The 72,089-nt window shown below is 44.5% G+C and overlaps 1 protein-coding gene across 2 annotated transcripts; it reads right to left on the bottom strand.

Annotated features, from left to right (window-relative positions):
- Positions 1-27,510: 27,510 nt before the first annotated feature.
- On the bottom strand, positions 27,511-62,487 carry LOC143931485 (phospholipase A and acyltransferase 4-like). Of its 2 annotated transcripts, none has more exons than XM_077455759.1 (5): positions 62,396-62,487; positions 51,523-51,581; positions 45,388-45,487; positions 33,472-33,731; positions 27,511-28,084 (listed from the first exon to the last, which is right to left on the bottom strand). In XM_077455759.1, exons 2-5 carry the CDS (start codon positions 51,532-51,534, stop codon positions 27,983-27,985), a joined length of 474 nt encoding a protein of 157 aa, XP_077311885.1. In that variant the 5' UTR covers positions 51,535-51,581; positions 62,396-62,487; the 3' UTR covers positions 27,511-27,982. The 2 variants fall into 2 exon arrangements, with proteins under 2 accessions (XP_077311885.1, XP_077311886.1); XM_077455760.1 differs by lacking the exon at positions 62,396-62,487 and adding an exon at positions 51,924-52,120.
- Positions 62,488-72,089: the final 9,602 nt, after the last annotated feature.

The raw sequence follows: 72,089 nt of genomic DNA, 5'->3' as shown, positions 1-72,089 counted from the left end.
CCTGACTCTGCGAACGCTGCAGTTATGTGTGTTGTGTTTTGTAAGTGACAGTGAGTGATTGATACTACACTGGGCTGATCCCGCTAACGCTGCATTTTTGGGAACCCTAAACTACTGGGGATGCTAGTATAGATTTGATCAGATCAGATATTGATCCGTTCAGACACTATACTACTAAGGGAGGTGTATGGTGCGTGCGTGGGTGTTAGCGCTACTGCCACTAACCTGACACTGCCTGGGGCTATGCAGACCCTAACTGACACTAAAACCTGATGTCACCCGCCGGGTGATCAGGGGGTTAAGCTTTTATTTGGTATATACGATAGGTGCACTGACGCTATAAAAAACAACCAGCGTCACCTGTAACACTAATATGGTAATCACTGGTGACAGGGGGTGAAAGGGTTAACTAGGTGGCAATCAGGGGATTAAAACCTTTATTAGGTAGTATATGGGGGTACCTGACGATATAAAAACCTGATGGTGAAACTAATCAACTAACTGGCTAACCTGTGACACTAATACGGTAATCAGAAAAAAGATCTATTAGTTACACTGGTGACAGGGGGTGAAAGGGTTAACTGGGGGCTATCAAGGGGTTACACCTTTATTAGGGGGGTTTAGGGGGTACCCTAGACCTACCAGGGCCTACTACTAATTGCCCTAACACTTATTACAGTTGCAAATGACACCAATGCAGTGATCAGTGAAAAATCTGACAACTGTAATTGGTGGCACAGTGACAGGGAGTGACGGGGTTAACCGTGGGAGGGGGGGGCTGACAAGTGTACCTATGTGTACTGGTGTTAGTGTAGCATTGTGAAACTCACCTTTAGACCACCTCTCTCCTCTCTCTGGAACCAAAAAGAATTCCATTAGGAGAGATGACATCACTTCCCCTGCCTGTGTTTACACTTACAGGTAGGGGAAGCATTTTCATTCGCCAAAACCGATCAGCAGTTCCAGGCCAGAAATCATTGGCCTGGACCTGAAAATTGATCAGTTCTGGAACGAATTTGACCACCCCCTGTCCGCGGGAGCAAGGGATGTACAGGTACGCCAATTTGCGCACCCGTGCCATTCTGCCGACGTATATCGGCTGGAGGCGGTCGGAAAGTGGTTAAGGCAAGTAAGCAATAATGCTATCACTTAACTATCTAATATACACAGTCATAGCAAATATATAGAGGTTAGGGTTGTTCTCCGGCTAGATCCCTGTCTCTCCTTAGCCGAGGAAGATGCCCTGACACAGACACAGCGGCACCTGAAAGAGAGAAATCAGAACACTGCAAAATGCATCCTACTCTATAAGAACTTAGTGTAATATATATATATATATATATATATATACACAGTGATTTGAACTGCTCCTCAGCCGAGGGTAACATGTAAATGTAAAACCACCCTATACATGTCTACATTATTTATATTTTTGAAAGCAGGCCCCATTCTAAGTAAGAATTCCATCTCCTTCCACAATCAGTATAAAACTGCAAACTTTCAGCAATACTTTGATCAGTGACAGTTCTGATACATATGTGTGAGTCCATTATTTGAAGAAATAGGCAATCATTTTCCTATCACAGCCTATTCTTTGATGTCCATGACCGGTTATCGTCCATCTGACTTCACTTCAGATAGACCACACTTCCCTGCAATTCCCTTTTCTTCTCCAAAAGGAACTCCGGGCACAGGGCATAACTGCATTTAAAATAACAAGCAGCCAGGCTAAGTTGCAAGAGACCACACTTCAGGACATAGGTCCCATTGCAAGAATATCTTCAGTCTACCCACATTACAGTCAAAGACAGAACTTTCTTCATTCTTTTGCAATCAACAACCTGCTAAAGATCACAGTTCGCTCTTCAGGGTGAAACACCCCAACAACTTTAATATTTTAGCCAACATGGCTTCAATGATTGTTCCCTGTAACTGCCGGCAGCATTCAGTCCAGCACAGTCCAGCACAGTCCAGCACAGTCCTGGCGTTACAGCTTTCTGGGATTTTCCCATTAGTAACATTTTAAATGGGTGTGCAAGGTAACTATCAGCAGAGCATCCTTGACATCACACAACCCATATTTGTAATGCACAGGGTATCATATTGACAAGATTTCACCAGTAATATCTGGGATCCAGTAGGGTCAAATGTTCTTCTATGGCATTCACAGTGACAATGTGGTATTTAAAGAGGAAGTAAACCCTTCCAAACAACTTGGACCTACAGGTAAGCCTAGATTAAGGCTTACCTGTAGGTCCAAGCAATATCTCCTAAACCTATATGGTTTAGGAGATATTTGCCCGAAAATGGGCACCGCTGTCTACGGCGCATGCGCCGTAGACAGCGGCGCGCAGGCGCACTAAATGCGGCAAATCCATGAATGGATTTGCCTAATTTGTCGACTCCCGTGCGCATGCGCGGGAGTGACGTCATCGCGGCTTCGCCGAGTGGCAGCGGCGGAGCTGCGAGACGCGACTCCCGTGCGCATGCGCGGGAGTGACGTCATCGCGGCTTCGCCGCTGTGATTCGTCGGGGCTGCGAGACGTCACCAGCAACATGGATGCGGCGGACTACAGGGATCAGCGGCGACTTCGCTGGCTCCTGTGTCAGGTAAGTGACACATAATGAGCTACTATGCGATGCATAGTAGTCCATTATGCTTTACCTTTGCAGGGAAAAAAAGAGGAAGTAAACCCATCAGGGTTTACTTCCTCTTTAACATCTCGCTTGTCTGGCCTACGGAGGATAACACTGTCTAGATTGATTTTGCGGCCATAGCTCCAGGTATCCAGCACTGAAATGTATCTCCTGGACAATTTAGGAGATAATATTAGAAAGTCCACCTTGAGGGGTATTTGGAGGAATTCCTGGACGACTTCATCCACCCACTGTATTTCCTTCTCCAAGATCTCCTCTTCTAAATGAGGATGAATGTAGGAGTATGAAGACCCATAATTTTCTGCTACCTTCTTAATAATGATACGCTGGACCTTAGACAGCCGAGGCAGGGTTTTAGGGTCTCCGTACCCAGATAGAACCCGAGCATCTGGGGCATGCTGAACTGGATACCCAGCAGCCACCTCTGACCAAGCTTTGGGGCTTGGCATAGGCGCGATAGGCCGGACTGTGTGATCACATGGATTCTTTTGATCCTCCTCGAAGGACCTGGCAATGCTGATCAGCGGAGCTGCACCGGCTGACAGCATAATCTGCATGCTTGCAGTAGCAGGTGTCTTGTCTCCCTGCACATTGCTGATTAACTCCTCGTCAATCTCTCCCCATTTCCCAGAGTGAGACAGGGTGTCCGAAAAGACACCTCAATATCAACTCCCTTCGCGGCCACTGGCATCACTTCTCCTACAGGCACACCACGCTCACTGCTTGCTGACTTCTCTCGGGCAACCCAGTCATCAACGCAAGCAACCTGGCCTGACCTCAGCCCTTCGAACCGGTCGGTGTGCTGGGTCCTAGCTTAATAGCTGTGGTGGGTTGTGAGGCATAGTGGGTGCAAAGATGGTGAAAGTCATTGGGCACCAGACACTTCTTGGATGTAAAAATAGGATTTTTTTTTTGTACTTATCGTAAAATCCTTTTCTCTGTAATTCACTGACTGACACAGCTCCTCTCTTTAGCCATTGGATTGTTACGCCACCTTTAGGAGAGGACTAGGCATAACATGTTAACATGTAATAAAAAACTCAGAACTTTCTAGTTCCGCCCAAGGGGCGGTCCCTTAGGTAACAACCCCTCAGCCTGCCTTGCAGCCTCAGTACGTCAACAAGCATTATAACGTAAAGAAAAATAGGAGGGGCGGGTGCTGTGTCAGTGTGTGAATTACAGAGAAAAGGATTTTACGGTGAGTACAAAAAATCCTATTTTCTCTTATATTCACCGACTGACACAGTTCCTCTCTTCAGCCACTGGGACGTCCCCAAGCTTGATGTCGGAAGGACCAAGACGTTCCGATTTCCCTTGTGGAGTGGGCCATGACCGGAAAGGGGGGCACCTGTGCCTTCAAGGCGTAGGCCTGTACTACAATCTGTCTGATCCACCTGGAAAAGGTGGCCGACGAGACCGCCATACCTTTTTTCGGACCAGCCACCGAAACAAACAAGGAGTCTGACTTCCGAAAGGGAGCCGTGGTAGACAAATACACCCTCAGAGCCCGAACCACATCCAAGGAATGGAGGGCCACCTCCTAAGGATATGTCAGCTTCGGACACAGAGATGGTAACACAATGGTGGTTATTTACTAAAGGAAAATCCACTTTGCACTGAAAGTGCACTCGGAAGTAAAGTCGCTGTAGATCCGAGGGGGACATGCAAGGAAAATAAAAAACAGCATTTTAGCTTGCATATGATTGGATGATGAAATCAGCAAAGCTTCCACTCATTTCAGATCTACCCCTTAGATTTAGAGCGACTGCACTTCCAAGTGCAATTTCAATGCACTTTCAAGTGCACTTGCAGTGCAAAGTGGATTTGCCTTTTGTAAATAACCCCCAATGTCTTCACTGATGCGAAACGCCGAAACAACCTCCGGCAACACCGCCTTATCCTTGTGGATAACCAGATAGGGCGACTTGCAAGACGAGGCCGCCAGTTCCCAAAACCCTCCTGGCCGATATAATGGCCACTAGAAAGACCACTTTCTGGGAAAGAGTCAACAGGGGAATCTCTCTGATATTCTCAAATGGCGGTTTTTGAAGCGCTGATAACACCAGGTTCAGATCCCACGAGGGTAACGGTGGACGCACCGGAGGAACTACATGTCGCACCCCTTGAACAAAAGTGCTTACTAGAGAGTGAGATGCCAGGGGTCTCTGAAAAAAGACAGCGAAAGCTGATATTTGTCCCTTGATGGTGCTTAAAGCCAATTTCTGGTCTACTCCTTGCTGTAGAAACAGCCGGACCCTGGATATAGAAAAGGAACACGGATGCCATCCTTTCTCCTCACACATGGAGATGTAGGCCTTCCAGGTATGATGATATATTTTCAGAGAAGATTTCCTTGCTCTCAGCATAGTTGGGATCACTGAGTCCGAAAAAGACCCCGGTTCCTCAACACCTGGCTCTCAATAGCCATGCTGTTAAAACCAGCTATGGTAAAGCAGGATGGAGAATTGGACCTTGAGACAGAAGGTCTTCTCGTAACGGCAGTCGCCATGGGGTGTCTGCCACATGGCGCACTAGGTCTGCGTACCAGGGACGCTGGGGCCAACCTGGGGCAATCAGAATTACCGGACTCCCCTTGGCCTCCACTCTGCGGAGCAGATGTGGTAACAGTTTCAGCAGAGGAAAGGCATAGATCAGCTGGTACTGATCCCACAGAGCCACCAGCGTGTCTGACACATCTGCCAAAGAATCTCTTGTCCTGGATACGAATCTCGGCACCTTTCAATTGAGACGGGAGGCCAGAAGATCCACGTCTGGTGTGCCCCACCGCAGGCACAGTAGCCTGAACACCTCTGGATGCAACGCCCATTCTCCTGGGTCCAGCATCTGGCGATTTAGGTAGTCCGCCTGCCAGTTCTCCACTCCCAGGATGTAAATGGCCCGAAAGGGCCGGTACATGTCGCTCTGCCCACTCAAGGATGTGAGTGGCCTCCCGTGCGGTGGCCGAGCTTCTCGTTCCTCCTTGGTGATTGACGTATGCCACTGCCGTGGCGTTGTCCGCTTGGACCCTGATCGCACGCCCTCAAAGTCTTATCGACCATATGACGAGGCATAGCCTGATCACTCTCAGTTTGAGCAGATTGATTGGCAACTTGGATTCCTCCACCGACCAGAGGCCCTGGATCGACTGAACTCCCATTACTCCATCCCAGCCCGATAGGCTGGCGTCCGTTGTGATCACTGTCCATTTCAGAGGTAGGAAGGACTTCCCGGACCGAAGTGCTGGGGACCTCAGCCACCAGAGCAGGGAATCCCTGACTAACTCGCTCATCTTAATCTGCCGATCCAGGGACAATGGAGATTTGTCCCATTTTGTCAAAACCTCCTTCTGCAGGAATCTTGTGTGAAACTGGGCATACGGTACTGCCTCGAAGGAGGCCAACATGAGACCCAGGACTCGTATGCAGAAATGTAGCGACGACCACCTGCGGTTTATCAGCAGTTTTACCGCGGCTCTGAGAGTCTGCAGCTTGTCTGAAGGGAGAAACACTCTCACTTCCATGGAGTCCAGCAGTAAGCCTAGGTACTCCAAATGCTGAGTCGGTACGATCACCGACTTTTTTAGGTTCAACAGCCACCCAAATTCCTGCAGGGTCTGCATGGTGATCGCCACATTCTCCTCTAACTCTGAGGTGGAAGATGCTCTCAGAAGGAGATCATCTAGGTATCCTACGATCGCGATCCCACGTTGCCGCAGCAACGCCAAAACAGGAGCCAGTACCTTGGTAAAGACTCGGGGGGCTGATGCCAGACCAAAAGGGAGAGCCACAAACTGGTAGTGGGCTTCCCCGACTGCAAATCGCAGAAACTTCTGATGCTGTAGGCATATGGGTATGTGCAAGTACGCATCCTGGATGTCTAAGGACACCAGGGAGTCCCCTTGATGGAGTACAGCGACTACAGAGCGAACTGATTCCATTCTGAACCTCTGTACTTTCACAAAGTAATTGAGGGCTTTCAGGTCCAAGATTGGACGTACCCCTTCCTTTTTGGGGACTACAAACAGGTTTGAGTAGAAATCCTGGAAATGTTTCGATTCCGGAAAAGGTACTGTCAACCCGTGACTCAGCAGGTCCCTAACTGCCCCCAATAGGGCCTCCTGGCGGGCCGGGAGTACGGGTATGCTGGAGGGGAAGAATCTGTTCTGCGGCCAAGAGAGGAACTCTATCTTGTAGCCTGAGGAAATCAGATCGCAGACCCATTGGTAAGACAGTCGAGAGGCCTACCGGGCTGCAAACTCCCGAAGGCGACCCCCCACCCGTGTTGCGGGCGGGGGCAAACTTTCATGCGGTAGCACTTTTGCTTGCAGGCTTGTTATGCTTGCGGTTCCAAGGATGCTTTGGTCCTTCAGAGGTCATCCTGTCGGACTGGGGATGCTTGGTCAAAGCCCCCGGCGGACAAAAAAGCCGTTTGTGAGCGGAGAAAGAGGGCCCTTGCCTACGGCGTGGCTCCTTAGCCTTCCTGGCCTGTGGGAGTAGTGTACTCTTACCACCTGTGGCATTCTTAATAATGTCATCCAAAGAGGCTCCAAAGAGTCAAGGAAGGGAAGATCCGTCTGGCTTTTTTGAATGCATTTTTACCAAATCAGGCGCCTCAGCACCACTGCTGACACTGAAGCCCTGGATAACAGAGGAAGAGTATCCAGGGCCACGTCACAAACGTACTTAAGGCCTTGCACTAACTGGTCTGCTAGTTCAACGCAGACAGGAGAAGCCTGTTGTTCTCCGAATTTGCGGTGCAACAGTTTTGCCCACTTGGTTAGTGTCAGCGACACCAGTGCGGAAGCCAGTACTGGTCGCATGGTTGACCCCACAACCGTAAACAAGCAACGAGCCACTGCCTCGGCCTTCCTGTCCGTGGGGTCCTTAAACGCAGGAGTCCCCTCTACCGGGATCGTGGTTACTTTGTTTAACCTGGATACTGGGGGGTCTATGACCGGAGGAGCCGACTATTTTTTGAGAAGGCTCTCCTCAAAGGGGTAACGCACCGCCATGTATTTGGGGCCCGAAAAGGTCCATTGCAGTCGACCCCATTCCTTGTAAATTAACTTATCAAAATAAGTCAGATACGGAAACACCTTAGGTGAACGGGCTGGCTTACGGGACCCAAAAGGGAGCGCTACATTAGCAGAGGGATCTGCTGGCTCCTGAATCTTCACGGTATCATGCACAGCTGTGATAAGTGCTCCAACAAGCGCTTTGTTGCGCACCCCGGACGGGGACTCATCTTCACTGTCTGATCAGTCCTGGTTAGCGTCATCTGAAACGACAGAGCAGGGGTCACAAGCCTCAGCAGGGCCCGAATCTGCGTCAGAGCTCTTCCCGGAGGAGGGGGGGCAGGGGCCATTTTATACCACCTTTGTGGCCACGCACCGCCTCCATCTGGGAACAAACGAATTGAGGATCACTGACAAAGCATCCAGAGGCACTGCACAGTCTGCAGGCGAACTGGTTGCAATTGCCTGGATTTCGGGGGGAAGAAACACCAGTTTCTGAAGCCATGCTGACCCTACCCTGTCTGCCACCTGATGGGGACTTAGGGCAGTGATGGTCCCACCCTCCTAACTGCTGCTGGCTGAGGGGCTTTTTCCCACAGGACCGTGACTGGTTCTGCGCTGTCCAGCTAGTAGTGCCTGTGTCTTGTGTCAGCGCCCAGGTGCATAGGAGATCACACTGCATTATCCAGAGCTGCTGCAAATGGTGCTGAAACTGATCAAAAACATATTCAGGCTTCAAGAAAATGGCCGTCGAGCGTCCAGTATACCGGACATAATTACAGGGAAAATGGCCGCCGAACTACAGGGAAGCATGCTGCTCCTTGCCCCACCAAAGATGGCCGCCGAAAACTGAATACCATGAGGGACAGTGCAGTAAACAGGCAGAGAATATGGCGGTAAACATCGATGTAGCGATCAATAGACAGCTTCCAGACACCTCCAAAGAGAGATTCACACACAACCAGGGCACAGCCAGCCAGCGCAGTCCCCCCCAGATGAGAGCCCCCCCGGAGAGCGCCTGCATATGACACACACACCGCTCAGCAGCCCATGCAGCATCCCCCACAGGGAGGGGGGAGGGAAGATAGGGACAGGAAGAGAAGAGAGGGAGGTGAGGGACCCCCGAATCAACCTCCCAGGGAATGGCCAGCTACTCAGCCCCACCGAAGCAGGGAGAGCTGTACTTACCAGTCCTGCAGAGCTGGGAGACATTCCATCACAGACCCACTCTCCAATCAGTACAGTGTGGCTGCTGGCCCGGCACACTGTGACACAGACATCAGTAGCTCGGTCATATGTGTCCCCCGGAGCATTAGCGCTCACCGACCATCTCTGGAGCTGAGGTCTGGTCTGCACGCGCTCGCTGGCCGGTCTGGGGAGACTACGAGGATAAGAGTATCAAGCCTGTCACCCAGTCGGCTGTTGATAGCAGATCACAGGATCTTTAATCTTGCGCAAAAAGCAAAGCTTCTGCAGAAAAAAACATGGGCTTCTCCTTCACTAGGCAGGAAAAAACTGAGGCTGCAAGGCAGGCTGAGGGGTTGTTACCTAAGGGACTGCCCCTTGGGTGGAACTAGAAAGTTCTGAGTTTTTTATTACATGTTAACATGTTATGCCTAGTCCTCTCCTAAAGGTGGTGTAACAACCCAATAGCTAAAGAGAGGAACTGTGTCAGTTGGTGAATATAAGAGAAAGAGGTTTTATTTCGTTTGACAGTCCTTTTTATATATTTTAGGGGAAAGAAGCTCCTCCAAGGTTTGTGGTGGTATTCCCTCAAGCGCCACCCCCGCTTCTTTGCTGGGTCCCTAGCTTGGCACTCCAGATACTTCTTAAGCTTCCTCCCTGCTAACAGGCTCCGTCCCTAGCTTGACACCCAAGACTGCTCTGCAAGCGTCTCTTCCGCTGGTTGGGTCCCTAACTTGATCAATGCCTGAAGTTTCCCGATTCTCCACAGCGGCCCAATCTCCGGCCTAGCAGCCCAGGGGAAAAGGACACACGTGTACCCATAAGGCAGGCTGGGTGACACAGAACACAGATCACCTGACCTTACCCGAATATATAGGCTCTCCCAGCAGGTCAAGGGATTCAAGAAAACCCCTGCCCATTGGCTGGTACACCAACATACCCATAACCTGACCTTGGGTTGCCCTTCTTGTATCTAGTACCACCAAGTACCAGGCCACCTAGTGGTAGAAGAGAAAAGTGCAACAATGCCAAGCTTAGGAAGAAATCAATAGATCCCTATCAATCAACCAAGATAACTACTCTTGGCAAGTAAATTTGTGAGGAGCTCCCTGACTAAACTTCAGGGTGCTACACATTCAAGAAGTGTCTGGCGCCCAATAACTTACATCTTGCACCCACTATGCGTCACAACCCACTACTTACAGAAGGATGTCAGCTATCTTTGGCCTTAGAGGTCCTCATTAGACTGGAAGAGGCTAAAGACTTTGCTACATTGGTCTTATGTAATATTCTAATTTTCTGAAATACTGAATCTTACGTTTAATACGTTTATCTTGGTCTCATCAGACCACAGGACATGGTTCCAGAAATCCATGAACTTAGTCTGCTTAGCTTCAGCAAACTGTTTGAGGGCTTTCTTGTTTTCTTGTGCATCATCTTTAGAAGAGGCTTCCTTCTGGGACAACAGCCATGCAGACCAGTTGTGCAGTATGGCCTGAGCACTGACAGGCTGACCCCCTACCCCTTCAACCTCTGCAGCAATGCTGGCAGCACTCAAACCTCTATTTCCCAAGGACAACCTCTGAATATGATGCTGGGCATGAGCACTCAACTTCTTTGGTCGACCATTGCGAGGCCTGTTCTGAGTGGAACCTGTTCTGTTAAACCGCTGTATGGTCTTGGCCACCAAGCTGCAGCTCAGTTTCAGGGTCTTGCCAATCTTCTTATAGCCTAGGCTATCTTTATGTAAGGAACAATTCTTTTTTTTCAGATCCTCAGAGAGTTCTTTGTCATGAGGTGCCATGTTTTACTTCCAGTGACCAGTGTGAGAGAGTGATAGCAATAACACCAAATTTAACACACCTGCTCCCCATTCACACCTGAAACCTTGTAACACTAACGAGTCACATGACACCAGGGAGGGAAAATGGCTAATTGGGACCAATTAGGACATTTTTACTGGCTATGTGTTGAGTTATTTTGAAGGGACAGCAAATTTACACTATTATACAAGCTGTACACTCACTACTTTACATTGTAGCAAAGTGTAATTTCTTCAGTGTTGTCACATGAAAAGATATAATAAAATATTTACAAAAATGTGAGCGGTGTACTCACTTTTGTGAGATACTGTACAGTGTCTTTTAGACTGGGCTATTGCCAGCTCACCGCACTGGAACAGAAGATGACAATGAGAATGGTAATTAAGGATGAGCCCGATGTTTGAGTCGAACATAAATTACATTTCTAAAGGAAAAAAATCGAATTTAAAACTGCTTGCGGGTGTAATGAATTGTTGGATCCCGGCAATATAGATAAAAATCATTGAAAAAAAAGGCATGGGGACCTGGGTCCTGCCCCAGGGGACATGTAGCAATGCAAAAAAAAGTTTTAAAATTGGCTGTTTTTCAGGAGCAGTGATTTTAATAATGCTTAAAGTGAAACAATAAAAATGAAATATTACTTTAAATATCGTGCCTGGGGTGTCCTTAGTATGCCTGTAAAGTAGCGCATCTTTCTCGTGTTTAGAACAATACCACAGCAAAATGACATTTCTAAAGGAAAAAAGTAATTTAAAACTGCTCACAGCTATAATGAATTGTCGGATCCCGGCAATATAAATAAAAATTGGCATGGGTTCCCTCCCCAGTCCATTACCAGGCCCTGTGGGTCTGGTATGAATATTAAGGGGGACCCCACACCAAAATTTATACCCCTACAGGTTCACCAAAAAAGTATCTAAATTCTAAAAATGACAGTAGACAATTTGGGACAAGTCCTTGGTAAATGTGTAGGGGTACAATGTACCCGATACGCATTCACATGGGGGGGCGGGATCTGGGGGTCCCCTTGTTAAAGGGGGCTTCCAGATTCCGATAAGCCCCCCGCCCACAGACACCCACAACACCAGTCAAGGGTTGTGAGGTTGGGGCCTTGTCCCCATTAACATGGGGACAAGGTGTTTTGGGGTGACCCCAAAGCATTCTCCCTATGTTGAGGGCATGTAATCTGGTACAGATCAGGAGGGGAGCGCTCTCTCATTCCCCCCTTTTCCTGTGGCCTGCCAGGTTGCGTGCTCGGACAAGAGTCTGGCACGTTTTTTGCGGAGGGACCCCTACGCCATTTAAAAAAAGAATTTGCCGCAGGGTTCACCTTTTAAATCCATACCAGACTTGAAGGGCCTGGTATGGATTTTGGGGAGGACCCCTATGCTATTTTTTAAAAATTTGGTGCAGTGTTCCCCTTAATATCCATACCAGACATGAAGGGCCTGGTATGAATTTTCGGGGGAACCCCACACATTTTTTTTGGTGCCGTTTTATTCAATGATTTTTATCCAAGATCCAACAATTCTTTACAGTCGCAAACAGTTTTAAATAACTTTCATTTGTCACTTGTCATTTTGCTGTGGTATTGCGGCAAAATGCGTTACTTTACAGGCATACTAAGGACACCCCCCAGGAACGATATTTAAAGGAATATTTCATTTTTATTGTTTCTCTTTAAGCATTATTAAAATCACTGCTCCTGAAAAAACTTCAGTTTTTAAAACTTTTTTTTGCATTGATACATGTCCCCTGGGGCATGACCCGGGTCCCCATACACTTTTTATGGCAATAACTTGCATATAAGCCTTTAAAATTAGCACTTTTGATTTTTTATGTTCGTGTCCCATAGGTGTTTGCTTGTTCGTACACATTTTTTGCCTGTTCACATGTTGTGGTGCAAACCAAACCGGGGGACTTCGGCTCATCCCTAAGCGTAACGATGATGATGAGGCTGATGATCTCTCAGGAACTTGGTTTAAGGGATGACATCTGGCCTCTGCCATTCCACACCATGGCTCACACAGATCTGATATCATTACAGGATGGATGGAACAGAAACAGCTTCCAGGCTGCCGCTGGACAGTGAAGGGGAATTGTCCGCAGGTGTCCCTTAAGATATCCACTGGGTAACTGCGCAAGGACAGGCCGCAACTCAGCTGCAGCTCAGCCCTTTAAAAAAATTCCCTGCATGCAGATCCACGCGGTCCCAAGAGAGCGTACAAGGCCTCAAACCTTCCTTCTTATAGTCCCTCCCAGAGGTCTGCTTCTCCATCAGCCAGCTGGTAGTTGTAGTTTCACATAATACAGCCAGAGGGCAAATTCTATCCCTATGGACTACATGTCCCAATATGCTTTGCTAAGTCTTGCCTCTGATCAAGAAAGCAACAGAACGATCCACACACTGGAACACTAGAGGGAAACAGCTTCCCCTGAAACAATGCCACACAGCATCTTCTGATTGCAGGAATAAGTAAATATCCTGCTCCTTGCTACAAGAAGAAGAGAATGAATCAGTGATTTTGATTGCACCAAACTGTCACAAAAGAACTGGATACACAGACATACTCAAACTTTTTGGAGGTGACAACTGGCCTCTCCCAATTAGACCAAACCTACTGTCTCAAGGTCCCCTAATCTATCCTGCTTCTCAGTCACTGGCTTTAAATCCCAGGTCTTGAAGGACAGGGGGTCTATCTAATTGTTATTCTACTACTGTACCCGAAATTCCTTTTTTGTCTGATGCGAACACAGGCATTTCAACCCCAGAGACTACTCAATACCTCAAATTCTGTCTTTTCTGCAGCAGGACTTGACTAAAACCTAGTTCTAAGTACTCGTAAGGGACATGTTTCAGCCTTGTCTATTCTGTTCCAAAAACCTTTGGCTTCACTCTCAATTGTAAAACCTGTCTTCAAGGTATCTCAGGGATCAGACACTTATAATACTACCGTGTGCTTCCTTGGGATCTAAATCTGGTTCTCTCTGCAGAAATCACCCCTTAAACTCATTAGGGAACTCCCTTTTGGTGATATGTCCTTCAAAGTGTCCTTCATGTTGGCTATCATGTCTGGATTAATCTTTCTCACTGTTATTGGCCCTCTATTGTAAGCAGCCTTTCCTAATCCTTCACAAGGATGAAGTGGTTTTATCTCCAAAATCCTCCTTTCTTCCTACAGTGGTATCAGCCTTCCACAATGAAGAAATTGAGGGAGATTTACTAAAACTGGTGCACATTGAATCTGGTACACTTGTGCATAGCAATCAATCAGCTTCTAGGTTTAAGACCCGGTTCACATTGGTGCGACATACGCTCCCACTTTGGGAGCGTATGTCGCATGACGCGTATAAATCAATGGTTCTCTATGAGAGCCTTGTTAAATGTTCCGACTTGAGTTGCTCCAACTTTGAAAAAGGTTCCTTCACTAGTCTGGTCCGACTTGGTTTGATTTGAATGTAACTAAGTCGAATCATCATTTTAACTGATCCAACTTGTGTCATGCGACTTGTGCTCTGAGGATCTCGAAGGGGAACCCAATAATAAATTATTTTTAAATCTTTGGTCTGGTATGGATTTTAAGGGGAACTCACATGCCAAAAAAACACGTGGGATCCCCCCTAAAATACATACCAGACCCTTTTCCAAGCAGGTCTGGAAAGGGAGGGTACAAAGGAATTATCGCGCTAGCCTGTGAAAATAAGTGAAACAGCTGCTACACACGAATGTGACAAAATTCATATACAAAAGGAAGATAACAATGTAGCCTCAGGGGCTCCACTCCTCTCTCTCCGGGGTCCCCGGTATCATCAGAAACTCCAAACCTCTCTCATGTAAGTCCGAGGGCAAGGGAGTAATCTCCAGAAGTGAAAACTTCCCATGGTGTAGGTCAAAAAATATAAGTTGGCTGTTTTATTGGCATAAAACCAGCATACAAAGTAGAATAGATAAAATACAAAAAGGAATAAAAATAGTGATCACGTTGATAAAAAGCAATATGGGGAACTTAGAAACCACACCCTACACGTTTAGTCCGAGGGGACTTCTACTGGGGCATCTAACTGCTCCCCCATATTGCACATATATAAATAAATAACTATAGAAGGTTTAACACCAATCAGAGACATCAATCGATAATTGATGATAAGAAGTTCGTTGATAGGGTGAAGTTAGTCACATGATAAACTATGTTCCCACCCCATAATAGGGGACCAATCACTCACCCTATGTTGAACCTCCAGACCAATAACCGAAAACACAGGAACTACAAAGCTCAACTCAAATTAAAATCCACACTGGAAAAGCCTGCAAAAACGTGCAAAAAGCCAGCGAAAACGGGCCTTCAAAGTGTTTATTGAACGTTGACCAATCATTACCGTCATTGCTGACCAAATAGGGCAAAGTTACATAGTTACATAGTTAGTCAGGTTGAAAAAAGACACAAGTCCATCCAGTTCAACCGTAAAAACAAATAAATAAAATAAAAAATAATCGTACAATCCAATATACCCAATTTTATGCCCACAATAGATCCAGAGGAAGGCAAAAAAAAAAACAGCAGAGCATGCTCCAATTTGCTACAGCAGGGGAAAAAAATTCCTTCCTGATCCCCCAAGAGGCAATCAGATTTTCCCTGGATCAACTTCAAAAGTGTAACCAATCAAACGGTAGTGCCTCCAAACCGGAAGAGTGTGGAATTACACAAGCCCTGAAAACGAGGCCTGGTCAGACTCACCTGACCGGAAAAGAAGTGTAGAGGCGCGCGTGCGCACACAGTCATCAAAAAGGGCCAAGTGCGCATGCGATAGGATACAGTGGGATGGCATAAGCCTTGAAAGCGAGGCCTGGTTAAACCACCCAAACCGGAAGTAGCTTGTAAGGGCACACATGCACACAGAGTCATCTACAAGGCAAAGCGTCCCCCCTCCTGGACCGCACCAAGCCACAAGCCCTCAACATGGGGGCTGGGTGCTTTGCATTGCTCTGCGTCCCCCACCCCAAAGCACCTTGTCCCTATGTTGGGGACAAGGGCCTCTTCCCAACAACCCTGGACGGTGTCTTTGGGGGTCTGTGGGGAAAGGGGCTTATCGGAATCTGAAAGAAAGGGGGCCCCCATATCCTGTCCCCCCCATATGAATGAGTATGGGGTACATTAACCTAAAAATGTGTCAAAAATAAATAACAGTACACAGGTTTTTGAGAAAGTCCTTTATTAAAAAGAAATAGAAATAAGAAATAAAAAAGATGTATCTCTGCGCTTTTGTGGGGGCGGCAGCTGACACAGATAAGTAATACATCAAATTTAGAAATAAACTTAAGAAAAAGTGTGTATCGCCAAAAGTAAACAAACAGCGATGAGATGAGAATACTGTGTTATAAAGGAGCAGCACATTGAAACAATGAACAATCTCTTGCTTGTTTTTGTTGTTTTTATTAGGGGATTAAACTTGGATGGGGAAAAGGAACATGGGATGCCCAAATGATGAATACTTCTTAGTTGAAATAAAGGTAATTGAATCCAAACTGACAGTCTCTTGTACTGCACATCTCCTCCAACATACTACTTGAGATCACTTGCTTTCCTTCACTGTTCAATTCTTCAAGAAGAGCATAGCCGCCAGCAGGAATTTCAGTTCCCCTGGAGGAAGTCAGAGATGAAGTATCTAGGGAAAAAACTAACAACATCCTTGGAGAAAATTTACCAGGCAAATTATTTACCTTTGCTGAAGTTGAAATAAAGAGAATAGCAGCACAACCTTTATCCTGGATAGGGCGGATAAATGCCCTAAAGATGATTATTTTACCTAAATTTTTGTACAAATTCCAGATGCTTCCTATCTATATACCTCCAGCTTATTTTAAGGTATTAAAACCCTAATAACAAAATTAATAGGGCAAAATAAGAAACCCAGAATAGCTCTGGGGATGCTACAGAAAGGGAAAACTCAGGGTGGCTTAAGTGTACCAGATTTTAAAAAGTATTATGAGGCGGTTATTTTACCACGTATGGTAGAATGGACTAAGTTAAAAAGCGAGAAAAGATGGGCAAAAATAGAGCACACTATGGCGGACACAAATCTAGGAAGGAATATTTGGACACCACCACAATATAGATCACTAGGGGTAAATACACCTATATTGACAATAAATGTAACTAGGGTTTGGGATTTGTTGCACAAACAGAATAAATGGGAATATAACTCCCCCTTAATGGAGTTAAAAGAGAATAATTACTTTGCACCAGGTAAAATCGTGATGGGGGGAATTGGATAACAAAAGACAATGTACAATTGTGCCATGTAACACTTAGGGAGAAAATTTGCACATTACAAGAATTAAAAATGAAAAAAGACCTCTTTATAGTGAACGAATGGCGGTACTCACAGCTCAAGCACTTTGTTACAGCATTACCATGTCCGCTGAGAGGAGGAGAAGGTCTGACATCTATGGAGCATCTATGTGATACGGAAACAATAAGGGGGGGGATCTCACGGATCTATACAATTCTTTTGGAGGGAAATGAGCTGGAAGTCCCGATATATAAAAAATTGGGAGAGGGAAATAGGACACCACGGTAAGAATCAAGAGATAGAGAAAATGTTGAGCTTGGTTCACGGATCATCTGTCAACATCAGAATGATGGAGATGAATTATAAGTGCATATCCAGATGGTACAGGACACCGGCCATAGTAGGAAAATTTCAAAAGGTGTCAACAATGGAATGCTGTAAACAAATAGGGACTATGGCTCATATTTGGTGGAGTTGCCCAAGGATCAAAATATATTGGAAGGAAATATTAAGATATGTCAAGATAATAACCTGTATACAATTGCCTGAAGACCCCTGGATTTGCTTATTCCATGGGGTTGATATCCCATTAAAAGAATATAGAAACTCACTGATGATACATTTGATCGACGCCGCAAAGAGCCTGATCCCCGAAAAAATGGAAGGAAGAGGAAAGCCCCAAAATAAGTGAATGGTTTGTTAAAATAGACGAAATATACAGTTTGGAGGGTCTTAGATATTATGAAGAAGGAGGTAGAGACGGCTTTAACAAGAGGTGGGGAAAGTGGAAAATGTTTAAATTAACTAAGGTGTACAGCGAGGTGTTTAGGTTGTAGGGAATAGGGGGGGTTGGTAGGGCTTGGGGGGATGGGGAGGGGTGAGGAAGGGTATATAGAGGCAGATTTAGGAGGAATGGGAGAATGCAAATGTGTAATCGATGTGTATATTTTTTGATCTGCCTGTTCTGTTCCTGTATGGAAGTTGGCAACCAAGGATAGTTTTCTTCTATTTTTCCTTTTTTGTATGTAAAAAAAAAAGTTGAATAAATAAAGAATAAAAAAAAAAAGAGAACACCTCTCCAAAGTGCCAGATGCCATTGAATGTGAACATTTGCCCACTCAAGTCGGTTGGACGACGAACAAAATAACCATGCTGTCTAATAAGATATACCATACCTGTGAGGTGGATGGATTATCTCTGTAAAGGAGAAGTGCTCATTAACACAGATTTAGACAGGTTTATATGCCTTTTGTGTACATAGAGAAAGTGATAGATCTTTGTGTTCAGCTCATGATAAATAGGGGCAAACACAAGTGTTGCATTTATAATTTTGCTCAGTGAATATATATGTATATATATATATTTCACTTTAGCATTCTTTCACTTTCAACACTTTTTTGGACTTTATTTCAATGTGCTGTCCATTTATAACACAGTATTCTCATCTTATCACTGTTCATTTACTTTATTAAAAATTAAGAATGTCCCCAGTCGTAGCTGCAACGTGTCTTTTTTCTCTGGCGATGTCTTCTCCCTCCAGTCTTCCTCCCTCCGGTTCTTCTCCCTCCGCTGATGTCTTCTTGCTCTGGTTCTTCCTCCGGTTCTTCGTCCTCCAGAGTCTTCTTCCTCTGGTTCTTCTCTCTCCGCTGATGTCTTCTCCCGACGCTAGCTACCGCTGTTGTGTTAGCTCCAGAGTGTGCTATTTCTTATATAGCTGGGGGGGTAGTCATACAGTGATGTCATCTGGAGACCACGCACCCCCCTTGTGATGTCACCACCCTGGGCATTATGGGTGGTTATGTCACAAGAAGGCAGGGTCTCCAGTTGATGTCACCAGATGACTGGATTCCTTGTACACCAAAATGACTCTGGAAATCAGTAGCCTGACTATAACAAGTAGTTAAAACTCTCCAGTGTATTTTAGGTCCAATAATTTTGTGACAACTATGGTCATCATTTAAAGAAGGGGGGTGTGTGCGCTTGCTTATTAAACCCCAAAATAAGAGAAAAAAACAATCTTATAAAAACAATCTTATAAAGTGACCAAGTGTAAATAAATGTGAAAATATGTGGACCATCAAAAGTGATCAATAAATAAGTGGGTCAACTCAAACAGTTAAAAATTGCGGGTATGTGCAAGGACTAATTAAAATTACTACGTACATAAAAAGTGCATAAAACATGTGCATAATACTCAAAACAAATCAGTGAATCACAGCAGTAAAAAAATAAAATGCAATATGACGCAAATCATATATGTGAAACACAATCGTGTCAGTGCATCAAACTAAAGTGTCCCAAATAGCATAAAATATAAACATGCCACTAAAAAAAAAAAAATCGCAGCACAAAAATGCATCAATCGGGTTAAAGTGCAATGTGTCAAACGTGAGACGATCCTCTGGTGGTGATCCGTGCCAGTGGTTGTGCTATCACTAGGTAATTACCTCCCTGCTGCGGGATTAAGCAGCGAAACAGACACACAAGGCAATCAGGAAACAGAGGATGATCCAGGTGATGGCTGTACAACGGAGTCTTGGAGATGACACAAATATATCCAGTTTCCTTGTGTATGGTCACCGGGCTCAAAGGGATAAACCGAGAGATACCGCCATAGTGTAGTATTTTCAAACACAATTTTATTAAAGATAAAAAATAACTACTCACAAGGGGATGTACATATAAAGCACAGCAGACCGCCGAGCAACTAGCCCGGATGTAAACGTCACTTCCGGCTCCTACGCGTTACGTCAACAATAGGACTTCAACTGGGATAGCAAGATGGTGACAGGAAGTGATTTTTAAGAGCTCTGGGCGGAGAACTTCCGCCCATAGTTCATATGATGTTAGTGAGTATCAGGGCTGATGTGCATATGGGCGGACAAATCAGCCCTGATACTCACTAACATCATATGAACTATGGGCGGAAGTTCTCCGCCCAGAGCTCTTAAAAATCACTTCCTGTCACCATCTTGCTATCCCAGTTGAAGTCCTATTGTTGACGTAACGCGTAGGAGCCGGAAGTGACGTTTACATCCGGGCTAGTTGCTCGGCGGTCTGCTGTGCTTTATATGTACATCCCCTTGTGAGTAGTTATTTTTTATCTTTAATAAAATTGTGTTTGAAAATACTACACTATGGCGGTATCTCTCGGTTTATCCCTATGAGCCCGGTGACCATACACAAGGAAACTGGATATATTTGTGTCATCTCCAAGACTCCGTTGTACAGCCATCACCTGGATCATCCTCTGTTTCCTGATTGCCTTGTGTGTCTGTTTCGCTGCTTAATCCCGCAGCAGGGAGGTAATTACCTAGTGATAGCACAACCACTGGCACGGATCACCACCAGAGGATCGTCTCACGTTTGGCACATTGCACTTTAACCCGATTGATGCATTTTTGTGCTGCGATTTTTTTTTTTTTAGTGGCATGTTTATATTTTATGCTATTTGGGACACTTTAGTTTGATGCACTGACACGATTGTGTTTCACATATATGATTTGCGTCATATTGCATTTTATTTTTTTACTGCTGTGATTCACTGATTTGTTTTGAGTATTATGCACATGTTTTATGCACTTTTTATGTACGTAGTAATTTTAATTAGTCCTTGCACATACCCGCAATTTTTAACTGTTTGAGTTGACCCACTTATTTATTGATCACTTTTGATGGTCCACATATTTTCACATTTATTTACACTTGGTCACTTTATAAGATTGTTTTTATAAGATTGTTTTTTTCTCTTATTTTGGGGTTTAATAAGCAAGCGCACACACCCCCCTTCTTTAAATTTTCATATATTGAGAGTCCACTCACATAGTGATTGCTGCTGCTTTTTGTTTTTACCTCCCCCTATTTTACATAGAGCGTGGAAGCTCACAGATATATATGGTCATCATTTGGTATTTAACTTGCGCCCAAGCCAAAAGTGATGAGGTGTTAAAAACCTCTGTCAGCTTTTATTGCTGTAGTGGGGAGATTCACTTTATTTGTCCTAGTGGCCATTGTCACCCGGACTGAATATCAGGGAAAAGCCAAAATTTGGTGTACTTACCAGAACAGGAAATTTGTAAACAGGGACACTTTTTCTGGTAGCAACTGTTTAACCACTTCAATACAGGGCAGTTTTATCCCCTTCCTGCCCAGGCCAATTTTCAGCTTTCAGCACTGTCACATTTTGCATGACAATTGTTCACACAAATAGAGCTTTCTTTGGTGGCATTTTATCACCATTGGGTTTTTTATTTTTTGCACTACAAATAACATTTTGAAAAAAAAGTTTTTTCTTTGTTTCTGTTATAAAATTTTGTAAATAAGTAAGTTATCTCCTTCAATGATGGGCACTGATGAGGCTGCACTGACGGGCACTGATGAGGTAGCACTAATATGCAGCCCTGATGGGTACTGATGTGCAGCAGTGATGGGTGGCAATGATGGGCAGCACTGGTGAGGAGGCACTGACAGGCATACCTGATGGACACTGATTGGCATACCTGGTGGGCACAGGTGGATACCGGTGGGCATCACAAGTGGAAGCTGATTATCAGCGCAGACGCCCCTGTCAGGAGAGCAGCTTACTGGCTCGCCTCTACTCGCGCCCTGTCAAGCACTAATAGAGGAAAGCTGATAACAGGCACTTCCTGGTTGCAATGTGAGCAGCTGTGATTGGACACAGCTGATCACATGGTAAAGAGCCTACGTCATACACCAAGATCAGAGATGCGGTGTGTCAGAGCGACACACTGCACCAATGATCACCTCAAAACGCATATCATGTCATTCTGCTATATTAGTTAAAGTTGAAAAGTGATTTACTTCACTTTTGAGAAATTTCTTCTCACTTCTTGCACTTCCTACAGAAAGTAAAGAGAAATCTAATGAATGGCACCACAATGTATTGCACATAGAGTATGTTTCTGTGCATTGCGGTAACTTTATTTTTGTACTGCAAATCAATAGGGTCCTCTTCCCAATGACAATTGGCACTTTGGGGCTCAAACACCTATAGACAATTAACTTATTTGAAGCACATTAACTTCAATGTTAACTAACCTTTTTGTCTGTGATTTAAAAAAAAAATTGTGTTTTATCTTTTAATTTTTTTTACATATTTTTCACAGGTTGCTGTTTTTGTTTCTCGCTTTTCTGAAATTAAAAGTGTGGGCCCAAAAACAAGGACATAAATCAAATGCCAGATTTTGCCAGTTACCCTATAAAAAGCTCCTGTGGATCAGGCTGTCAAGATATTTACTTAGAATAGAAACCAAGTATCTCCATTTTATGGATCTTTATAATTAAACAATATTCTGTACACATATATACCACAAGGGGGCACCCAGTGCTCATATTGCTTTCAGTACACATTATTGCAGATTGAATTTCAGGAATTTATTGAGACTTAAGGCCCATACACACGAACAGACTTTTTGACAACAAACATGTAAGTTAGCTGTTTTAACCACTTGCTTACTGGGCACTTAAACACCCTTCCTGACCAGACCAATTTTCAGCTTTCGGTGCTCTCACACTTTGAATGACAATTACTCAGTCATGCAACACTGTACCCAAATGAATTTTGTGTCCTTTTTTTCCCACAAATAGAGCTTTCTTTTGGTGGTATTTGATCACCTCTGGGGTTTTTATTTTTTGCGCTATAAATGAAAAAAGACCGAAAATTTCGAAAAAAAACGCATATTTCTTTGTTTCTGTGACAGAATTATGCAAATTATTAATTTTTCTTCATAAATTTTGGCCACAATTTATACTGCTACATATCTTTGGTAAAAATAACCCAAATTAGTGGATATTATTTGGTCTTTGTGAAAGTTATAGAGTCTACAAGCTGTGGTGCGAATCGCACAAAATTGATCACATCTGATGTACTGGTGGCCTATCTCGCTTCTTGTGACCCGAACAAGTCAGGAAAGTACAAATACCCCCCAAATGACCCCTTTTTGGAAAGTAGACATTCCAAGGTATTTAGTAAAAGGCATAGTGAGCTTTTTGATGTTGTAATTTTTTTCCCACAATTCTTTGCAAAATGAAGATTTTTCATTTTTTTTTTCTCCACAAAATTGTCATTGTAATAGGTTATTTCTCTCACGTGGCATGTGTATACCACAAATGACACCCCCCAAAAAATTCTGCTACTCCTCCTGAGTATTACAATACCACATGTGTGGGACTTTTTCACAGCCTGGCCACATAGAGAGGCCCAACATGCAGGGAGCGCCATTACGTGTTCTAGAAGCATAAATTACACATCTAACTTGTTGACTACTTATTACACTTTTGAAATTCCAGGACAATGACACGTGACACTGATGACAGATGGCACTGATACGTGGCAATGATGACACTTATACGTGGCACTGATGACACGTGGCACTGATGACAGATGGCACTAATATGTGGCACTGATGACAGATGACACTAATATGTGGCACTGATGACACGTGGCACTAATACGTGGCACTGATGACACGTGGCACTAATACGTGGCACTGATGACACGTGGCACTAATACGTGGCACTGATGACACGTGGCACTAATACGTGGCACTAATACGTGCCACCGGTGACAGATGGCACTAATACGTGGCACCAATGACGCGTGACACTGATGACAGATGGCACTGATAAGTGGCATTGATGACACGTGACACTGACAACAGATGGCACGTGACACTGACAGGTGGCACTGATGACAAATGGCACTGATACGTGGCACTGATGACAGATGGCACTAATACATGGCACTGATGACAGATGGCACTATGTGGCACTAATAACACGTGGCACTGATGACAGATGCCACTTATACGTGGCACTGATGACAGATGGCACTGGGGACAAATGGCACTGACAACAGGTGGCACTGGGGACAGATAGCACTGCGGGCAGGTGGCACTGGGGTGGGGTGGATTGCACTGGGGTGGATGGCACTGGGGCGGATGGCACTGGGGCAGGATGGCACTGGGGAGGATGGCACTGGGGCGGATGGCACTGGGGCAGGATGGCACTGGGGGGGGCATGGCACTGGGGGGGATGGCACTGGGGGAGGATGGCTCTGGGGGAGGATGGCACTTTTTTTTAAACTTTTTTTTTGCTTCTGTACACTGACGGCTGCTGCAGCCGTTCTTCTCTCCCCTCTCACACGCTGTCTGTGTGAGGAGGGAGAGCGGCGCTGAGAGATGATCTCATATGTTTACATATGAGATCATCTCCCATTGGACACGCCGATCACGCTGTAAACGGCCGCTGTGATTGGCCGTTTACAGCGATCTGTGTTTGCCTGTCCCCGGGGGACACGGCAAACACAGAACTTCCGCGATGCGCACCCGCGGCGGCGCGCATTGCGGAAGTAAACACCAGGCCATCCAGGGACGGCCAGGCGAAGGAAGCCGCCCGCTCTAAGGCCGTCATTCGGCTATAGGGCGGGTGGGAAGCGGTTAAGGCAACATCCAACCCTGTGTACGCTCCATCAGACAAACTTTTTCGGTTTTCATTGGACAAATGTTGGCTGTGCGAACAGACAAACGTTTCCACAACATAAGTCAGATGGAGCAAAGTCCAATTGTGTGTACAGAAAACCGTTGGACTTTACAAACACGCATGCTCAGAACCAATGCAAAAGATCAGACAATACGACCAAAGGTGGCGGTAAAGAGCAGAAAAAGCATGTGATTTGGTGAAAGCTGGCTGAAAAAGTCCGATCGTGTGTATGCTTAACAAGTTCACGGCCAACGCCCTTTGTACAGAAATCCACGGGAAAGTTTGTTTAAAGCCTTCCGTTATTTAAGAAGTGTCAGAAGAATCCAAGCATCACACAGCCACAGAGGCGGATCGTGCAGACGGCACGGAGAAGAAGCCATAGCAAGATGCGGGACTAGAAGTGCAGAGGAAGAAGAAGATGATGAAGAAGAAGATGGAGAAGAAGAAGTTGGAGAAACAAGAAGAACACGGAAAGGAAGACCAGAAGAAAGAAGATGAAAGAAGAAGAATTTAGTAAAGGACTTGTCAAAAACTGTCTCTTGTCTTTTTTAACCTTTTTGCCAGTTTTTTTGTGAAATGGTAGGGGTGCATTTGTACCCCCATTACCAATTCACACAGGGGGACTGGAATCTGGGGGTCCCCTTGTAAAAGGGGGATTCCAGATTCCGATAAGCCCCCAGCTTGCAGACCCCCACAACCCCCGGGCAAGGGTTGTGGGGATGAGGCCCTTCTCCCCATCAACATGGGGACAAGGTGCTTTGAGGGGCTTCCTCAAAGCACCCTCCCAATGTTGAGGGCATGTGGCCTGGTACAGTTCAGGAGGGGGAGCACTCTCTCGTCCCCCCCTCTTTTCCTGCAGCCTGCCAAGTTGCGTGCTCGGATAAGGGTCTGGGATGGATTTTTGGGGTGACACCTCGCCATTTTTTTCTTTAATTGTGGTGCGGGGTTCCCCTTAAAATCCATACCAGACCTGAAGGGTCTGGTATGGAATCTGAGGGGGACCTCTACGCCATTTATTTTTAAAATTTTGGCGCATGGTTTACCTTAATATCCATACCAGACCTGAAGGGCCTGGTGTGGAATTTAACCACTTAAGTCCCGGACCAATTTGCAGCCAATGAACCAGGCTCTTAGTTCAAAACTTTGTTTTGCATTGATACATTTCCCCTGGGGCAGGACCCAGGTCCTCAGACATTTTTTATGACAATACCATGCATATAAGCCTTTAAAATTAGGACTTTTGATTATTCATGTTTGTGTCCCATAGACTTAAAGTCTATGGGACACAAACATGAATAATGTGGTGTTCGCACAAATTTTTTGCCTGTTCGCATGTTCTGGTGCGAACCGAACGGGGGGTGTTTGACTCATTCCTAGTGCTGAGAGGAGGAGTTAGAACAGAAACTACTGGCACAGGCACCATGGGATAAACAGTCCTTTTGTGCGCTAATTTCAAAAGGTGCACTTAAGGTGATTGTAATGGTTCGTTTTTTTTTGTTTTTGTTTTTTAAATAACAAACATGTTATACTTACCTCCTCTGTGCAAGGGTTTTGCACAGAGCGGCCCCAGTCTTCCTCTTCTGGGGTCCCCCGGCGGCGCTCCATTGACACAGTAGCAAGATTTGGCCTCGCCCCCGGCTCCCGTGTCACTGGATTTGATTGACAGCAGCGGGAGCCAATGGCTCCTGCTGCTATTAATCTATCCAATGAGGACCCGAGACAGTGGCTAGAGCTGCTAGGCTCATTCTCTTCGCTAGAAAGATCAAGTTCAGGTAAGTAAAAGGGAGGCTCTGGGGGGCAGCTGCACCACAGAAGGTTTTTCACCTTAATGCATAGAATACATTACGGTATAAAACCTTGAGACTTTACAACCCCTTTAAAGCGGAGTTCCAGCCTTTTTTCCCCTAAAAAAAAAAAAACTTGCGCTGATCGCAGCTTATATAATACATTCTGGCTTATGTATTAAATGTAGGCTTTTTTGTTATATTGTTAAGCAAAGTACTCACTGTCATCTCTGTAGCAAGTGCGCTCCCATCTTCAGTAGCTCCTTCCGGGTTATGTTGCTGCCGGCTGCCCGCCATGCACCCTCCTGACCTCGCGCATGCACAGTGCGTGCAAATACCACAATGTTAGAAGTGGAGGCTGCCCATTGACTCCTGGGATTGATGACACTTATATCCCAGGAGCCAACGGACAGCTCGAGATGACGTACCTCACTGCAGCGATGTACAGTGGAAGTGGACATGTTTATTGGGCAAAAAAGGTAATGTGCTTTAAAAAAAAAAAATAAGAAACACATTCTGAACATTACTGCCCCTGTGATCAGCAACGTGGGGGGCTGAACTTCAAAAATTGTGTGGAACTCTGCTTTAAATCATTCACAGCATATATTTCTGTTCTCTAAGTGAACTGCACAACTTACTATATCTACTCAGCTTTCATTTTACCGTGCACATCACAAGCCACACTCCCTAAATGATTTAGCCAATATTTTTCAAAATATATTGCTAAATATTAATAAGATCTAAAGTTAATTGTACCAAGGTTGCATGGTCAGATTGTAAGATGTATGGTGACCTTAATCTAAGCTTGATTGAACTAAACTTTTTTTTGAGTACAGCAAAGTTTTAGTATTTTCTGTAAAGCTTTAGCAATAAAGTATATGTGAACCCCCACCTTATAAAACAACCCGTTGAGATTACAATAGAAATAAAAGGTAAAACATTTGTGTATACATATAAAAAACAACATTATAAATACATTTTTCCCTTCTTTATAAGTGATCACATTTCCTCTGTTCTCAACTGCATCAGGAGCTCAGAGAGCTGAGGGAGGAGAAACAGCAGCACACTGATCTTCACAATGAATGGCTGTGCAAGGGATTGGCACAAGGCTGATCTTTGGAGGCGAGCAGAGCTAGAAAACTGACCATGCGTTGCCCTCATGCCTTTTAATAGGAAAGCAAAGGCACGAACACCAGGAAGCAATACAAAGAGAACGATACATTTTCATACAAGTACATAGTACAGCAGGCACATATCAGGAATATAAAATGTTGGGGTAACATTTATTAATGATTTCACTTCTCCTTCGAGCACAGCATGACTAATATTGTTTTGCAGATGCTCATTGTTGCCCGGTTATAGAGAGACTTCTGGGAATTTGGGCTCATTCACACTGCTCTGGCTTAGCGTGCATATCTCACAGCATATCACACTGTTTTTTTTTTTTTTTTTACTTTATTTGAAGTGCACAAAGTGACACTTCCTTCATGTCTCCACGGTCTGTGTGGTGACATGCACTTCCTTCCCAGTGCACTGCGGTAAAGTGCTACATGTCTGCATTTTACGGCAGCTCACTGCACTGCATCTCCAAGGTGTGTTGCAGTGTGAATGAGGCACAAGGAAAACAAATTGTTTTTATGTGGCCTAGCAGTGACTGGTATTGATCCAGTGCGGACAAACACCAATCACCACAATGTGTGAATGAGCCCTTAAGGTTCCTGGGTTTCTCACTGCTTCTGACGATTACTTCTCATTGAAGATATTGCAACTGCTGCAAGAATTCCAGCGATCGCTGTACCTCCAGCTGCATACATCTTTGCGTTATCCACCTGCAATAACAGCAACATAAAGGCTTTGTAAATCCTCTGTATGAACACAGAAGAATCTACTGTATGTCTTATTGTGATTCTATAAAAACAAAGGCCCAACCCCAGACATTTTTGTTGTTTTGGACTAAGCGGGATGATTCTTATCACCTTAAACAGAGACAGGCAGCACTCCAAAAGTAGTAGATCTCAAAATTTTATTGAGATCTTAGCAACAGAACATAGCTCATGCAGAAAAAAAAATAAAAAATAAAAAAAAGAAGAAGAAATTTGCACCAGAGCCGCAACGGGCATGTGTGAACCGGCTCCATAGAGAGCTGGTCACAATCTCCTGCTATGCAAATTGGATGCAGGGGAAACCCGCATCCAATTCACATAGGTGTGAACCCAGCCTTGGTGTAGTTAAAATAAATCCAAAAAACAGAAAAATTAGCACAACAGACATAACTTACAGTCAGTAGGATGTGTCCCTTGTGCCGATTCTTCTTCTGTTAGTAGAAATCCTCCTCCGTCCATGCTCCCCCCCACCTCTACAATCTTTAGGTGCAGCAGGGGTTAATACTGGGTTGTTAAGGGCTAGCGTCAGGAGAGCCTGCCTATGCCTGCCCTTTTTGCCCACCTCTTCCATTACTAGACGTTGTACTACAGCTTCTATGAATGAAACTGAATTTATGAATGGAAGATAGACAAATGATTGACAGATCCACCCCCTCCATTCAGAAATCCCGTTTCAGTCATAAAAGCTGTAGTATCAGTGGAGCAGCTGGGCAAAAAGAATGGGCATAGTCATGCTTTCTTGATGACAGCCCCTGAGTCTAGGTTTACACCTATGCGTTTGATGCATTTTTCAGGTACGTTTTGCAGTGCGTTTATAAACCCGCATTTTTGCATGCAGTTTTCATGCATTCTGAATTTTTTCCCCTTTAAAAACACTGTATATAGCTGGTTGCTAAGGAGCGGGCCGGGAAGCCGTCATGCCCTTACCATCCAATGAGTCATCAGCTGTCAGCGGGTTTCCCCGCTGACAGCTGAATGTAAAAAAAAAAAAGAATTTCCGGCAAAAAAACATTTATGAAAAAAAATGGCGTGGGGCCCCCCAAAATCCATACCAGATCCTTATCCGAGCATGCAGCCCGGCAGGTGAGGAAATAGACGGGACACCCCAAAGCACCTTGTCCCCATGTTGATGGGGACAAGGGCCTCTTCCCCACAACCCTGGGCTGTGGTGGTCTATGGCCGGGGGGGCTTATCAGAATCTGGAAGCCCCCTTTCACAAGGGGGACCCCAGATCCTGCCTCCCCCCCATGTGAACGAGTATGGATACATTACCCCTATTACCCCCCAGTACCCCTACCCATTCACCAAAAAAGTGTAAAAGTGAATAAAGACAGTACAAGAGTTTAAAATAAAAAAAAAAACAATGTCCCTCAATGTATATCCATCGTCAATCATGACAACGCCATCGCTGGACCAAAAAACAAACTGCGTAGAGCCCCCCCGCCCCAAAGCACCCACCCGCCTATGTTGAGGGCATGTGGCCTGGTATGGTTTTCCTAAGCTGCCGGGCTGTATGCTCAGATAAGGGTCTGGTATGGATTTTAGGGGGGACCCCAACTGCGTTTTTTTTTCATTTTGACGTGGGGGCCCCCTTAAAATCCATACCAAACCCGAAGAGCCTGGTCTGAACTGGTAGGGGGACCCCACACCATTATTTTTTCAAGTTTTTAATTGGCAACTTTTTTTTTTTTTTTTTTTTTACAACCTGACCCCCAGGCCGTTTAACAAATTCTGGCCAATGCGGTAAATTACCACATTAAATAATGCGCTAATTACCGCTAAATAGAGCAAATATCACATTTGGTATTTAACGGTAAATTCTTAGTGATTTGAATTTTCACAACTGATTTACTGCATGCTGTATTTTACCACATTTTTATGCCTGTTATTTAACTCTTAGTGAATCGACCCCATGGCCATGTAAGGGTTTCATACCACCTCCCTTCTCCACCTACTCTGTACAGAATAGTATAAACTTTCAGTTAGAAAGAGACATTACGAAAGCAAATACTGTAGCTACTTTAAAAATCTATTATGTACTGTAACACTGATGTCATGAATACATTCCAAATTTAATTTATTTTATAAAATAAATACTATAGATCAAATAGTAAAAACAATTATAGACACCAGAGGCGTAACTAGAAACCTCAGGGCCCTGGTGCAAGAAATCAGGAAGGGCCCCCCCAACCCCCCCCCCCCCCCCCAAAAAAAAAGCATGATTTTGATACTATATTTTTTTCCACTGTACAACAAAGTAAAACATTTCTGTTTCTGATTACAACTTACCGTAACTGTCAAGAGGAAGCTTCTATTAACAACAACTTTACCTGTGCCCAAAAATGCAGCCTGCCCGTGTCCACCAGTGCAGCCTGTGTCCCCAGTGCAGCCTGTGTCACCAGTGCAGTGGTGGTACTGGAGGGGGATGGTGGTACTGAAGGGGGATGGTGGTCCTGGAGAGGGGTGGCGGTGGTACTGGAGGTGGGTGGCGTTGGTGGTACTGGAGGGGGGGTGGTGGTGGTACTGGAGACTGGTGGCGGTGGTGGTACTGGACATCAGGGTTCCCAGAGGGCCCCCTTGCTTCAGGGTCCCCAGAGAGCCCCCCTTATTTCAGGGTCCCCAGATACCCCCCTTCAGGGTCCCCAGAGAGCCCCCCTTACATCAGGGTCCCCAGAGGTTTCCTTGTACCTTGCTGGACTCCACTGTGCACCTTGGCCCCCAGCACATCTCTGTACCCCCCCCCACCTGGGGGGAGGCAGCGATCAGCAGCTCCATGATGTTCATGGGCGGCAGGATCTTCCTGTGGCTTGTAGTTCTCTTCCTGAGTCTATACACACACTGGAGAGGGGACAGTACAGCTGTGAGTGGAGAGAGTGTCTCTCATGTAATCATGTAACAGCAGCACAGAGACACCGGGATTGACGCTTTATTTCCCCCTCGTCCGTCCTCTCTCGTGCGGAACACAAGACACACAGCTGATCTGCTCCCCCTTCAGCCCCCCCCCCCTCCCCTGTGTTCTCTGCGGGAATTTAGGTGTGAAGCTAACAAGCTCACATTTCCTGCGGAGAACACAGGAGAAGGGAGGGGGGGGGGCCGAAGGGAGAGCAGATCAGCTGTGTGTTTTGTGTCCCGCACGTGAGAGGACGGACGAGGGGGAAATAAAACGTCAATCCCGGTGTCTCTGTGCTGCTGTTACATGAGAGATACTCTGTTCACTCACAGTTCTGTGGATAGCAACCCCGCTGGGCCCCCCCCACAGTTATGGAATTCCAGGGCCCAGTCGCAGCTGCCACTGTTGTGACCCTGGTGATTCCGCCACTGATAGACACCCATTTAGAATATACAAATTTAAAACCAAAATAAATAAAATTGACCCAAACCATTACAGTTTCCCTTCACATTGTAGTGCTCTAATGAAATATTAAAAGGATTGCTAAAACTATACCTACTGATTAACTTTCCCTACTGTATTCAAATTAAAAAAAAAATTTGGAGGGCAGCACAGTGGTGTAGAAGGTAGCACTCTCACCTAGCACTAAAAGGGTCGCTGGTTCGAATCTCAACTACGACACTACCTGCCTGGAGTTTGCATGTTCTCCCTGTGCCTGCGTGGGTCTCCCCCGGGTACTCGGTTTCCTCTCACATTCCAAAGACATGCTGGTAGGTAATTGGATTCTGTAGAAATTGGCCCTAGTATGGATGTAGCACCGTGATCTTTAGGCAGGGTTGCAAGTAAATTTACCTGCCAGGTATAGTTGTCTTGGCCAATTGATAGGAGATCAATTGATTCCACCCTAATTCTGGAATTGCTGCACTTCTCTCTTCTGTCACTAGATGGCTGGGTATCTGGTGGCATTAGATAAGACAAGGGCATTGCAAGGACAGATTAGGAATAGATGGGGTATCTCAGCCAATGGGCAGGGATCTTCTTGGTTCCTTTGGCCTGCTGGGAGAGCCTATTTATTTAGGTGAGGTCAGGTGATTGGGGTTCAGTGCCACCTGGACTGGTGTTGTATTGCCTCAGGCTGCTGGGCCAGAGCCTGAGGCCTGTCCCGGGGACATCTGGCTGCTAGGTTGTCTGAGGGCTTATCTAGAAGCAAGAGAGCAGTGCAGGGATGGGACTGCAGCTTGCAGTCCAACCAAAGTGACGGTTCTGCCGGCCGGAAAACCTGTCGTGGTTGGGGGTAGAGGGGATGCTGTCCACCTTGTTACCAGGGACCACTGTGAGTAGCTAAAGCAAGTATTCTCACCAAATGGGGACGGTGAAAAATTGGGAAACTTCAGCAGGTGTTGAGCCAGGGACCCAGCCAGTGGAGGTGACGCTTGCAGAGCAGACTTGTGTGTCAAGCCAGGGACCGAGCAGGCCAGTGGGGTGACGCTTGAGGAGTATCTGTGAGTGCCAAACTAGGGACCCAGCAAGGACACAGGGGTGACGCCTGAGGAAGATACTCAGTGAGAAGATTGAAGGAGCTCAGGGGATCCAGTGGCAGTGGATCAGCGGGTCTAAGTGATAGACTGGGAGCTCAGTTGAGTGAAGATCTAAAAAGGAGATTGTTAAAGAAGTGAAAGAGTTCATTACAACCTGTGTTAGAAACTGTTCAAGACATGGTGTCCAGCTGGGTGCCTTTCCCTGCATGGCTGTCTACCTATAGAAGTCTCTGAGTCTGCCAATTAACATTGCATCTACTTAAGGGTGTCCTGGCCCCAACCCTCTCTCCCACAGTTCTGGTTTAAGAGAAAATAAATCTCTTTGCATTCAAGAAGTGTCTGGCGCCCATTGATATACCTTGCACTGCACCCACCATGTCTCGTAACCCACTCTACACAGAGGGGTGTCAGCTGTCCCTATTTCTGTAAGTCACCATTAAACCTGGAGAGGCCTGGGACTTGGCTACATGTATATGTATAAATGTGAGTTAGGGACCTTAGCTTGTAAGCTCCTTGAGGACAGGGGCTGATGTGAATGTACAATGTATATGTAAAGTGCTGGGTAAATTGACAGTGCTATACAAGTACCTGAAATAAATAAAATAATTGATATTCCTGTTTCAATGGGGGCTTCCCCTATATGGCTAGAGTACCTGGCCTGATATGGCTAAGCTGGTAGCTGGACAGCATGATTGTCTTTCATTATCTTACCACCGTTTCAGCATGTTTTCATTTTATTGTAATATTCATATGCTTATAAAGGGTTTCAGGAATTGTGCAACAACACAATTGTGTTGCCATATGATAGCATCATAAAAATTGACTAAGGAGCCCAAGGGAATGCAGCTCTGCTGAGGGCTTTACACATAATAGTAATGTATAGTTGTCGGTGATTCATACAGTACCTGATCACAGAATTGTTCGCCATATCTCAGATCAGTTGCAAAGTGCTCACAGTTGGCACTAGTGACGCTATAGTCCATTTTCTTCCCTACTTCTTTCAATGCTGCGTTGACAATTTTTCTAGCTGGATAAGGTGAGCATTTGCTGTCATATTTGTTATTCACTTTATAGTCACATCCGTTGGCGACAGACTCCAAACGGTCCTTTCTCACCACAGCTGTTCCTCCAAAAGCAGAAGATAAGCTTGACCAACCCTCTTGATCTGAGTAGAATGGATAAAGTATGATTATAAGTTTAGCACTTATGTACCTACAGCAGTATATGTATAGCTGATCTTGGGCAGTACAGAGCTAATTAACTTTTACCTCTCATATGGTACAGCATTTCATGCCAGTAGTCCATCACTCCTAACTTTGAAGGGTGAATCATATTGTGTATGCCCCCCCACTAGCTGTGCATGCATAACCGCTGCTTCTCTCTTTAGGCCCACCTGACGTTATGAATACAGGTGACTGCTTAACTTTAGCAGCTGTGGCAATTGGGATTGAAGATTTGGTGCATTAAACCCAGCTACGTTATATTACAAATAAATAACTGTCTCCAAAAAATAAAATCGAAAACCACTAAACCCCTGTTATAAAACATTACCCCACTTTCCTTTGTAACATACCTATCAGTATAAATTAAATATGAAACAAAAGAACGAAGTTACTTACCGGTAACGTTCTTTCCTGGAGTCTTTCAGGACAGCCACCTGAGAGACCCCTCTGTAGGAAACACCTGCGCCAGCCTTCTATAAATTTCCTCCTCCCCTGCTGCTCCTCAGTTCTTTAAAGAGCACCTCCAGTTTGCTGGGGAGACACAAGAACATATGATACACAATCAATTATATCACATTTCCTGTAAGGAAATCTTTATGTCTTGATATACATATGGGTGGGTACCCGGCTGTCTTGAAAGACTCCGGGAAAGAATGTTACTGGTAAGTAACTTTGTTTTTCCCCAATCGTCTTTCAGGACAGCCACCTGAGAGGATAACCGAGCACTTACCCTTAGGGCAGGACCACAGCTTGCAAGACCTTGTGTCCAAAGGTCTGATCTTTAGCTCTATAGTTTCTTACAAAAGTGGTAAAGCTGGACCATGTTGCCGCTTTACAAATCTGTTCCAGCGTTGCTCCAGCTCTCTCTGCCCGTGACGCTGCCATTGCCCTCGTGGAGTGTGCCCTGATTCCCTAACTTGTAAGCCTGTTCTATGGCTTCTCTTAGCCATTTGGCTATTGTGCTTCTTGAAGCTTTGTGCCCTTGCCTAGCTCCAGAAAATAAAATAAAGACTCCGTCTTTCTAATTGTCTTTGTTGCTTCTAAATAATGTAAGATGCATCTCCTGATGCCTAAATTATGGAATTTTACTTCTTGTTCCTGAGAAGGATTTGGACAAAATGATGGTAACACAATTTCTTGGCCTCTATGAAATCTTGAGGCCACTTTAGGCAGAAATCCCCGGTCCACTTTAAAGACTATATGATCTGGGAAAATCTGGCAAAAGGGGGGGACTGATTGATAGTGCTTCTATCTCGCAGACCCTTTTGGCTGTAGTAATTGCTAACAAGAAGATTTCTTTAAGCGTCAGCATCTTCAGGCTGCAATCCTTCATAGGTTCAAAGGGGTCTGCTGTCATAGTTTGCAACACTAGTGACAGGTCCCACTTTGGAAAGGCCGTACCCTGTATCGGCCTCAGTCTGTTCACAGATTTAAAGAGTCTGATTATCCATGGATTTGAAGGTAAACTTCTTTCCTGGTAAATCGACAGTGCTGACACTTGACTCTTAATGTACTTAGGCTTAGTCCTTTGTCTACACCACTCTGTAGAAATTCTAAGACTGCTACTGAGCTATGCGTTTTGAAGTTGTGCTACAACATTTCCATACTTTCTGGTATATATATTACGTGTCTCAACCTTCCTGCTTTTCAGCAGTGTTTCTATCAAACGGCTTGAGAACCCTTTTGCTTTTAGCAGCTGCTCCTCAGATACCAGGCGGCTAATTTCCACCTTTCCACCTGTGGACAGTACACTGGGCCTTGGGATAGTAGGTCCTCCTGGACTGGTAGCAACCAAGGGGGCTCTACGGCGAGTTCTTTGAGCATAGAGAACCACGGTCTCCTGGGCCAGTGAGGTGCTATGAGAATTAATGTTGTGTTTTCTCTACGTAATTTTCTTATTACTGCTGGTAGTTGCAATGGTGGGGGAAAGGCATAACATTTGCTGAATGCCCACTTCTGTGCTAATGAGTTTACTCCAAGCGCTCCATCCTCTTTCTCAGGGAGAAGAATGCTTGAACTTTCCTGCTTTCCCTTGAAACAAATAAGTCTACCTGAGGTATTCCCCATTTTTTTGTAATCTGGTCGAATACCTCCCGCTTTAGTACCCAATCTTCTTTTCTTACTTTCTTCCTGCTGAGGATATCTGCCACTTTGTTTAAATCCCCTTTTAAGTGGACTGCTGAAAAAGAGAGTATGTTTTTCTCTCCCCATTTCAAGATTTCTTCTGCTAAAGACCATAGAGCTCCACTTCTGGTTCCCCCTGTTTGCTTATGTAGGCTACTACTGACGAGTTGTCTGATCTGTATATGATGATGTCCTTTCAACTCTTTCTGGAAGGACTGAAGTGCGAACCATACTGCCTTCAACTCTTTTCAGTTGGATTACCTCATCCACTCTTCCTTCCCCCAAGTCCCTTGTGTTATCTGGGAGTCTAAATGTGCTCCCCACCCTGTGCCACTTGTGTATGTGGTTTAGGATTCGGGAAATGGGTAGGATCCATAGCCGTCCTTTGTTTACGTTTTCTGCCCTTCTCCGCCACCATAGGGTCTTTTTTACCTTTGCTGGTACTAACACCTGCGTATCCAGCGACTCCTGCCTGTGATCCCATATCTTTAATAAGAACATCCGCAGTGGCCGAAAATGAAGACTTGCCCACTTGAACACGGCAGATTGGCCTGCATTGTTCTTATTTCTTTTTGAATTTTCCCTATTTTCTCCTTGGGTAAAAAACTCTTTGTTGGACTGAGTCTATTATATATCCCAAATACTTTATTTGTTGCGTGGGTTATAAGTTAGATTTTTCTACATTTACCAACCAACGTAGACTTTCTAAGAATGTCCGTGTGTATTTGAGGTTTTCTAATAACCTCCCGGGAGTTTTTGCAAAAAGGAGAAGGTCGTCTAAATAGGCAATGATGGATATGCCCTTTAGTCGCAATGGTGCCAGAGCTTCCGCTAGAATTTTTGTAAAAATTCTGGGCGAGGATGATAGGCCGAAGGGTAGAGCCTGGATTGAAGGTATATGGTCTCCTTTCCTGTTTCTATTGCTAACCTTAGAAACTTTTGACAACTTTGATGTATCGGTATGTGTAGGTACGCGTCCTTTAAATCTAGTGAAGCCATATAATAGTCTGGGGGTAACAGAGCCTTTACTCCGTATATGGAATCCATTCTGAATCTTTTGTAATTTATGGATAGATTTAAGGGTTTGAGGTTGAGGAGTGGCCTGACCTTTCCTGAGGGTTTCTGAACTCCAAATACGTGGGAGTAGAAGCCCTGTCCTCTTTCTTCTTTTGGAACCTTGATGATTACATCTTGTTTTCTAAGATCCTTTATGGACCTCATTAACCCTCTGGCTTATTCTTTGTTTTTTGGAAGTTTGGTGGTGTAAAGTCTGTTTGGGGGTGATTTTGAGAACTCTAGAAAATACCCTTCTCTTATTGTCCTATAAAACTGATTGGACAATATTTTTTCCCATTGTGAGATGAAGGCCCCCAGTCTTCCTCCCACTGAGACGACTTCATTGTTTATGGCATGTTTGCTCAGGACAAAAAAAATCAAAAACAAAAAAAAATCGCTCTTCCCTTGCTTTTCCCTCTCTGGACCCAAGGTTTCCTTTGGTTATCTGCCTTGGGTGTTGAGAAACGGGATTTTGTGTGCCCTCTTTGCCTCTTTTTATTTTGTTGAGGCTGACTCCAAACTGCTTTCCGCTTTAGCGGAAATGCCTTCTTTTTGTCCGCTGTACGGCCCAGCACCTTCTCTAATCCTGGCCCGAACAGCGGGTCCCCTGTAAACGGGATCCAGCACAGTTTGGCTTTGGAAGCGCAGTCCCCCTGCCATGTCTTTAGCCATAGGGCCCATCTGGTAGAATTGGCTAGCGCCAAGGATCTGGCTGCCATGCGTACCAGCTCTGCCGATGCATCTGTGATATACGCAATGCCTCGTAGAAGAGTGGGAAAAGAGGATAAAATCTGCTCCTTTGCAGTTCCTTCCTCGATATGTGCCCGAATACGGTTTAACAAAAACGCTACATTTCTGGCCACCACTGTGACTGCCATTGCTGGCTTTAGACTTCTCACTGTGGAGTCCCATGACTTTTTTTAATAGAGAGCCCATTCTCTTATCCATTGCTTCAGATAAGACCCCCATATCCTTAAAAGCTAAATCTGTGTGCCTGGAAACTTGTGAGAAGGCCCAATATAGCTTTGGGGTTTTGTTCCATACTGATGATTCGTCATCTGCAAATGGAAAGAATGGAGGCCTTAGAAAAGAATGGTTTTCTTTCTGGTTCCTGCCATTCTTTTTTAATTGCCTCTATTAGGACCTCATGAACAGGAAAATTCTTCTTTTCCTGTTCTCCTAAACCCTCACACATTTGATCATGTAGGGATAAAGGTTTCTTTTCAATTTGTATACCCAATGTGATATGAATGGCTCCAAAAAGCAAGAGCTGATCTACCTCTTCTAATGAGAGAGTTTGTATCGGGAGGGTTTTCTAGAAGGCTGACGCAGGTGTTTCCTACAGAGGGGAGCAGCCAAGGTCTCTTAGGTGGCTGTCCTGAAAGACGATTAAGAAAAAAAAAAAACAAAAAAAAAAAAAACCACAACACACACAAAAGTAACTAGACAGCAACTGAATTTGTTGCTTAAACACGCAAAAAGACATCTGGTAATGCAAACATTGTGTGATCATTATATATATATATATATATATATATATATATATATATATATATATATATATATATATTGTAATGTTCGGGGGACCAGGTAGATCGCAGGACACAGGCTTTTCACACAACAAAGGGTTTATTAAACTTAAACAGCTTTACAGCAGCCGAAAACAAAAGGAAAAGGTTTGTAGTCTCACCGACTTGCAAAGTCCAGAATAGCTGTCTCTATCAAAACAGTGCTTGATCTTGATGGCAGGTAGCTTCCCCTGCCAGGAGCCTTCCAAACAGGACACTGCTGTCCACTTCAGTTGCTGCAACCCAAAATAAACACCATCCACCACGTCTTCTCCACTCCTCCACACCCATATACCACTTCCTGTCTTGTTTTTAAAGACACTTCCTTAACAGGTGGGTTAATCAATTTTATTCCCTTAAAGAGACCATAAACCAAATAGAGGGGAAATATAGCGTCCTTCCAGGACCCAGCCACGGCGTCCTGTACAATATATATATATATTCACTCTGTATAGAATGGCAGACATTCTCATCTTGCAAATACTCTGATTTGTTCCTATCTGTTCAGCACACAGTGAGTGTTTCTGTGACTCATTGTAAATAAAGAGGTATTCGGCAATAAGCAGTAGCAACTATCTGTCCCTACAAGCACACTCTTACTATCATCTAGTTCAGGGGGCTCCAAACTTTCTAAACAAAGAGCCAGTTTATTGTCCTTCAGACTTTAGGGAGGCTGGATAGGAGTGGAAATTTTCTTGGCATCAGTGGAACTAAACATCGCCACATTTGATATTGGGGGAGGAAAAGTACACCATCGTTGCTATCATTGGGAGAAATAGCACTCCATTGTTGCTGTCAGAATTTGAAATGGTGCCCTATCAAATCGCTCTTTAGTTGCTAAAAGCAAATCGAAAATATGGTAAATTCACAGTGGTAGGGAAAACCACCTAACTCTAATCCAAGGATATGAAAGAGCGTGTTGGTCCACCTTTGTAGAAACAAAGCTCTCACCCAACAAACTGAGCCCACACTGGGGATCCACGTCCTACCCAAAGGATAGTAATAAATACAACTAAAATTAAACTAGTGCCTACAATGTGACCAGAGTTATGTGAAATGTGCTGAATAGTGAATAACCAATTGATAACATACATCCAGAAGAATTGGAGGTGAACCTCCATAATACATAAAATTACAAAGGTTACATATTATACATAGAATGTGTCCAAAAAATATTTGTATAATGTCCAAAAAAGTGCAAAATCCACAAACAAAAGTGCAAAAACAGGTAAAACAAAAAATGCAAAAATTGCACCAAAAAACAAAAGCAGCACAATAATCGCTCCACTGCAAGTCCCAAGTCCCTTGCAAGCACAGGAAGAACATGTAAACTCTATGCAGGAACATGATCAACTATATGTGCCTCTGTCTAGATATCTGAAGGCTGTCTGAGTGACTGCGGCTGCTGATACCCAACATTGGTCTACGTTGTGTATCTACATGCGCATTACCACTGCAGGGGTTAAAGGAGCTGGTAAGTGGGGACCTATGAGGGGGGCATGCAAGTCACCTGCCAAGATTTTGTGAGCACTACAAGTCACCTGCAATAACCTATTAAAGCACAAACACTTAATCACATTGAAATGGATGCATTCATATGTTTTTTTTTTATAAGTGGAGCGATTATTGTGCTGCTTTTCTGTTTTTTGCACTTTTTTGTGGCTTTTGCAATTTTTTGGACATTATACAAATATTTTTTGAACACTTTCTATGTATAATATATAACCTTTGGAATTTATGCATTATGGAGGTTCACCTCTAATTCTTCTGGATGTATGTTATCAATTGGTTATTCACTATTCAGCACATTTCACATAACTCCGGTCACATTGTAGGCACTAGTTTAATTTTAGTTTTATTTATTACTATCCTTTGGGTAGGACGTGGATCCCCAGTGTGGGCTCGGTTTGTGGGGTGAGAGCTTCGTTTATACAAAGGTAGACCAACACTCTTTCATACCCTTGGATTAGAGTTCGGTGGTTTACCCTACCACTGTGAATTTACCATATTTTCTAGTTGCTATTAGCGACTAAAGAGCGATTTGATAGATCACTCTTTGGTATACAGGTAACGCCATTTACCCCTTTTTTGTTTTATATTTTGTTATTCACTTAGAACTCTCCTTCGTGGCCTTTTCTATATTTACCTAGAAATGGTGCCCTATTGTTGCTGTCAGTAGGTAGCATAGTGTCTTGTATTGGTGGGAGGAATAGTTCCCCAAGGGCTGGATAAAGGCAAGCAAAGGTTCACATCCGGCCCCCAGGCTGCAGTTTGGAAGCCACTGATCTAGGGTGAGTTTTGTTTGCTATTTTTTTCCTGTTTTGTTTGAACATTAATTGATAGTTTGGACATTGGGTATTAGTTGATTTTTTTTTTCATATGTTGTTTAATGTTTTGTCTCCATTGTAGAGGACTAATTATTATAACTTACATGCTGATAAACTAGCATCAAATGTCCTGATGAAGAGATGGCAGCTGCAAAATTTGTAGAGCAACTTGTTACATGTTCTGAACGCTCGTAATGTACTGAGTTTTTTTAATGACATGTATAATTTTTAAAGTTTGTATACTAAAAAAAATTGTGTTTTTAATTATCTTTGTCTTATTATATATGGTTCTCCAGTGGCATACTACAAAGCTAGCATCTTAATTGTGGGTACCTGACATTGACAGCTTACACCTTCACAGCCAGCAGCCCATTGTGCATGCACAAGCCACACTGCACGTTATGAATGGTCTTGTAGTCTTCTGGGACCTGTGACATGTCCCAGAAGACTGCAGGGAGGGAGGGGGGAGAACTGGCCAAAACCAGGTACCTGCATACCCCCCCCCCCCCCCCCCAATTTTATATTTTTTTGCCATTTATTAATGCGGGGGAGTAGGCCTTAAAGTGGAATTCCCCCTTTTGGGTGAAGCTAGAGGCGATTCAGTTCGCATTGTGCGCTATATAAGTATTTCATTCATTCATTCATTCATTAAAGAGGAAGTAAACCCTGATGGGTTTTACTTCCTCTTTATTTCCCTGCAAAGGTAAAGCATAATGGGCTACTATGCATCGCATAGCAAAGTGCTGTCCCCATTAGCAGCGAGCGTCCATCTTCAACCCCTCTTTCTTTCGGGGCTGTGAACTCTGGCTCTGTGACTGGCCGGAGTCCCATGCGCGCAGGAGCCACCAGTCACGGTATGACCCCTATTAGAAACGGCACATTGTGCTCTTTCTAAAGTGCGCATGCGCCATAGACATCGGTGCATGCTCAGTAGTTATGAGCAATCGCCTTTTTTGTATATATCTCCTAAACCGTGGCAGTTTAGGAGATATTTCAAGCACCTACAGGTAAGCCTTAATATAGGCTTACCTGTAGGTAAAAGTGGTTGTACAGGGTGTCCAACCACTTTAAGGAGTTTATTTATTGCCTGCAATAATATCTGCCTTGTTCTCCCTACTTCTTTTTTCTCTTTTTTTTGCCCTTAACTTTTTGGACTACAGTGGTTTAGACACAACAACTGAGTAATTTGATGACATCTGGGAACCCTCCTTTGTTCCAATATGTACTTTTGCTTTATTTAGAGCAGGGGTGTCCACACTTTTTTCAAAGAGGGCCAGATTTGATGAAGTGAACATTTAAAGACTTCCTATTTAAAGCGGAGCTTCACCCAAAAGGGGGAATTCCACTTTGAGGCCTACTCCCCCCGCATTAATAAATGGCAAAAAAAAAAAATTGGCTGACCATTTTGCCTGACATTCTTTGAACCATTAAAATTCAGTCTGTGTGTTAGTTTGAGCACTAATACACCACCCAACAAGAATTCTCTTGCTTTTGTGGCTGTGTGTGGTGGAGAGATGAGCTTGGGCGTGTTATTTGGATATACCGTATTTATCGGCTTATAACACACACCTTCACTTTAAGAGGGCAGATCCAGGAAAAAAAATCTTAAAATTTAAACAAAGAACTGAAGCAAAATAAGGGTCAGTGCCCATCAATGCAGCCTAATCAGTGCCCATCTGCAGCCTCACCATTGCCATGAACGCAGCAGCACCCACATTTGCCATGAACGCAGCAGCACCCACATTGTCATCAGTGCAGCCTGATCAATGCCCATCTTCAGCCTCGGAGTGGACAGGGAGGGGGGGGGTGGGACGAGCGCCAACAGACATACAGAAGTAACTCCTGTTTTCTCGGCTGCCTCTTTAATGGAAAGTCCCGCCTCCTGCTGTGGACAGAACAGTTGTCCAATGGCAGCCCAGGGGACGGGACTTCCTTTTACAGAGGAAATTCTCCTCCTGTATGTACGGTCCCGCCCCCTTCAAGGAAGCCAGCTAATATATCTTTTGTGGCCCCTGGCGATCAGGGATGCATTGGGGGCCACAAAAGATATACATATTAAAATTACCAGACAGGCCGTCCGAAACCGGAACACGGCCCGGACTTTGGACATGCCTGATTTAGACCGTGTGTGTGAGGGGTTTTTTTTTGTTAAGAGAGAAGTGTATGGTGATATTTTGTATTGGCATTTTTCTTTTTTGTGTACTGTCGCTTGAAACATTTTAATTTATTTTATTGTCTGTTTTTTATTGTTTGTGGAAAAAATAAAAATAAAGCTCTTTAGTCACAAGAATAGATCCAGGTTAGTTGAAAGCACCTTCTGTAACTTTTAGGAGCCATGTAAAGCCCATTGCACATGCAGTGGGACCCCCACAAGGGCTGCAGAGATTTACTACCCAGTTTAGAGTGGTAGCAGCCAGGCACACACATACACAGTGAGGCCGCGTACACACGGGCGGACTGTTCGCTCAACTTTGTCCGCTGAACAGTGTTTCAGCGGACAGTCCGCCCGTGTGTGGGCTTTCAGCGGACAGTTTCAGCGGACAGTTTGACGGACAAAGTCTTTCGGAAATTCCGAAAAACTGTCCGCTGAAACTTTGTTTGAGCGAACAGTCCGCCCGTGTGTAGGCCACTTTCGAAATGAGCAAACTGTTCCCGCTCGGAGGAAAGTCTGCTCATTACGAGCGCGTCTCCAGGTAGGCGGGGCCCGCGACGGAGACGTCGCAGGCTCCGCCGCCTGGAATGGACTTAAAGGGGAACCCCAACACCGAAAAAAATCGGCGTGGGGTTCCCCCAAAGTCCACAACAGACCCTTGTCCGAGCACGCTACCCGGCCGGCCAGGAAAGGGGGGCGAGCGAGCGCGCGCCCCCCCTTCTGAGCCGTACCAGGCCCACCGATAAGCCCCCGCCCGCAGACCCCGAAACCAACGGCCAGGGTTGTCGGGAAGAGGCCCTTGTCCTCATCAACATGGGGACAAGGTGCTTTGGGGTGGGGGGGCCGCGCGGCCCCCCCTTCCCCAAGGCACCCCCCATGTTGAGGGCACGCGACCTGGTACGGCTCAGGAGGGGGGGGGGCGCGCTCGCTCGCCCCCCTTTCCTGGCCGGCCGGGTAGCGTGCTCGGACAAGGGTCTGTTGTGGACTTTGGGGGAACCCCCACGCCGATTTTTTTCAGCGTTGGGTGTCCCTTTAAGTCCATTCCAGGCGGCGGTGCCCGCGACGTCTCCTTCGCGGGCCCCGCCTACCTGTACACGCGCTCGAAATGGGCGGACTTGCCTCCGCCTTACGTGGGCGAGTCCGTTCATTTCAAAAGTTGAGCGAACTGTTTGGCAAACAGTTCGCTGAAACAGTCCGCTCAAAAAGTGCCGTGTGTGGGCAAGTCCGCTCATGCAAATTTTGAGCGGACTGTTGCGGCAACTGTTTGACGAACAAAGTTTCAGCGAACAGTCCCCGCGTGTGTACGCGGCCTCACTCTTCTGGCTCAGGGAACAGTCTAGTGGTTGCCTTTTCTGGAGATTTATTGCTGAATAACTTGGATAGGGCCAAGGGAGCTGTGAAATACTCCATAAACACTAGGTAATAGGTTTAGGACACTGTTCACTGCAATATTGTTTCTCAGTATAGTTCCTCCAGAAAAAGTCCCAAAAAAGGACAAGACCGAGTTGTCTTCAGTAATGACCCAGGCCAGGCAAACACTAGTGTGGCTAGACTAGGGTTACCAGCAGAAACAGTCACTAAGATCCTTCACTCAGGTCTCTACTTACAATATCCCTGGATACTTGTCACATTGCATGCATGGGAGTTAACACAGAGTAATGCTAAGATTGGGATGTGGCTGTGGCACCCCTGAGGATTGAGAAACCCTGTGGTAATCCATGTAAGATTTGTGGCAGAGGAAGCTGGAAGAGCGGACATCGGAGCCTCCATGGCCGCTGCCTGCACTCCAGGAGAGGAGGAGAGGACACCACAGCCCTGCTGTTAAGTGCCGGACCGACCGTTGGTGGGGGGGGGTTTGGTGGCCACAGGTGCTATTTCAGTGCCGTGCCACACCATTGGGGGGGGGGGGTGTTCTTTGTTTTCCGCCCTCTTAGAGAAGCACCCACCACCGTATAGCCATTAACATATCAAGGATTAAATTCTGTAATGTCTATCAAAAAAATAAATAAAAAAAAGGAAGAATAGAATTGTATGTTTAATACACCTTTCTATATTTAGGTTACACCATTTTGCACTAAGGAAAACATTTCTTTGTACCAAAATCGTAATAAGATTGTACATTTTTTTTTATATGCCTGTTATATATAATTTATGATATTGTAAGAACCTTTTTCATTATTTTTTAAATTTCTCTTTGTACCACAATTTTACTCTAAATGAAAAAAGTTTGTAAAAAAAAAAAAAAAAACAACAAACACAGACTTACAAACAAATGTACTGTATATTAAAAATAAATGTTTGAGAATAATACTGTTTAAAACATTCATAGTAAAAAGTAAAAGACCAGATCTGTATATTCATGTATTCTCACCTGTTAAGTGTACAATATATCCATCTCCAACATACACACCCCAATGCTGATAGGCTACACGATGAAATTCAATCAAATCTCCAGGCTTTGGTTCAGGACCCTGTAAAAAAGTTGAAGCATGTTAGACCGTATTAAATCATATAGGTTTGCAATGTTAGCAAACTTCAAGAAATTCCTTGACTTTTGTATGGTTTCATGCTATACCACCCATTTTAATTAAGCATTACCAGGGGAGAAGCAATAGTCTCCAGACCTCACAAATGATCGGATTCCTGAGGAGTTTTCCTAGATTTCAGCTCTGTTCATAAAATGACCTAAGCTGGTCAATACACCTAAATGTTGGATCTTGTACAAGTTATGTTTCATCAATAACCAACTCTGTGTTAATTTTGAGGGGAAATGTGAAGATCTCTCCTCTACTCCTGCTCCAATGACGGCTGTAAACATTAGAATTTTCCATAAATTTTTGTTCGACTGAAAATTGATAAATGATCTCCAGAACACATAGAGAGAGCGCATCTCCCCAGTGGTGACATAGATAAATAAAATCTGTCAGGAATTCAAAACTTCCCCCCTTAATCCAAGACTAAAATCTTTTCCCTGGAGATTCACCTTTTCCATAAAATAGCATTTCCAGCCAAAGAGCCCCAGTAGATATCATAAAAACACTGTACGGCTGGGTAAAATGTAATTTAATTGTCCTACCTGTAGGTCATTTGGCCTTACCGGAGAACTCCCAGTTAGCAATCCCTATGTCTTGACTTGCTAGGACATGAAAACCATTGGGCACTCTCCCAGCATTACAGAAGCAAAAAAAAAATGGTTTTCCCATCCTGGCAACAAGCCAGGACATGGGGGTTGCTAAGTAGGAGTTTTTCTCCCAGGCTTCCAGGGGGAGGGGGGGGGGGGGGATGGCCTACAGGTCTGACTATAAAATGAATAAACATTTTATAAAGCTTTATACAGCTGCACAGTTTTCTTAATACCTATTGGAACACATTGACTGTGTTGGCTATTTTTCATAAAAGGCAAACTTAGCTTTTAAATCAATGACCCATATGAGTACAAGCAACTCTCCTTGAGATGTATATAGTATACAGTTGTGCTCAAAAGTTGGCATACCCTGGCAAAAATAGTGAAATATTGGCATTGTTATTGAAAATATGACTGATAAGGCAAAGAAGCTAGTGATCATATGAAGCCGCTTGTTATCACATAGTTGTTTGGCTGCTTTTTACATCATAATGATAACAGAAATCACCCAAATGGCCCTTATCAAAAGTTTACATGGGGGGGGGGACTTTTTTTTGGATTTTTAATAAAGTAATTGTCAAAAATTGTGTTTGTGTTTATTTTCCAAGTGGTACTTTTTTGGGTGAATGAGCAGGGGTATAACGTTCCCCATACTGATTCACATCGGGGTGTGGGGCAGGAACTGGGGACCCTCTTGCAGATTCTGATAAGCTCCCTGCCCGCAGACCCCCACAACCCTGTGGTTGTGGGGGAAGAGGCCCTTTTCCCCATCAACATGAGGATAGGGTGCTTTGGGGTGGGCACTCCTTGACCCCCCCATGTTGAGGGCATGCGGCCTGGTGGGGGGGTGGGGAGGTCGGGCGCTCTCTCATCCCCTCTCTTTCCTGACCTGCCAAGGCTGCATACTCGGATAAGATCTGGTATGTTTCTTTTATTTAAATGTTGTTTAAATTTAAAGTAGAATTGTCACTTCTTTGGAAAATATACCATAGAATAAAGCATTAAAATTTACCTCAAAACTTGTGTTAACTTTTTTTTTCTTTAAAATAAAGATTTAGAAAAAGTAATCACAGTCGAGTTATGTGCAGTAACACAATGCAAGGCTGAGAGAGACACCTTAAAGGGATATACTGAGAGAATGAGAGTGAGATACCCCCTGAGGAGTCAAATTTTTATCTATAATTTTTTTAATATTTAATAATATATATATATATATATATATATATATATATATATATATATATATTTTTTAATTAACAAATACTACAGGGAGGGAGCCGGGATATCTTGGTGGCAGGCAAAAATGCCTGCCGTCATAGCTGAATAGTGAAAAGATACAGTGCTCAAGTGCAGCACAACAACCAGTGCCACTGTCTGCCGCCGAGATATCCTGGTGCTGGCTCCCCACAAGCAAGCAGCAACCTACCTGAACCAACCTGCAGTGGCAGGCAGCTGCTGCACCAAGGAGGACTCAGAGAGAAAGGGAACTGTCCTGGGTGAGGGCTACAGAAAGAATGATGCTGCCAGTTTGGACTAGCTGCTGTGCTGAGGCTCAGCAAGGGAGGGGTTAGGAACCAGGCCAGGCCACGGAGCTCGCTGCTGCTGTCTTCTTGAGTCTGTTTGACTCTTGTGGCTCAGCAGTGCAACTGCACTAGGGGAAAATCTCCACCCCCAGGTGCAGCAAGCAAAATTAGGGAGCTCAATAGGCGGGCCAGGTCGGTATTGCGGCCCGTCCTAATGAAATCCAATTAAATACATTACAATGGGGGACTGGCAAGCAGCCAGTATGCATGGGGAAAATGTTACTCAGTGTTCTAAATTACAGTTGTAAATGATTTTTCCAGACAGACTGTCTGTTGCTAGGCAGTTTAGAAAAAAAATGTCTAATCATGAGGTGCGGGACTAGCATTTAAAAGCACAGAACACATTTTATCACACAGACACATATTACGGTGTAACTTTACACAAAATTAAAAACTCAACAGGAAAAATAATTATATAGTTTATTTTTTATATATTTATTTATTTCCTGCAATAAAAACTGGTGGGACGCTTCCCCAGGAGCCCCTATGGAAAAGAGCCTCCACTGGGAGGGGGGAAGATGGTGGGAAAGGAGTAGTGAGGGTAGGTAGGGTACCACACACAAGGTACAATAGACAACCCTCAGTTATATACCATGAATAAGGATAAGCTCCGGCGTGTTCGCACAACCCATGTGCAAAGCCAGCTAGGAAATCGGCGGACCGCTGCACTAATCACAGGCAGTGAGACATTGTCCTGATGCGCGGCTGCAGAGATCGGGAAATGTCTCACCGCCTGTGATTAGTGCAACACAGTGCCGACTTCCTGGCGGGCTCTGCACATGGGCTGTGCGAACACGCCGGAGCTCATCCTTAACCATGAGATATCAACACCTAAACAGTAATGCCCTGCGCTTCCATCCAGCCAGCCCAAATTTTCTGAACTTCTTTTTTAATATAATTTCAAGAATATTGCTGAAGATTATCTTGATGTGTAAAGAAAGGGGTGTTAAAGAGGAGGGCCAGCTGAAGGAAACATTTTTTTAAAAGTCAGCAGCTACAAACACTGTAGCTGCTGACTTTTAATAAGCACAATTACCTATCCAGGGTGCCTGCGATGTCGGCCACTCGAGGCCGACCCGTCCCTCGGCTCTCGGGTCCCGGCGCCGTCATACGTACTAAAGGAAACAGGCAGTGGAGCCTTGCGGTTTCACTGCTCGTTTCCTACTGCGCACTCGCGAGTCACGCAGTGCTTTGTGAATAGGGCGCGCTGTGTTCTGGGACACACACAATTCCCAGAACACAGCGTGCCCCATTCCCCAGAAGACAACGCGAGGAGAAGAAGACTGAAGATCATCGCGGAATAGGAAGAGGCAGATTAGGATGATCTGCCTAGCAACAGGCATTTTTTTTTCCCAAATGTATTTAAAGGATTGTTTTTATGTATTTTTTTTTAGGGTGGCCCTCCACTTTAAGTGCTCCTTTCTGGCATCGGCGGATCCAGGGGGGACAACGGGGCAATTGCCCCCTCCGAGAATATGCCCAGCGGGTGTCAGCGCAGCCGGTTCCGCGGGTACAATCGCGGCCGGTTCCGTGGGTAGCCGCTGCCGGTTCCGCGGGTACCAGCGCGGCCGGTTCCGCGGGTACCCGCGGCCGGTTCCGCGGGTACAATCACGGCCGGTTCCGCGGGTACCAGCGCGGCCGGTTTCGCGGGTACCCGCGGCCGGTTCCGCGGGTGCCAGCGCGCCCGGTTCCGCGGGTGACTGTGCAGAGTGGACGGGTGAGGGGGGGTAGCTGGGCGGCTTAGGAGGGCTGCTGGCCAATCAGGAAGCCAGCGGGCAGGGGAGCAGAGAGATGACATCATCTCTCACTGCCCTGCATCCCTCCAGTTCCGCCCTCACTGTGCAGGAAGCTGTGTGCAGCAGAGAGATTACATCATCTCTCTGCTGCCTATCTTCACTCTGGACTCAACAAAAGAACACCTTAGCAGAAAAATGACACAGTAGGTGACAATCCGCAATGTGTGGCAGGCTACGTGGCAAGTGGCAATCCGAAATGTGTGGCAGGCTACGTGGCAATCCGCAATGTGTGGCAGGTGATGTGGCAAGTGACAATCCGCAATGTGTGGCAGGTGACGTGGCAAGTGGCAATCCGCAATGTGTGGCAGGCTACGTGACAATCCGCAATGTGTAGCAGGCGACGTGGCAAGTGGCAATCTGCAATGTGTGGCAGGCTGCGTGTCAATCCGCAATGTGTGGCAGGTGACGTTGCAAGTGACAATCCGCAATATGTGGTAGGTGACGTGGCAAGTGGCAATCCGCAATGTGTGGCAGGCGACGTGGAAAGTGACAATCAGCAATGTGTGGCAGGTGACGTGGCAAGTGACAATCCGCAATGTGTGGCAGGCTATGTGGCAATCCGCAATGTGTGGCAGGTGACGTGGCAAGTGACAATCCGCAATGTGTGGCAGGCTACGTGACAATCCGCAATGTGTGGCAGGCGACGTGGTAAGTGGCAATCCGCAATGTGTGGCAGGCTACGTGTCAATCCGCAATGTGTGGCAGGTGACGTGGCAAGTGACAATCCGCAATGTGTGGTAGGTGACGTGGCAAGTGGCAATCCGCAATGTGTGGCAGGCGACGTGGCAAGTGACAATCAGCAATGTGTGGCAGGTGATGTGGCAAGTGACAATCCGCAATGTTTGGCAGACTACGTGGCAAGTGGCAATCCGCAATGTGTGGCAGGCGACGTGGCAAGTGACAATCCGCAATGTGTGGCAGGTGACGTGGCAAGTGACAATCCGCAATGTGTGGCAGGCGGCAATCCGCAATGTGTGGCAGGCTACGTGTCAATCCGCAATGTGTGGCAGGCGGCAATCCGCAATGTGTGGCAGGCTACGTGTCAATTCGCAATGTGTGGCAGGTGACATGCCAAGTGACAATACACAATGTGTGGTAGGTGACGTGGCAAGTGGCAATCCGCAATGTGTGGCAGGCGACGTGGCAAGTGACAATCCGCAATGTGTGGCAGGCGGCAATCCACAATGTGTGGCAGGCTACGTGTCAATCCGCAATGTGTGGCAGGTGACATGGCAAGTGACAATCCGCAATGTGTGGTAGGTGACGTGGCAAGTGGCAATCCGCAATGTGTGGCAGGCTATGTGGCAAATGACAATCCGCAATGTGTGGCAGGTGACGTGGCAAGTGAAAATCCACAATGTGTAGCAGGCTACGTGGCAAGTAGCAATCCGTATTTGGTGACAAGTGACGTGGCAAGTGGCAATCCGCAATGTGTGGCAGGTGACGTGGCAAGTAACAATCCGCATTTGGTGACAAGTGACGTGGCAAGTGACAATCCGCATTTGGTGGCAGGCGACATGGCGAAAGACACCCTCGGGGCTCCCATTGATTCTGCATTATGGTGAGTTGAACCATTTAATTTTATATTACAATGTATTAATAGAAATAATGTGCTTCAATCATCCTGACACCATAACAGCCATGGTGCCGTAATGATTGAAGTGCCAATACCAGCCATTTCCCATATAAATTGCCCCCAAAAAAACATATTTTATAGAAGTGCCCCTCACGTGACTGGACTCTGGATCCGCCCCTGCTTTCTGGGTGACAAATACACTAGGTACTCCAGGTAATGTTCCATGAGCTGAAGGTATATTTATTTCTACAGGGGTTCCCCAAGACTTAATTATTTTTAAGGGTTCTCCGAAGCATAAAGGTTGAGAAAGGCTGTTAAGGTGTGTATTTAATTATACAGAAGTAGTAAATTATTTGATTAAATTAAAAGGGTTTCCTTGTCAAAGATGCGCTGCAAATAACAGGAAATAGGGGAAAATTATACTTACTATCAAAGGCATGTCTTGTGTCTTCTGTTGCTTTTTGCAAACTCAGAACTGTCTGTCTTCTGCCCAAAAAAATTCAGAGGAGGTATAATTACAACAAGTGTCTACAAATACTTTCATAGTTAAATGATAACTTAAAAAAGGGTGGCACAGTGGTGCAGTGGTTAACAGTGTTTCTCAACTCCAGTCCTCAAGGCACCCCAACAGGTCATGTTTTCAGGATTCCCCTCTGATGAAATGGCTGTAGTAATTACTAAGGCAGTGAAACTGATCAAATCACCTGTGAAAAATAATGGTGAGCCTGAAATCATGACCTGTTGGGGCGCCTTGAGGACTGGAGTTGATAAACATTGGGTTAGCACTCTCATCTAGCAGTAAAATGGGGCGCTGCTTTGAATCCCTACCATAGCACTACCTGCCTGGAGTTTGTATGTTCTCCCTGTGTCTGCTTGGGTTTCCTCCGGGTACTTTGGTTTCCTCCCACACTCCAAAGACATGCAGGTAGGTTAATTGGCTTCTGCCCAAAATTTGGCTCTAGTATATGAATGAGGACCTTGGATTGTGGGCTCCTTGAGGGTAGGGACCAATGTGAGTGTGCAATGTACAGGGACAGGGACAATTGTAGACACTCACTCAGGTTGAACTGGATGGACTGGTGTCTTTATTCAACCTTACTAACTATGTAAAAAAAAAAAAGTAGGTATCCAATCTGGCAGATCCCATGAATGTATATATAAAAGTCTGTAGCAGTAGTCCACAACAACAATCGGGGCAGCTGTCCCCAGAGCAGAATCAGCCTCTGTAATTAAACAAACAGGTGACAGAGGTGTAGTATTCGGATGGTTTATTAAAAACACATGTCAGAGAAACTGCTATTTATAGGGACAGGTGTTGTGAGGCGACCAGTGGAACATCATTATAGTGTAAAAAACATATTCCATTTGTAGAATCTCTTAGAACTATATTGTTTTGAGTTGCCATTTTTTGGTTTTTAAAAAACAGTCCTAATGCTACACTTAGGCCCCTTTCACATCGAGGCATCGGCGGTAAAAATGGCGGCGCTTTTGCGGAGGTTTTCGGCCGCTAGTGGGGCGCTTTTAACCCCCCGCTAGCGGCCAAAAAAGGGTTAAAATGACCCGCAAAGTGCCACTGCAGTGGTGCTGCCCATTCATTTCAATGGGCAGGGGCGCATTAGGAACGGTGTATACAGCGCTCCAAAGATGCTGCTTGCAGGAGTTTTTTTAACATCCTGCCAGCTCATCGTCTCAATGTGAAAGTATTCGGGCTGCAGGGGAGCCGTTTTTCAGACGCTTTACAGGCGCTATTTTTAGCCCAAAAGTGCCTGAAAAACACCTCAGTGTGAAAGGGGTCTAAAGCTGGGCATACACCATACAATTTTCTTATTCAATTTTCTTTAGATTTACTTACAACTATGTAGTGCAAGGGTCTGTCTCACTGCATACAAATTGAAAGTGTTTACGTTTGACCTCCTATTATATGGTTTTAAAAAATGGAAAGGAAAATTGTATAATGTATGGTCAACCCAATGCCGGCCATACACGGTTCAAATTTCTTAAGAATTTTCTTTCGAAAATCGTATCTAGGAATTTTTGTATGAATTTCGCACCATTAGTGGCCTGCAAAAAAAAAAATAAACGAACGATTTTCTAATCAATGATGGGAGAATCGTACGAGAAATGTAATAAGAAAAGAAAATTTACGGAGAGAAACGAAGTTCCCGGCCACAAAAATTATTTTCTGTAGCAACATAAGGTGAAATTGAAGACTTGGTCAGCCGAATTTTGAAAATCAATAGTGGCATCATCGGATCACAAAAAAAAAAAAAACGAACTTTCTAATTTTGAAAAGAAAATTCATTTGAAATTCGACCATGTATGGCCTGCATTAGCGGTTGAAAACTGAAAACTGGAGAGTGAAAAATCTGGTGCCACTGTGCATGGTAGCCTATCAGCTTCTAAATTCAGCTATGCACTCTCCTGTTTTAGTAAATCAACCCCTTAATAGGCGCTTCTCTCCCCCCCCACTGGTAAGTTATGCATTTGCTCTATTTTTTCATTGATATTTGTTTTAGTAGAATGCAGCCCTCACATAGTTACATAGTTAGCAAGGTTGAATAAAGACACCAGTCCATCCAGTTCAACCTGAGTGGGTGTGAGTGTCTGCAATTATCCCTATCCCTGACTGTACATCTATTATATTATTATTATTTTTTTTTAAGTCAGCAGCTACAAATACTGCAGCTGCTGACTCAAAATAAGGACACTCAACTGTCCAGTGCGCCTGCGATGTCAGCACCCGAAGCCGAACTGTCGCTCGGGTCTCGGTGCTGCTGCCGCCATCTTCGGTATAAGGAAGTGAAGCCTTGTGGCTTCACTTCCCGGTTCCCTAATGAACATGTGCGAGTTGCGCTGCACAATACAGATAGTCCCTGCTGTCTCTGGGACCTGTGTGTTTCCCAGCGGGGGGGGGGGGGGGGGGGCAGGAAGTGGTGTATGAGCCATCTATGAAGTGGGTGCAGATACCTGTATTATGCAGGTATCTGCAACCCCCTCCCCCCTGAAAGGTGCCAATTGTGGCACTGGAGGGGGGGAGGGTTCTGATGAGCGGAAGTTCCAATTTAGGGTGGAACTCTGCTTTAAGGTACCCATATAATGCTGTTAATTTACACATATATCGCACACTCACATTGGTCCCAACCCTCAAGGAGCCCACAAACCAAGGTCCCCAACTCACATTCATACACTAGGGCCAGTTTTGGACAGAAGCCAATTAAGCTACACTCCAGCATGTCTTTGGAGTGTGGGAGGAAAGCAGAGTACCCAGAGGAGACCCACGCAGGCACAGGGAGAACATGCAAACTCCAGGCAGGTAGTGTCGTGGTTGGGATTCAAACCAGCGACGCTTTTTACTGCTAGGTGAGAGTGCTAACCACTACACCGCTGTGCTACCCTCCAAAACTTTTGTTTAGTTTGAAAACAGTAGGGAAGGATTAGTACCCCTGTCAACTTTTGTTGCTCTTTATGGGGAGATTTAAGCAAGCCATACATAGTCGAATTTTGAAACAAATTTTCTTTTCTAAATCAGAAAGTTCGTTTTTTTCTGATCCGATGATGCCACCATTGATTTTCGAAATTCGGCCGATCAAGCCCTCAATTTAACCTCATGTTGCTACAGAAAATAATTTTTGTGGCCGGGAATCTTCTTATTTCTGTAAATTTTCTTTTCTTGCACATGCACATTTTTTTTCTTATTACATTTCTCGTACGATTCTCACATCATTGATTAGAAAATGGTTTGTTTTTCAAAAAATTTCCAACATGTCCGATTCCTCAAATTTGATTGCCGCATGAAAATCGGCTGTTGAAATTCGTACGAAAATTCTTAGATGCAATATTCGAAAGAAAATTCTTTGGAAATTCAAACCATGTATGGCCAGCATTACCCTCTTTATTTATCCTGGCGTCGATAGGACGTAAATTTTGTTTGGGTACAGTGTCGCACGAACATGCAATTGTCAGTTAAAGCGACGCAGTGCCATATCTCAAAAAAAGACCCTGGTCATTGAGCAGCCAATTGTTCTGGGGCTGAAGTGGTTAAAGAGCATGTATGGTGAGCATGTACAGTTTTGAAGGCCATAAAATGCCAAGATGGCACAAAACCCCCACAAATTACCCCATTTTAGAAAGTAGACACCCCAAGCTATTTGCTGAGAGGCATGTTGAGTCCATGGAATATTTTATATTTTGCCACAAGTTGCGGGAAAATTACAAACTTTTTTTTTTTTTTTCACAAAGTTGTCACTAAATGATATATTGCTCACGCATGCCATGGGCATATGTGAAATGACACCCCAAAATAAATTCTGCTGCTTCTCCTGAGTACGGGGATACCACATATGTGGGACTTTTTGGGAGCCTAGCCGCGTACGGGGCCCCGAAAACCAAGCACCGCCTTCAGGCTTTCTAAGGGCGTTACAGTTTTGAAGGCCATAAAATGCCAAGATGGCACAAACCCCCCCCCAAATGACCCCATTTTGGAAAGTAGACACCCCTAAATTTAGGGGTACACTAGTGAGACTAGGTAATAAATGGCGGGTGCCCTGAAACTATAAAAAAAATAACTAACCAATCAGCGTCACCTGTAACAGTTATATGGTGATCACTGGTGAAAGGGTTAACTAGGGGGCAATCAGGGGGCTTTATGCGGTAGTATATGGGGGTCCCTGGCGCTATAAAAAGCTGCGGCGAACCTAAATACCTACCTGCCTAACTAGCGTCACCTGTGACACTAATACAGCGATCAGAAAAACGATCGCTTATTAGGCTGGGTTCACACTGGAGCGATGCGGGAACGCCACGAATCCGCGGCGGGTTCCCGCATTGCATGCCTCCCGGCGGCAGTTCACACTGCCCTATGCGAACTGCTGGGAGTGTCAGTGAAATGTTAATGACACCCCCAGATCAGTTCGCATATCGCAGTGCGATCTGCAAACTCGGATCGCATGGTGTGAACACCCATGCGATCCGATTCTGCTGCGGACCAAAAAAAGGGTCCCGTGCGAGTTTGCGGCGGGTGCGGCGGGTGCGACACGAATTCAGCCATACTATCTGTATGGCTGAACTCGAATCGCACAGAGATCGGATGTGATTTGCACTGCAGTGCGGTGCGAATCACATCCGTTCTCATAAACCGCTGCAATGTGAACCCAGCCTTAGTGACACTGGCGACGGGGGGTGATCACGGGGTTAAACCTTTATTGGGGGGGTTAGGGGGGTACCTTAGAACTAAAGGGGGCTAACCCTAACTGCCCTAACAGTTATTACAGTCACAAATGACACCCGCCGGGTGATCAGGGGGTTAAACCTTTATTAGGTAATAAATGGCGGGTGCCCTGAAACTATAAAAAAATAACTAACCAACCAGCGTCACCTGTAACAGTTATATGGTGATCACTGGTGAAAGGGTTAACTAGGGGGCAATCAGGGGGCTTTATGCGGTAGTATATGGGGGTCCCTGGCGCTATAAAAAGCTGCGGCGAACCTAAATACCTACCTGCCTAACTAGCGTCACCTGTGACACTAATACGGCGATCAGAAAAATGATCGCTTATTAGGCTGGGTTCACACTGGAGCGATGCGGAAACGCCACGAATCCGCGGCGGGTTCCCGCATCGCATGCCTCCCGGCGGCAGTTCACACTGCCCTATGCGAACTGCTGGGAGTGTCAGTGAAATGTTACTGACACCCCCAGATCAGTTCGCATATCGCAGTGCGATCTGCAAACTCGGATCGCATGGTGTGAACACCCATGCGATCCGATTCTGCTGCGGGCCAAAAAAAGGGTCCCGTGCGAATTTGCGGCGGGTGCGGCGGGTGTGGCGGGTGCGGCGAATGGCTGAACTCGAATCGCACAGAGATCGGATGTGATTTGCACTGCAGTGCGGTGCGAATCACATTCGTTCTCATAAACCGCTGCAATGTGAACCCTGCCTTAGTGACACTGGCGACGGGGGGTGATCACGGGGTTAAACCTTTATTGGGGGGGTTAGGGGGGCACATTAGAACTAAAGGGGGCTAACCCTAACTGCCCTAACAGTTATTACAGTCACAAATGACACCAATGCAAAAAAAAAAAAAAAAAAAAAAAAAAAGCAATTGGTGTCACTGTGACTGGGGGGGCAGGGGTAATTGGGGGGTGATCGTGGGGTAAAGGGGGGGGTGTGAGTGTGCCTGGCATGTTCTACTGTGTAGTGTAGTGCTTGTGCAACTCACCGATGCTCTCTCCTCGGTGCCGGAACGAAAACTACCGACACGGAGGAGAGAATACATCACTTCCTCTCCTGTGTTTACATTACAGGAGAGGAAGTGATGTCACCGGACATTTTCATTCGCCGGGAGCGATCGCGAGGGGGTGGCCATGAATGAATGGCCGTCCCCTCGTCCGGCATCGCTCCCGAACGAATACCGACCGCCGCAGGCACCGGGCGGGGGCCCGATCGGGCCCCCGACCCGCGGGAGGCAAGGGACGTACATGTAAGCCCTTATGCCTGCCCGTGCCATTCTGCCGACGTACATCGGCGTGCGGCGGTCGGCAAGTGGTTAAAGGAGAATTGTACAGAAAAACAAGATTGGTTAAACCCAGAAGTGTTTTTTTTTTTTTTTTTTTACCACCACTATTGCTTTATATTGGCTTTTGTAATTCACAAATGCAGCAATTTTGAATTCAGATGAAAGGTTTAGCACTGGGAAACACTTTTTTGATGAATAAAAAGTGCATTTTATATACAACTATATAGAGCAGACTAAAATGAGGGACAGATGAGGAGGAATGAGGGACAGAGGGGCATTGCTCCAAATCAGGGACAGTCCCTCGAAATCAGGGACAGTTGGGAGCTATGGGAATGGGGTTTATGAAGTGAAGGGGGGGTGCAGCTGCTGTGTCCTCCTTTGGCTGAAATCCTCCTCGTTGGAACCCCTCCCCCACCAAGGGACTGTGACAGGCACTCATCAAGAGTACCCGACAAAGCCCGCTCTCTCTGCCCAGCTTCCCCATTCATAGATTCCATTAATACGGCTTCTATGAATGAAACATGATCCATGAAGGAAGGGTGCGGACCTATTAGCTGTTCGTCCTCCATTCATAGATCCTGTTACATTTGTAGAAACTGCAATACAGATCCCATGAGTGGAGCAGTTGGGCAGAAAGTGTGGGCAAAGTCAGGCACTCGATGAGTGGCAATCACAGCCCCTAATTCTGTTAACCCATGTCACATTAACCTTCCTGACGGTATTCCCGAGTGTGGCTCGGGGTGGATTTTCAGTACCAAAAGCGGTAACCCTGAGCCACACTCGGGATCGCATCGCAGGATACAGGTACAGCTCACTTACCTAGTCCCCAGGATCCTGCGATGTCTCCCCGCAGTGTGAGCGGCTCATCCTCCACTTGATTCACCACAGAGCCGAGCTCCATTCCCTGCGAGCATTGTGACCCATGGGGATGGAGAACGGCACCAAGTTCAAAAAGTGAAACACACACTATACATACAGTACACTAATATTACAGATTACATTGCTATATGAAATAATTTCACATCCCTAGTGGTTTCTCCAGAGTCCTACGTGCAGTTTTATATTATAAATACTGTTCTTTCTGCCTGGAAACTGGAGATTGTCCATAGCAACCAAAACCTTCCCTTTACATAGAAAGTGGTTTTAGACCAGCTAGAAAATGGTGATAATAAATTAGAATGAATTGCAGAATTGAGTGATAGTTGTGGGTAAATTTGTCATCAAACACTGAAATTGACGACAGCGACAATTCTGCAAGTGAGCAAATTTCAGTGTTTTTGATCTGATTACATTATTGAATCATTTTTATTATAATTATATTATTATTTGTTATAATTATTTATAGTTATTTATGATATTATAGTTTATGATTTCGTGTTTCAAACTTCATCATAACCGGGATGGCTGACAATATTAAACGCCAAATTTCTATGCAAAAGAATTGTACCACTTTGAGCATCAAAAATCTGAAATAATCATACCGACAAGGTGGTTAACGATGGATGGGGGGGGGGGGGGGGGGCACGTGGAATGCATCATATTGAAGCTAAGCAATAATGCAGACATGAGAAAAATACATTAAAAAAGAAAGAAAAGGTAAACAGTTTGATACACATTTCACTACTCCTACATAACAGAGAGCAGCCTGAAAGGTTTTAGTATGCGGACTGGTGTAAATGATTAGTCTAGAACAAAGCAGCCTGTTAACCATAACAGGAAGGGTGGAGAGACAGTTTTTCTATAACTTTGCATTCTGCAGGACCTGACGGTGACATTTGTATGTAAGAAACTCTAAAACTATTGTCTTATTTTCCTAAAGGCAAACCTTAAATGTCACCTTTTAACCACTTAAGGAACTGGCCTCTTTCTGAGATTTGCTGTTTACAAGTTAAGAACAGGTTTTTTTGCCAGTAAATGTGGATAATGACAGAACTCTGGACGGCCGCACTCCAATGCTAAAACGATGCTTTATTCAAATAATATTTAGGACACAGCAAATGACATCACAGCGAAAGATGCTAACAGTTGACGCGTTTCGCACTAAGGCTAGTGCTTACCAGCTATGAGTAAGGACATGCAGATTTCAGCCTTCCATTAAACATTAGCTTGTGTTACTGTTTGTGCTCACAAGCAAACATAGACTTTAATCATTGCTATGTCAGCAGGTTTAAGTCTGCTTTAAATCTATGTACACAATACTGACCTGCCAGTCTAAAGCTCTAATAGTTTAGCCACAGACAGCTTTCATGGATATGGCTAATAATCAGAAGAAGAAAATTTCAATTGTTGGTGTGGGCTTGATACTGGGTTAATGAAATGTGTAAGAAGGAGGAATGAGAAGTGAGTTTGAAAACCCACTTTGTTTTTTGAGACGCTGACTACAGCAGTGGATTCTGGTAAGAATACTACCAAAGGGGGACTTCACCTATCACGGACCCCCTCGAGTGTGTTTTTTTCTGCATGTGTGAAGGTTTTTTGAAAGACGGGTGGTGGTGCAGCAGTTTCCAATATAAGAAAGGATTTATCCATTTCTTTATATATACGAGTGATGTTATACATTGGCTGGACAATGATGGACTTTTAATGGAGTTCCTCCTTGTTTTTATGTTTACTTATCGATACATTTATTTATATTAACGAGTATATATTTCAGCATCAATATTTGTACTTTAACTGATGAAATAGCGCTGCTTGATCTATATGTGATTAATTATTTTAGATATTTATTTATTTATGGATCGTTTTGGATACTAAATTATGACAGTGATGAAACACGGTAATGGAAACATTAGTGTAACCAAAAAAGTGCCCAAAGCCAGAAGTGAAATAGTCCACTCAAAGGTATATTGAATGAGAAGAGTGACTCCTTAGGTAGATATTGATACAACGTGCAATCTTCCTTCACCAACACACTGTGCTGATCACCAGTAAAAATGCACGCTTACCAGAAGGAAGTATGTAAGAGCTCACAACATATGCCACTTAGTCTGCCAGATGGATCACAAATTCGCCACCAAATATGACTGGAGCTTCTCCTGGAAAAAGCTTTCAAGTGCGCAGACAACTCATAAAATCTGCTCGGCGCTCACCTCCCCGTGTCCCCGCACGTCCTCCCTCCGCTCCCCAATCCTCTTCTCCTCTCGACTCCCCAGCTTATATTCATATAAGGCTCAATCTTGCTTATCAGTAGTGGAAACTTTTGATATTGCAATTTAAATACAGTCTAAATGCAATAAAAAGATTATAACCAGAAATAGGGAAAACCAAGGGTCAAAATTCTACACTCAATACATTCATAGGGCCATGCCACAATCACCCAGCAACTGTGTGGGATGCACGCTGTTGTGGCACAGTGGTGCAGGCTTTTAGAAGTTTAAACAGGTGCCTCCCAGCTGTCTGTCAAACACCCTATGAAAATGGATCCACAACGGATCACTCTTGAGAGGACGATGTTAAAGGGGTTGTAAAGGTAAAAGTGTTTCTATGCATTAAGGTGAAAAAACATCCAACAATGCCGGTCCCCCATCCTCCCGTTTTACTTAACTGACCCTTCTAAAGTCCCGCGCTCGTCCCGACATCCTCTTCGCAGCTCACCCTGGCCATTGATTGGTTAGAGTGGATGGATTGAAAGCAGCGCCGCTGCTGTCAATCACATCCAATGACGTGGCGCGCCGGGGGGCGGGGCTGAGTGATACAGCGAGTGGCTACGGCCGCTGGCTGTATCACTGGAACGCGCCCCCGAGCACTCCACACCATGCGAGGGAGCTCGCATGAAGTTGTGGAGTCCTTGCGGGGAGGAGCCAAGACAGCCACCGAGGGACCCCAGAAGAGCAGGTTCGGGGCCACTCTGTGCAAAACGAGCTGCACAGTGGAGGTAAAGTGGTGTTTCCACCAAAAAATAAAAAGCTGCTTAAAATTCGTAAAAAAATGAAAAAAAAAAAATTGGCAAAAAAAAAATATGTACTCACCTCTAAATACCTGTTGCTAGGGAGTCCCTCATAGTCTGCCTTCTTCCATGCCCGGACTGGTGACATCACTTACCCTCGCACCGCACATTCACCTGGGACCTGTCACGTGTCCCAGGTGACTGTACGGCGTATCATGGCGCCCTGCGCAGCTGGCGCATGCGCAGTGGGTGCCCACAGTATGCATGGCGGCGCCGGGAGCGGAGCGGGGAACGTGGGGGGGCTTCGTTCCCCCGCATTGCTGGACCCTGGGACAGGTAAGTGTCCGATTATTAAAAGTCAGCAGCTGCAGTATTTGTAGCTGCTGACTTTTAATTTATTTTTTTTAGGGGGTACCCCACTTAATCATAACATGTTTGTTATTTAAAAATAAAATAAAAATGCCCTTAGTGATCCTTTAATGAAAACCAGCCCTTACAGATAAGTTACTATGTTTGTTTGCTTTTTCATTTCCAAACCCTTTTAGATGAGTCTGCACCTGTTTCCTGGTCCTTGCCACATAAAATATATTTCACCTGTGACTCCTAGTATAAAAAGAATCTGAGAAGGCTTACTGGTTGGTCCAAAAATTTGTATCTATACTACTTCAAAAAGTTAGACCCAGAATAAACAAAATTGTGTTCTCTGTCAGCGCTCAGAATTAAAATGGTAAATTATAGCAAACACCATAATACCTATATATACCAATTTATTTTCTATGTTATTTCCACTTAAGTGAAATCAAAAGTATTCTCTTTTTTCACTTTGCATGTGCTAACCTAAAACCAACACATTTAAATGTCAATAAAATAATGTAAAAAGAGCCGTTGTTGGAGATCTTACCTGCTCAGCTGCTTAGTCTCTAGCAATGAGCACATCACAGGCGTGTATATATTAGAACTGCTTTTTGCTTTCATTTTCCATTCTTCGTTTCTAGGAAGTCACAATCCACGTCTACATTCCAAAGTCAAATCATGGTTGGCAACGTTCCGCAGCATTTTTTACTGAAAGAAAATGGAAAATTTACTGGCCAAGCACATTTTTTTTACTGGCAACCTGAGAAATTACAGAACTCCTATTAAAAACTAACACGGTGAATATTTGAACAGTATAAACATGATATGGAAACACTGACAATACAAAGAAAATTACCAAAGTAATTTACTTTATTTACACTTAAAAAGTCAATACTGCATGAAAATATCAGCCCCTGATATTTACTGGCAGTTGTAAAAAAAAAAGCACAGATTTTTACAAACTGTCAGTAAATTTACTGGCAGTTGGCAACCCCAGTAAGCATCTGGATACATAATCCACAAAGTAATATTGCAGAGTACAGAAACTACTTTTGGGAATCAATGGCACCTATTCAGATGGTGCCATTGCTGCCAATTGCCACAGATTTGCCATGTGACTTGACATATCAAATCGTATGACAAATCACATAAATGTGAACCAGAGCTTAAGCCTCAAATATTTATAATATTGCAGTTAACCAATTCTTAAATGTTTTCTTTTTTTCTTTTTCTTTTTTTTGTTTTCTTGATATATTTTCTTGGTTATCTGTCTAGTAACACACATTCTATCTTATGCCGGGTACACATGGGTCGAATATCGTATGAAATCAGCTGGTACACCGCCCATGTGTACATTTGGTAATAAGCCCCCACCCACATCATGTCTGGGAGGCCAACAAGGAGAGGCAGACATTACCATGGCACTCTGAGGGGGCCAGCAGCACCTGTGTCCACAGGCAAAGGTGGACGTGGTCCGTACTCAGGCAGGACACGTTTTCCTCTGCTTAGTGATGTTACCCATGCTATCCAGCCACAGCATGCAGAGGAGGTGATGGACTGGCTTACTAAACCATCCTCAACCTCCTCATTCTCTATGACCCAAGGCGAGACTAGTGTGCAGTCCACCGCAGCTACCAGAGCGGCTTATTCTGCCTCCTTGTCCACAGCATCCAGTCACTGCCTCCAGTCACTGCCTTACGTTACATTGTTAAAAAAGAGAGGAGAGGAATATCAACATTTGTTAGGACAATAGTAGTTGGGTGATCTGGGATTCCTGCTTTTCTCCAGCAGAGACCTGGGAGCACAATATTCAGCAGAGATTACTACCACTTCCACTGGCTGATCTGGATGGCAACCAGTGCGATGATGTGGCTGGACAATATATTAAAATAGGTGGCTGTCACACGCTGAAATACGAAGGTCCCAGGGAAACCACATAGCGACACAGGGGCTCACACTGTGAAGGCGCAACTGCCCCTGTAGGGGTAAGGCATGTGGTGAGTGCAAAATCACTACTTGCACAAAAAAGCGCACTGGCACCTTCTTTCAGCATATCAAGGATTAGTTACAGCATCCTTCATTTTGTGCATGAGTCTCTTTTTTCACATCTATGGAGTATAAATATATTATTTAATTTATACATTTACACCCCTTTCACACCAGGGCGTTTTGCAGGCGCTATAGCGTTAGAAATAGCGCCTGCAATCCGCCCTAAAGAAGCTGCACCATTGTTTGTAGTGTGAAAGCCCGCAAATCCGCCGCAAATCCGGAGGTAAAACGCCGCTAAAAATAGCGGCGTTTTACCGCCGACACAAAGGGCGGTGTGGTGTGAAAGGGGTCTTAATGTATTCATTTGTTTGTACTAAATCTCATATATTAATTTTTTTTTTTTTTTTACTTTTATGGCTTTATGAATTTTTGGCACTTGGCACTTTGAGTTTTACTGTTTATAGCACATTCGTGTTGGGTTATAAAATTAAGGCTACTTTTCATGGTTACAAATTCTTTACCACTGAAAGTTTACAACTATTTAATAGGTCTTTGTTACCAGAGCCTGTTTTGCTCATTTTAAGTATTTTTTGGTTTGATATTCAAAAACCCACCAGGGGGTCTAACACAAATAACACATTTTTACACAAAGTACACCTTTTGAAAAAACATAAAAGGCACTGGGAAGTCACAAGGTTTATATATACTTTTAAAGGATCACATACAACACAGTTTCACCAACACTCGACAGAGGGTCTAATACAGCACTTTGGTTTTAAGTACGGAAAAATTGTTTTATAATTTTTACTTTTTGCAACTTAATCTAATTTAAGTACACTACACCTAGATAGAGGAGTTTGGTCGGTACACTCTTCACTTTGGTTTTCTGGAGGGCAGCGCTGTTTTTAATTCCTCTTCCTTTTTCACATATTTTACAAATTCTTTATCACTGAAAGTTTATAACTATTTCATAAGTCTCTGTTACCATAGCTCATTTTGGCTCATTTAAGGATTTTTTTGGTTTGACATTTAAAATCCCACCAGGGGGTCCAACACAAATAACACATTTGTACCCAAAGTACACTTTTTGGAAAAACATAAAAGGCATTGGAAAGAAACAAGGGTAATCTATATTTTTAAAGGATCACAGACAATACAGTTTTACCAATACTTTACAGAGGATCTAACACAGCACCTTGTTTTAAAGTACGAAAAAATCGTTTTTATAATTTTTACTTTTTACAATCTAATCTAATTTAAGGACGTTATACCTAGATAGAGGGATTTGGCTAGTATACTTTTCATTTTGATTTGCTAGAGGGCAGTGCCATTTCTACTTTCTTTTCCTTTTTCCATATTTTATTCTACCCACAGGTAGAAATAAATTGTAGAGACAGCTCCAACCCCTTAGTATACATAAAGGATATTTTTTGTTATTTATATAATCCGTAGCGTAGTACAACTCTCTTTTATATATATATATTTTTATTTTTTTTACATTATCAAAATTATTTCTCAGGAAATCAAAAGGGAAACTTTTATAAAAAGAGAGGAGGGGGATACAGAGGGAGGGGACAAGGACAACGAGGGGGTTACACACAGACACAACCAAGAGGATGGCTTACAGCCAATAGTTGAGGATTTCTTAAAAGGAAATTGTCTCGCCCTACAATACTCCCATTAACCCGGTAAAGAAGGCAAATGGTGACTATAGGTTTGTACAAGACCTAAGGGCCATCAATAGCCTAATGGTACCGATTGCCCCAATAGTACCTGATGTGTCATCAACACTTACTGCCATACCACCCAATGCAGAGTATTTTACTGTGATTGATTTATTGAACACATTTTTATTTCCATCTCTGTGGATAAGGAGACACAGCCAATTTTTGCTGTCTGTTTAAAAAAAAAAAAAAAAAAAAAAACGCCAACTAACATGGTGTAGAAATCCCCAGGGCTATATAGACTCCTCTGCAGTCTATTTCATTGTCCTCCAAACTACTCTCAGAGCTTGGATACCAGGAAACTGTTCATCCCTGCTGCAGTATGTGGCTCCTCATCTGCAGTTCTACTCGGATCTTTTGAAATGTCTTTTTGAAAGTGGTCACAAAGTGTCCAAGAAATAATTGCAATGGTGTCAGGAAACGGTTGCATATCTTGGTTTTGTACTCTCAAAGGGAGAAAGGAAAGTCAGTCACAAAATAGCTATGCTTTTTGTGGGTCTGCCCCGCCCACTTACTAAGAAAGACATGCTTACCTTTCTTGGTATGATTGGTTACTGCCGCCAATGGATACCTGTTCCTACTATGACAATCTCCTGAGACAAGCCACAGGTTCAGACATGCCGGACTGTATAAAATGGTCAGATGAAATGTGCAATGCTTTTGTGTATTTTAAAAATGCTATGGTAATGGCTCCAGGCCTCAGCCTCCCTAACTATGGAAAAATGTTTCATTTGTTTGCGAGGGAAAATTGTAAGACTTTGTCAGGAGCATGGAGGCAAGTTGCGCCCTATTGCTTTTTTTTTTTTCAAACATGGTTCCGATGCAGGTTCAAGGCATGCCTGTGTGTCTCAGAGCTTTAGCATCCTTTGCGATGATGGTTGAGATGGCCACTTCTTTCTTTCTGGGGCACGACACCACACTTCACACCACCCACAATGTATGAATCCTATTGAAAAATGTACATACACAGCACATGTCTGCTCAGAAGTTTAGCGGCTATGAGGTGATCTTGCTGTCTAATTCAAAATTGCACATCATGCTTCTCCCACTGCAGGACCAGCACCAATCTTAAATGCCCTTTTAGGATTAAAAGGAGAGCAGGATGAGGTTGTGCCACAACGTGATTGCGTAAACCTCATTCACCAAGACATATCACCCAGGTCTGATTTATCTTCCACAACACTGCAGAGTACACACAGACCTACAAACAGAGAGAGCCAAGGGAAATGCTCTGGCTGATTTATCTACTAAACAAGCTGCTATTTCACAAAATGCACCGATCCAAATGCCCATGCTAGCACCAGAATTGCCCTTTTTTGATCAGGATCTTTCAGATTTGCAGGGATGTGCAGAAGAAGCTGATCTCAGAGATTGGGACAAAATAGGTGTGCAGAAAGATCCAAAAACTGTATTTCTCTGCAAAGAGGGGAAGCTAGAGCATCACTTTTTATTTCTCACTACCATGGAATAGGTCACAGAGGCTGGAAGGACACTTGTAAACTATTGGAGAAAATGTTTATTTTACAGAACTTTCCTGGAGGGTTAAAGATTATGCATCAAGATGCATCACATGTATCAGGGACAATCCAAACAACCCACACAAGGCCAAACATGAACACCTGATATATCCAACAACTCCTTTTACACATTTGCAGATTGACTTCACACACATGCCCAAACTAGGCAAAAGACAGGAATATCTTTTGGTAATTGTGAACATGTTCTTAAGATAAGTTGAACTTTTTGTAACCACAAAAGAAGATGCACAAACAGTGGTGAGGATCCTCATTCAGGAAATCATTCCTCAATGGTGATGCCCACTTCAAATAAACTCAGACAATGGACCTGCATTTGTATCAAGGGTCTGCCAGGACTTGGTAAAAACTCTCAAGATAGAATGGAAGTTTCACATTCCCTACCACCCTCAAAGCTCAGGGATAGTAGAAAGAATGAACAGAAAAATAAAAGATAAGAAAGACCACAGGAGGAACCTTTGCCAACTGGAAGAAGGTCCTCCCAGCAGTCCTGGCAGAAATAAGAATGACCCCTTCCAAGACAACAGAGTATTCACCTTTTGAAGTCTTGATGGGTCAACTTTTCCCCACCCCATGGGCCAGAGCACCTTTAATAATTGAAAAGGGAGATTTAGCCCTTGTACACACAGACGGAGAACCCGTCGGAATGTGTCCTATCGGACCGTGTTGTTGGATAATCCGACTGTGTGTGGTATGCATTGGACTGTTTCCGTTGGAATATCCGTCGGACCAAATTTTCCAACTTGTTGGAAATATTTTCCGACAAACTGGTCTGACATGTGTAGCCTACTCCGACGGACAAAGTGCCACGCATGCGCAAATTCCGACACGGAAGCGCTCGTTCAGGTAAAACTACTGCTCGTAAGCGATATAGCACATTCGTCACGCTGCAATGTTAAAAATTCTTCATCAAGCGCATTCTCTTGTTCTTTACAATGCTGCAAGAACGAACTTCTTTTGATGCTCATAGTCACACACACTTCTCCCGAACGTATTTCATTACTCTTTTTTAACCATTTCAGCAATACAATTTTAGTTTGCGTCACATCTACACAATTTTAGATTTTGTTTATTCTTTTTTGGATGCTTTTTTATTTTTATTTCCTAAAAATCTCCTTTAAAGACAGTTTGCTCATTTCTCCTTTTTTTTGGGTGTTTTTTGTGTGTAAACTTACCACAACAACATTATTTTATTTTTTATCTTTGGTTTTTATTTTTTAATCTACAGGAGGTTGTTTAGTGTTGGTACCCCTTGTTATTCATTTCACTTTGTATTTTTGAAATGTACCTGCCTGCTCACAAATAAACTGGCCTTTTGGAAGGAAAACACATACGCAAGTATTTCATCAAACAAAAAAACCTTTATTTTGGTCGCTATAAAATAAAAATAAGAATGCAGCGCTGGAGAAACTTCTTACTTTGGTGCAGCCTTTGGCCCCCAGGGCAGACATGAACAAATTAGAATATAAAAAAATGGTGGCCTGAGGAGTACATATCTCAGGGAGAGAAGTCTGGTCCCGAAGTCCTAGAGAACAGGAAATTCAGATGCCATTTATGTCCCCAGGATGTGGATCTTCAAGAGGCTGCATCTTCTGGCAGACCAGACTGAACCCAGGCCATCACTCACTCGTCTTCCTTGGGCACTTCCCTCCAGGCATCCTTCGAGGCTGTGGCTGGGCTCCTGTAGTTGGGGCAGGAAGAGGAGGGCGTTGTTCGACCTCCTAGCTGCCACTTGCCATAGCCTCCCCCCGACTGAGGTCTTCCTGTGTATGAAAAGGGGACATAGTTTTAGTTTTTTGATCATCAATCACACCATTTTGTGCTTCTGGCTTTTGTTTATTGAATATTACCTAATAGAACAGACTATCATTCTGAGCCCAGCATTTTTCTTTCCCGTCCCAATCATTTTTGGTCACTACTGTCTCTTGATATGTAAACCACTTTGATAAATCACAACTTACTGATCAATAAGAACATCTAGTTAACATCATTAAATGTAACACAAGAAATATGTTCAACAATGCAATACCTGTCTCAAGCTGGGACCCACCACATGTTGCTGCCTGGAAGGCCCAGGTTGGACATCAGAAGCCTCAGCTGGGGGTGAAGGATGCCTTGAAGGAAGCCTGGAGAGTGGTGGCCTGAGTGGTGGCCTGGGTACCCCCTGGTCTACAAGAAAATGCAGCCTGTCAAAGTGAACCCTTCTGGGGGAATAAACCGCATCTGGATCTCCTGCTCTCAAGGACTCCAGGTGCTTCTTTCTCTCCCTGAGATATGTAATCCTCATGGCCCCAATTTTCCTATTCAGATAGTCCATGTCTGCCGTGGGGACCATGATCCGCACCAAAGAAAGCAGTTTCTCCAGCGCTGCGTTCCTCTTTGTTATGTTGGCATAAAACTTGTGGAACTGCCACAGGCAGGGCATCTCCTTGTAGAGTTCTAGCAATATCCCCATAAAATTTTCATTTTGGAATGGATCCATATTGTCTGCAAGACACGACACAAGACAAATCCTCAAATACTAATAATGCCATTAAAAACCCTCCTAATCTTGTCCTAACATCAGCCTATATTGAAGCAGTCTAGTCTAGTGAAGCACCAATTTTAAAATATTACCTTCGTTTGCACGTTCGTCACGTCCGCGCCTCACTCTCTTCCCAGATCGTACGGACGATACGCGCGTGTTGCATTTTATATACAGTGCGCATGCGTGAAACTCCGCCCGCCCCTGACGTTCTTTCTAGACTATTCCCCGCCCCTTCGCTCCCGGCGCAGTGGGGAGAGCACATGGCGGAGAGAACACAGGTGCGCACTAATAATAGTATCACTAACGAGGAGGAGGGGGAGGAAAGCCCTGAGCCTGAAACGTCCCGATCCAGGAAGACAAGATTTAAGGCCTCAAATATGTCTTTTGGAGAGATGTTGGAGATGGTCGACATATTGAACAGGACCGACTATGATGGGAAGTATGGACCTTACCCAAACCCAAATATCAGAAAGGCCAAGATCATGACTAAAGTTGTGAAGAGTCTTCATAAGAATTTTGGGGTACGCCGATCCAAGGATCAACTGAGAAAACGCTGATCAGACCTGAAACTGAGGGAGCACGAGCAGTACCTAAGGATCAAGCGTGTTCTTAAAAAAAGTAAGTAGTTGTCGTGTGTTCATATGATTATTCTTGCTTGCATACTCCTCCATGTGCTTTGATTTCATGTTGTGCATTTTAAAATGGCCACTTTCAAGTTCATGGTTTCATTCGTTCGTAAGAAACATCGTTCTGCAGGGAAGTATTCCAGCTTAACAAAGTGTACCCAATAATGTTCTCACCTTGTAACCCAGCCCAAAAACACAATTGTACAACACTTCCAAGCAATGTTTCAGATTCCTATTTCTGCCCTCTGTGTGCTAATTATTCTTTGTATGAGGACACCAGGGACCACACTCCTCCCAAAGAAGGCCAACTTCCAAAAGCACAAACAGAGGAGCAGGAGGAGGAGGAGGAGGAAGGATAGATCGTGGAGGTTGGGCAAATTGTCACCACAACAGGTGAGTGTTGGAGAACACAGCTTCCGGTAAGCTCAGCAATGTATATGACCATATTTTTATTACATGGTGTGTTTTTTTGCTTTGTTTTGTAGGTGATGTAGAAGAAGATTCCCGTTTTACCAGTGAAAGTGCCCAGATCTTGATCGGGGAGATAATGGGGTGCAATCGTGATTTGGAAATTATCCAACAAAACATCAATGATGTCAAAAATAAAATGAAGAACATCATTGATGTTTTGGGGAGAGTGTGAAACAACAAAAACTAGAGAGGGTTTTATTTTTGCTATTTTAAAAACAAAATGTTGTATTTATCGAAATTCCAAATTTGGAAGATGCACAGAGTGTGTAAACATGCGCTATCTCCCATCATGGGGGATCAATGTACATGCTTTGTGTAAAGTGTCTGAGATGAAGGGGTTGCAGCCCCAAAGCATGTACATTGATCCCCCATGATGGGAGATAGCACATGTTGACACACTGTGTGCATCTTCCAAATTTGGATTTTTCAGGGGTCACACCCCATGTGATGAAGACAATATCAGCCCAGTTTGTACATACTCATGTCTGATATTGTCTTCACTTTTCAAAGTTGAACTTTGTAAGTTCCTGTGTTCAGTATTTTACGGTTTAATACATGCCTGTTTACACAAAAACAACAAGGAAACAAAATTCAGATTAAACTCTGTTTTGGATACACACAATTTCTTGGTTTGTTGTAAAAACCTTTTCGAAACGCACATGTGAATGTGCTTGTATTAAAAAGTTTAATTATCAACAATGTGTGGCTTCCTTTTTCATTGCGCATATAATGTATTTGTAGTAAAATTTTAGTTTGTGCTGAGAAGGAGTGTGATTTAATAAAGGCAACTCCACTTTGCACTCCAAGTGGAGTTTCAGGTGTACTTTTGCAGTGCACTTGTAGTGCATAGTGGATGTGCCTTTAGTAAAAAACACCCACAGTGATGTGTAAATTTTGACAATCATGCCATTTTCCTGCCATGGTGCTGAAAATGAGCACGATTATGGTCAGTAATGCACTACATACATTAGTTACAAAAAGAAGGTGTGTGTGTAGCAGACCCACAACATTATCTGAAGAAGAGACTGTCCCCTCATCTCGTTCTGAACTTGGGTTTGCACTGTTGGTGAAAAAGGCACAACTTCAAAAAAAATGGCAAAGTGGGAGGCCACAGTCTGCCATTCCTGTGGCGTTGAAGGACACTGTGGAGTGAAACAAGAACAAAAATTAGTAATTTGCCAAATCAACATTGCAAGCAGATTAGACACCCACATTTTTGGTCAAAATTAGTATAACATTTTGGGAATTGAGTATTTAAAGCCTAAAGTATAAGGTCCCCTTATGAGAGTAATCACCCCCCCCCCCCCATCCCACCCCATATGATGGGCCCTTGCTAAAAAATGAGGGGGGGGGATGTTTAGGACAGGTA

The sequence above is a fragment of the Lithobates pipiens genome, unplaced genomic scaffold, assembly GCF_037356315.1.
Source record: "Lithobates pipiens isolate NorthernLeopardFrog02 unplaced genomic scaffold, aLitPip1_a1.2 Scaffold_10, whole genome shotgun sequence".
NCBI lineage: Eukaryota > Metazoa > Chordata > Amphibia > Anura > Ranidae > Lithobates > Lithobates pipiens.
This window is presented reverse-complemented; position numbering and strand designations above follow the sequence as displayed.

What these genes read in the sequence shown, in the direction of transcription:
- LOC143931485 (XM_077455759.1), bottom strand. An exon ending in ATATATTGTACACTTAACAG is followed by an intron (nt 33,732 to 45,387) that starts GTGAGAATACAT and finishes CATTCTACTCAG; the next exon opens with ATCAAGAGGGTTGGTCAAGC. An exon ending in GCGAACAATTCTGTGATCAG is followed by an intron (nt 28,085 to 33,471) that starts GTACTGTATGAA and finishes CTGTTATTGCAG; the next exon opens with GTGGATAACGCAAAGATGTA.